This window comes from Dioscorea cayenensis, chromosome 11 (assembly GCF_009730915.1).
Source record: "Dioscorea cayenensis subsp. rotundata cultivar TDr96_F1 chromosome 11, TDr96_F1_v2_PseudoChromosome.rev07_lg8_w22 25.fasta, whole genome shotgun sequence".
NCBI lineage: Eukaryota > Viridiplantae > Streptophyta > Magnoliopsida > Dioscoreales > Dioscoreaceae > Dioscorea > Dioscorea cayenensis.
In genome coordinates this window covers 13538987-13599934 of record NC_052481.1, presented here as the reverse complement: position 1 = coordinate 13599934, position 60948 = coordinate 13538987, and the positions used below count along the sequence as shown (strand labels likewise).

The following is a 60948-nucleotide window of genomic DNA, read 5'->3' as shown; positions in this document are numbered from 1 at the left end:
GGTGCTTAATTGACATAAGCTGGTCACTGTAGCATTCACATCCTGCCAAACGCCGTCAGGGCCATGCTAAGCATGGCTTACAGGCGCCATGTACCGGTTGACTACTTCACCAAAAGATCAATTATTCTCTTCACCTTCAATTCAAGAAATAATATCACTATCAGCATGCCAATGCCTTGCGTTTCCTCCCACTCCGAAGCCCACTATTAATCCATCTATGCTCGGACTCTTCTTTTTCTTCTTATTATTCTTATTATTGGGTCAAATCAAACTCTTATCTTGATCTTTTGTCACTCATGAAGGTCCAAGTTCCAATGACATCCACAAACACTTCTCTGCAACAGTCAAAATTTGCATGCTCTATATAACATGAGTTCGATGAGACATCAATAACATCTCTTAATCATTCTTTATTTCGTTGAATAGATGATGGTCCACCATCACCACCACTTGGCAATTATAACTCTCTCAATACTATCCATTTTAGTGGTTAAATTTTTAAAATATATAAAAAAAATAAAAAATTTATTCTTTCATAGTCAATGACAATAATTAAGGAGCTGTGATTCTTTTGTTAGAAGCATGGACTTTCTTATTTTGTTGAAGATTATGATATATATATATAAGCTTATAATTATTTAATTATTAATTTAAGTTAAATTAGGATTATAGATTGAGTATAGTTATATATTTTGAATTTGAGTTGTCTAAATTCTTTTGAGTCCCAGAAGGAACTGAATTACTTGGCCTACTACTCTATATAAATCACATTAAGTATACCAAACTATGTTAAGTGGTCTGTCAAAGCATGTTGTGTGGCATTATGGCAAGATAATAAAGAGTTTTCTTTTTTTTTAATATAAGATTATTGATATGGCCTTACGTATACCGGCAGTGCACGGGTTATAAAAAGAGTTTTGAAGCAAGAAGTAAACAAGCAAGAGCGAAAGCCGTTTTGAATTGAAGCCGGGGAAGGAAAGGATAGTATGATCGAGGTAGTAAAGTGTACCTAAAGATCAAGTAGTAACATCTACGGGGGCTAATACTTCTAGTATTAATTACACTATTATTATTAAGCCGATAAAAAAAAAGTTGCTAATTAACCTTAAGTTGAGAAGGCAAGATGGGAGGAATAAGGGTAAAATCTAGGAGGTAAGATGTTACCTCAGACACAATTCCCTCAAGAGGTTTATGTATTCAGTTTCTTATATTGGCCATTGCATTAGTATTCTTGGATTGTCCTATATTAGTTTGACCCGTTTGGTCTAAGCGATCAAACCCTAATCTCATACTACAATAGTGATTGCCCTATGATTACATTTAAAACCTCCATGAATCCCTCTATTAGGTCAAATTAACCATAATCCGAAGAGTTCGACACCTTATATACACTTTATCTCTAAGCGTGTACTCAACCTCTACCTCCTATGTCTAACCTAACATGATCAAATTTTCAATCCTAATCATGTTTTTCTAATATGGAATTTGAGCTTTCACACTACAATCACAAGCATAAAGCAACATAGGAGATTCGCAAGGAAACTCAAAGACAATACGATATAAAGGAAATTAAATACATATAGTCTCTAAGTTCATGGTCCAAGGAACTAATAAAGGTTTAACCTCTTATAGTGTAGAGAATACTAATACAATCCAATACTAGAGAAAAGATTGAAAACATTATGGAAAACTCCCTCAAACTATCTCCAAGAGGATGGTGATGGAAACTCCCCGATTGGAGAAGATAATGCCATTCAATCTTGTACTCATTAGGTCAAAGGAGTGGCATCAACTTGTCCTTGATCAACTATCTTCAATTGCCAATCAAAACCCTAGCCATCAATTAAGATCTCACCAAAAATTCTCCCGTAAAACCTAACTCTTGGGCTTTAAACTACAGGTATAAAGATAGTGCACAACTATGTTTTATGTGTGTTTGACTCGTGCTAATCACTGGCTGCGCTAAAGACTCGAATCTTCATGAATTTCAAATTCCATTAATCAGCATGAACAAGAAGCACACTTGGGAGATTGTGTAAGAATTGTCCTTTTAATTTTCAAAACTCCTATAATAAGCACGCCCGTGCTTGGGTCATATGTGCTCTTTTCTGGAATGTTGATTTTTTGTTCTTTTTGCTCCAATTCACTCTAACTTTCTTTATTTTGTCCAAAAACTTGTTGGCTACACACCAACACACAAAATACCCGACAGAGCACTAAAATAGAGAAAATCATGCATGAAGACAAGCGGAGTGCATGTATTTATTATATGAAAAATATGTACATCCTGCACTTATCAATTATAAAGTTTTTTTTCAATATATTTAGTATCATTGCATTGAGAAATCATGTCTAGCAATGGGTACAACACAACCGCATATCCCAATCTTCAAGGAATGATACAAATTCTGGAGTATTCATATGAAGATTTAATTTACTCAAATCTCAAGAATTTTAGAATATTGTGGATTGTGGGTATGTAGATACAAATAAAGAAACTAAATTAAGGGATAATAAGCTGAAAGATTCCAAGTAATTAGTAAATAATTAGTAGGCAATCCATAATAGCACCTTCTCATGAATTGCAGTAATAATTGATTCGAAAAAATCTTGCTCAATATTTTTAAAGGAGTTTCAAGGTGATATTGAAAAGTAGGTCATAAAAAGTGGAGAATCCTTGTTGATTTTCTATCAAGAGTAATAATATTGGGTTTAAATATCATTGGGTTTAAACTACAGGTATGTGACGAGGAGCACGGTTGACCAATCAAATGAAGAAGTCAGTAATCAACCAACTAATGGAGAGGCTGGAAGGGTGATGGCGTGGCAGAGAGGCCTTAGGGAGAAGAAAAGCAGCGCACACCTTAAGGATTTCATTAATCCTTTACAGCGTGTCTAGTGAAAAGAAAGAAAAGGCACGTGAGTGGGGGACACAGTAATGCTAGGCTGGAAAGTGAAAAATAAAAGGAGGTGATAAAAAGAAGAACAAAGGAAGAAGACTTTTGAAGAGGCCTGGATCTAGTTTTCTCTGAGAGTTCCGGCAAGCTTTTCTAGTGACAAGTTTAGAAGTTGGTTACCTACCATTTTACTACTTTTTACTTCCTATTTTTCTTGATCTATGACTACATGAGTTTATTTAGCTCATGGAATGTTTATTTTGAGAACTTGTGTTGCTTTTAATAGATGTTCTTATTGAAATCTTGAAAATTTTATGTTAGATTGTGGGTAATTTGTTGTGATTATGGAAACATATTGATCAATCAAATTTGGGAAGCTGAATTCACAACATATTTTGGTGCTTTTGTTCAATCATGGCTGAAGCTATGAGATTGAAAGATCTGTCAGCAAAGGTAGGAACTTTATTTTCTATTCTAGATCAAAGAGAAAAATGCTTTGTAGCAGCAATGTTTAGAGGGATGAACAATTTGTAGTAATTGAACAATCTTTGCATAGTATATCCAAGTGTTTTTAAGCTCTACAACTCAATAAATCTGCAACTCAAATTGATGTGGCGCAACCTGTGAGTAATACACTAGGAGATGATGGCAAGACTAAAGAGTTACATCCCTTACAAACAAGACTAGTGAAGGTGGATTTTCCACGATTTGAAGGTGTGGATGTGCTACCATGGATTTTCAAGGCTGAAATGTTCTTCAAGTATTATAATATTTCTGATCCATATAGATTGGACATAGCTTCCATTCATTTTGATGGCCCGATAATACCTTGGTTTTAGATGCTCCAAAAAAAAGGCACAATTATATCATGGGCAGAGTTAGTGAAAGCATTGGAGGATGATTATGGTCCAACTTTGTTTGAAGATCTAGATTATACTCTTTTCAAGCTCACACAGGAAGACTCAGTGTCAAGCTATTATTTACAATTTACAACATTAGCCAACCAAGTGGAAGGTATGCCCATAAGATCATTAGTGACTTGTTTCATCGATGGTCTGAAGAAGAACTTCAAAGGTATATAATTCCTTTGAAACCTAATTCACTACCCAAAGCTGTTTCTCTAGCTCAATTATATGAAGATGAATATTTACCTATCTCTAAGACTCCAATCTGAAAAAATACATTTACTCCTGATCTTGCTGCCAATTCCACTGCCAATAGGATAATGACAATAGGCCTAAAAGCATTACCTCCTCCTTAGACAGCAAATATGTTTCCAACATTACCAGCACCTTCATCTAATTCTAAGCAATACAGAAAAATTAGCTTTAATGAAATACAACTAAGGAAAGCTAAGGGTTTATGCTTTAATTGTGATGAGAAGTTCTCTCCTTCACACAGGTTTGCCAATAGAAGACTATTGCTATTACAGTGGGCTGAAGAACCTCCTGACTCTATAGATCCAGTTGATGTTGATTTTGTAGGCAAGATAGAAACACCAACAGTATCTAAAGAAACCACTCCTAAATTGTCACTCAATGCTATGAATAGTACTTTTCTCTCGGGAACCATAAGGTTTGCAGGATCTATATAAGGGCAACCTATCAAAATTCTGCTATATGGGGATAGTGATGATAATTTTATTCAATCTAGAATTGCAAAATTTCTGCAATCGGATGTTTAGCCAACAAACTTTATCAAGGTTTTGGTTGGGGATGGTAATTCCTTACAGGTTAAAGGGTGTATTGATAAACTACAAATTTAAGTGCAAGGCCATACAATTAACCTGGCAGTTTATTTATTACCCTAGCTGGTGCTAAACTAATTCTTGGGCCAGCATGGTTAGCTACATTGGTTCCACACATGGTGGATTACAACTCTAGATCCATACAATTTTATTCTAATAATGAATTCATTACATTGAAAAGGGAAATTTTTACAGGACCATTACAAGCTTCTATTCACCAACTGCATAGATTGAGTATTGGTAGATCTATTGCTAAATGTTATGCTTTAACTGAAGTACTGACAAATACAAAATTAGATTTTAATTTGATAATTATCGAAAGTTTAATAATTCTTTGCATCAACATTCATCGTAATTAGATTTTCCTTCTCACATGCCTGTTACTCTTCAACAATTGTTATTAAAATGTCAACATATATTTTTTGTGCTCAAGGGTCTGCCTCCATCAAGAAATTGTGATCTTAGGATTGAATTAATTCCTAATGCTCAACCTGTGAAAGTTAAGCCTTACCGATATCCTCATGGTCAAAAATTTGAGATTGAATTGCAGGTCAAAAACATTATGGCTGAGGGTTTGATTAAGCATAGTATGAGTCCATTCTCATCTCCAGTGTTACTAGTAAAAAAAAAAGAGAGAGGACATGGCATTTTTGCACATATTATAGGGCTTTAAATGCCATCACAATTAATGATGCATTTCCTAATCCTACAATTGATGAATTATGTAATTAATTAGGGGAGGGGGGTGTGCCAAAATCTTTTCTAAATTGGATCTTCGGTCCTGGTATCACCAAGTTTTATTGAATTTAGCAAATAAATATAAGGTTGCCTTTCGCCATCACCATGGCCATTTCCAATGGTTAGTCATGCCATTTGGTATATCAAATTTCCTTGCAATATTCTAATCTTTGATGAACAACATATTTCAATTTACAATGAGAAGGTATGTCTTAATTTTTTTGATGACATATTAGTTTACAACATTGATTGGGGTAGTCATCTACATCATTTGGAAACTGTCTTATTAACTATTTAGAAACATAATTTGTATGCTAAGTACTCTAAGTGTAGTTTTCGGTTATTGAAAATAGAGTATCTTGGGCATATTATATCTGCAGCAGGAGTTCAGATGGATTAATCCAAAATTATAGCTATTATTGATTGGCCCAAACCTAAAACCTAAAACTCTAAAACAATTAAGAGGATTTCTAGGCATCAATTGGTACTATCGACAATTCATCAGACACTATGCAACCCTTACATAACCCCTCATTGACGTCCTCAAGAAGGACAATTTTTTTGTGGGCAGATCAAACCAATCAAGCTTTTATCAAACTAAAACAAGTAATTATGTCAGCTCGTGTATTGCAATTTCCAGATTTTTCATAGCCTTTATGTTAGAAACTGATGCCTCTGGAGTGGGAATTGGTGCCGTACTCAGAGAAAAAAATCATCCTATTGCATTTTTCTCTAGAAAATTAACTCCACATATGCAGAAACAATCTACTTATGTTCATGAATTATTTGTAGTGACATCAGCAGTCAGTAAATTTTGACACTATTTCATGGGTCATAAATTCACTATCAACACATACCATGAAGCTCTCAAATACTGGTGCTAACAAACAATTCAAACACCTGAACAGTAGAAATGGTTACCAAAACTACTTGGCTATGATTTTCAGATTGAATACAAGCCAGGAAAGGAGAATGTTTGAGCAGATGTACTATCTAGGAGTTTTCTATTGGCCTTATATTATATACAATGTAACTTCTTTCATACGTTAAATCAATTGCAAATGCAAGGTTCTGATTGTGCAGCCATTATCAAGTCATTTATGGTAGCATGGTTAGGTATTTGTTCCTAACCACTAAGATATTAGACAACAACTGCTAAAGGAATATCACAACACACCCATGGAGGGTCATGCAAGCTATTTGCATACATTTGCAAGATTAGCACAATTTTTCTGGCTAGGCATGCGGAAGGATGTCAAGCAATTTGTCAAAATTGTTATATATGCCAACTAGCTAAAATTGCTAATACACATCCTAGAGACCCCTTGCAACCACTTTCCATTCCACAACAAATTTGAGATGATATATCGATAGATTTCATCATATCTTTGCATATCTCCAAGGGATTTACAGTTCTATTTGTGGTGGTGGACCATTTGTCAAAATTTGGGCACTTCATTCCTATGAAATCAAATATTTCTAGCACCAGTGTAGTAGAGGCATTTATCAAGAATATTGTAAAACTTCAAGGCATTCCTAGGTCAATTGTGACTGATTGAGATAGAACTTTTTTAAGATATTCTTAGAAATATTTATTCAAAGCTACTAATACTACTCCCTCAATGTCTTCAGCATATCAACCTCAGTTGGATAGACCGACTAAGGCACTCAATAAGTGTCTTGAATTATACTTACGTTGTTTCATTTCAGCAAACCCAAAAGCATGGGTAGATTGGCTACCATGGGCACAACTGTGGTATAATTCAGCTTTCCATAGCAGTGAAAGTATGACACCATTCAAAGTAGTGTATGGTAGGGATTCTCCTCAATTAATTCCTTATTGTTCCAATGATAAGGATCATCCTGAGATATCAGCTCTTCTGCAACAAAGGGATGATATTCTTCTGCAACTGAAACAAAATCTCATTAAAGCATAAATAAGAATGAAGCACCTAGTTGATAAGAATCACAAGGAGATATCCTTTCCAATTGATGATTGGGTACTAGTTAAACTGCAACCTTACTGACTACATTTCCTCACACTTCAGAAGAACTAGAAATTGGGAATACACTACTTTGGCCTATTTAAGATCATTCAACAAATTGGTTTAGTTGCTTATAAAATTCAACTTTCTGCAACGGTGAGAATACACCCGGTATTCCATGTTTCTTTACTTAAGAAGTATGAAGACAATCCAATTGGAGTTTCTTTTCCACAGCAGTTAAATTTTATCACAAATGAGATAGGCCCAATTTTACATCAATTGTCTATTGTTCAAAATCACCAACTCTTTCATGATGGTCGTATCATTCCACAGGTGTTGATTCATTGGGAAGGCTTAACACATGAAGATAATTCATGGGAAGATGTTGAACAGTTGAATCATCATTACCTATCCTTTGATCTTGAGGACAAGGACATATTTGATGACGGGGATGATGTGATGATTGGGATGGCGCCAACGTTGTTGGGTTCCAACCACATGCACATGACGAGGAGTATGGTTAACCAATCAAATGAAGAAGTCAGCAATCAACTAACTAATGGAGAGGCTGGAAGGGTGGTGGCGTGGCAAAGAAGCATTAGGGAGAAGAAAAGTAGCATACACCTTAAGGATTTCGTTAATCCTTTATAGCGTGTCCAGTGAAAAGAAAGAGAAGGCACGTGAGTGGCAGAAACATTTATCCTAGTCTAGAAAGTGAAGAATAATAGGAGGTGATAACAAGAAGAACAGTAAGGAAGAAGTCTTTTGAAGAGGCCTGGATCTGGTTTTCTCTAAGAGCTCTGGTGAGCTTTTTCGGTGACCAATTTGGTATTTGGTTACTTACAATCTTACTACATTTGACTTCCTCTTTTTCTTGATCTATGACTACATGAGTTTATTTAGCTCATGGAATGTTTATTTTGAGAACTTGTGTTGCTTTTGATGGATGTTCTTATTGAAATCTTCAAAACATTTTGTTGCATAATTTGTTGTGATTGTGGAAACATATTGATCTATCGAATTTGGGAAGCTGAATTCACAATAGAAAGCTACTTATGTAGCTATTAAAAAAGGTATTAAAAAGCTTGACTCCAAAAATTTAATCACGTAGTTATTACAATAAAAGAATCGAGTAATTTATTAAAATTTTCTTTTGATGAACTAATGAGGTTATTGTAAGCACATGATATAAGAATTAATTGATTATTTGAAGAGTACAAAGAGAAGGCATTTTGGGTGAGGAAGACAACCACTAATATTGGAGAAGCTGAAAGAACAACAAGTACAAGCCGTTAAAGAGGACCATTCTTTAGTCGTGGTCCTAGTAATGAATATGGCAAAGAGTACTTGAAAGGAAAATTATAATTCATTAAGAAAAGAAATAATAAGACTAACACCATTATTATCATTGCAAGAGATATAGGCATGTAAAAACTAATTGCTGGTCCAAAGACCAACAAGCGACTTTTACAGTAGAAAAAAAGAAGTATTAAGCATTTTATAGCTCAATTTAATACTTAGCAGTAAGTCTAACAATGTGTGTTTTATAGATAATCACTATTTGAACCATATAAAAGGCATCAAATTTATAAATTGAAAAACTTCAACAAAAAGTTAAATAACACTAAGAGAAGAAAACAAAGGTTTAGGGTAGGGGAAGCAATAACCATGACAACCAACAATTTATTATATCAAGGTATTTCCAAAGAGGGTAAATGTGGTTGAAATATCAACTAAATTTGGTTTAAGAAAGGTTGTTGAAGATTATGATAAACCAGGTTCATATCATAATTATCTAATTATTTAATTATTAATTATTAATTTGAGTTAGACTAGATTTATTATCTGAGTATAGTTCTCTAATTTGAGTTAGAGTAGCATTAGTTTATTTAAATTTTGTTAGAAATTGAATTATATAATTAATTCTCTACATAAAGCATGATTTTATATCACTCTATACACTTATTCAGTATGTATCTGATGTAGATTGTGGAATTCGATGCTAAATCTAGTGGGTTTCACATCAACAGTCTTAGGCTAGCACTTCAAGATGCGAGAGAGAGAGAGCCAAAAAAAGCATTTCAGACCCTAAATAAAGAAGGTAAAGCTCTCTCGGCATCATTTGAATAAGGACAAGGCAAAACTAGGTGGCTTACAAGAAGCTTACCGCCGTAAGTAGATTCCAGAGAACCTTGCAGGCATGTTTATACCCATAAAAGGGATTCAGAGCCAAATCAGAGAACCTATGAGCAAGGCTTATGTTCGTAAGGATGCCCGTAAGGACCATTTAGTGGAGTTTACAATTACAGCATACGCCCATAAGGACGGTGGCAAGAAACAACACAGTGAAGTTTATGGTCTATACTTACGGCTGTAGGCTGGACTGTAACATAAACAAAAGACCTTATGGATATGACTTACAGTTGTAAGTGTTTCCGTAAGGTTCGCGACTATCTTCTCCAACTCCCTTATGGCCATGTCCTTATGCCCATAAGCAGTCGGGTATAAATAGATCTGATAAGGACTTTTAGGGCAACTTTTATTTTTCTTTAGAGCGACTCATGGAGGCAAAGTTAAGGAAGAAATTAAGGAGATGGATCTCCAGCACTCAAGGGGCTATTCTAAGGGAGATTCGGCTCCGCATTCAAGGGCATTAAAGATCAAAGCCGTCAAGCTCACCTTGGTCGCGTGCATTAAAGCTTTCCTAGGGCTTCTCTAGTGATCCTCCATCGGCATAATTGAGAAGGGGGTTTTCATGTTTTTCATGTCTCATCCCATTATTTGTATCAAGAATGCTAACCCTCCTTTAATGGAGGGCTAATTTGCAGATATTTGGGCATAGTTAAACTCTAGGGTTTATTTCATTGACATTGGTTATCAGATCTTTGATTCTTTATTTGTTTTCTTAATTGCAATCATTTCTATTTGAGTCTAATTGTATGTTTAAATTCTTGGTTTCTAACAAGACGAAAGTCCTAGCTATCATACTCGATGTGCTTTGTGACAATAAAAAATTCTCACCTAGCATAGACATGATGCAATTCGAGGGGATTGTGAGTAAGCCTCTGGTTAGGGCTTTGGAGACCCCATCTCTCTCAATCCTCCCAAGTAAGTTAGTGATAATCTCTGTACTCTTTACAATCACGTGAAGTAGGTTTTAGGAGAAATTACATATCTACTCTGTATTCGGATTCGGGGTAATCTCTCTCTACGGGAGATTATCTACTTAAGAAATTGTTATTAGCTTACAGTGAGGTTTTATAAAGTGTTAATGAAATTGTGTCGATGTCTGTATCATCTTTGTGATAAGTGTACAACATTCATATATTTTATATCACTTTTTATAATCATTTGGCATGAATTAGAGTCATACTGTGGAATTCGATGCTAAATATAGTGTGTTTCACATTCATAGGCTTAGGGTAGTAGTTCAAAACAAGATAGAGCCAAAAGAAGTATTTTAGACATCAAACGATGAAGTTGGAGCTCTCTTAGCATCATTCGTATAAGGACAAGGCTCGTGACTATCTTTTCCATCTCCCTTATGGCCAAGTCCTTACACCTGTAAGCAGCCCTTAAGTAGTCAGGTATAAATAGACCTGATAAGTATTTTTAGGACGTTCTTATCTTTTCTTTTGTGCGATTCTTAGAGATGAAGTTAGGGAAGAAGTGAGAAGAATCTCCAACACTGAAAGGGCTATTTGAAGGGAGATTTGGATCTACACTCAAGGGGATTAGAGGTTGTAGCCATCAAGCTCACCTTATCAGTGTGCGTGGATGCTTCCGTAGGGCTTCTCTGGTGATTCTTCATCGGCACAATTAAGAAGGGGGTTTTCATGGATTTCATGTTTCCTCCTATTATTTGTACGTATGTTGGATGCTTGTCCTCCATTAGGGGAGGGCAAGTTTGTAGATGTTTAGGCATAGTTAAACTCTAGGGTTTATACTTTTGACATTCGTTGTTGGATCTTCGATGCTTTAATTGTTTTCCTAATTTCAATCATTTCTATTTGAATCTAATTGTATGATTGAATACTTGGTTGTAACGAGGTGAAAGCCCTAGCTATCATGTTTGGTGTTTCTACGTAAAGAGAAAAAATTCCCTTCTAGCATAGACTTGCCGTAATTCGAGAGGATAGCGAGTATACATCAGGTTAAGGTATTTTGGAGACTTTGTCCCAATCCTTTTGAGTAGGTTAGTGATAATCTGCGTGCTCTTTGCAATCATGTGGAATACTGAATTTTAGGAGAAATCACATTTTATCTATATTCGGATTAGGGGTAATCTCTCTCTTTGGGAGAGATTATCTATTTAAGAGATTGTTATTAGCCCACAATAACGTTTTGTAGAGTGTTAATGCGATTTTGTAGATATATGTATCAGCTCTACACCTATTCAGTTACTCTTCGCCTGAGAAATCAAGGTTTAGTATAATTCTAGAAACCTTTCAGTTCAAATAAGATTACATATTTAGACAACCTTTGTCATGTACTTCATAACCTTAGAGGGATGCTAAGTCCGGACATCACTTTCTTCCTTAACTTCTATCCTATTATCTCCCTTATTTTCTTATATTTGCTTTCTTTTTGTTCACACAAACATCATTTGATTATTTAGGCTATTTTTCAGGTTTAGAGTTATTACTAGTATTCACTTTCTTCCTTGTAGACTAATACTCAGCACTTACGCACACTTTATTACGCGATCAGCACTTAGACTTGTGTCCCTATCACTTTGCACCTATTTAATTACTCTTCTCTTCAGAAATTAGGATTTAGTATAATTCTGAAAAGCTCTAAGTTCAAATAGGATTGAAAACCTAGACAACCTTTGTCTTGTACTTCATAACCCTAGAGAGATGCTATGCCCAGACATTGTTTCCTCTCTTGATTTCTCGCTTGCTTATATAGTGTTTCTTATTTTTGTTTTCTTCCATTTACACATATATCACTTCATCACTTAGGCTATTTTTTGGAATTAGGGTTATTACTAGTATTCACTTTCTTTCTTATAGACCGACACTCTAATTTACACACACTATTATTACGGAATCGACACGTACACTTGCATCCCTATCAAAGCACCATAAATGTGCCAAGTTGTGTTAAGAGGTGTGCTAATTAAGGTGTGTGGCTATGTGGTAACAATCTTATGTGACACTGATGAGATATAAAGACTCTTCTCTTTCTTTTCTCTATGAGAGTATAATTTTTTTCATAAACATATTTAATTAAATGTGAATCTTTTATAAGGGTACTTAAAAAATAAAAAAAATATTTAAAAAAAATGGTGAATATTTTTATCAATATTTTAAAATAAAATAAGGATGAAAATTCATGATGATATAAAAGGAATAAAAAAGTGCAACACCATCATGGTCTAGTGAAAAGGCACTATAGCAGTGAATGAGTTGGCGTAGATTCGAAACCTAGCACAAGTGCGTACTATAAAAATTATATGTTCACTATTTACTATTGGCCAATACCGTTGAGCACTTTTATTCATTGTATATTAGGTACTAGTGTGGGTCCCATGTGGGAAGAGTCATTTTCCATCTCTCAAGGTTTGCTTGACAAGCGAATTTATTATTGTGGAGTTATAATCTTTGATATGCCATCTTAGATTCACGTGATAAGGTTTCATTGTCTAGTATGTTAGTCTATTCCACATAATAAATCTCTATAGGGTGATTAAGCCACGGTAACTAATGCACTTTCGTACCTACTGGGTTTTCAACAGCGCTTGTCGTCTTTGTCAAAAATGAATAAATAAATAAATAAAGTATTGATAAGTTGGGGAATCCAAATTTCAACAATTTTCTCCCCATTTTCTTTAAAGCTATATTGAGTGGGAGTAAACTCGAATTCTGGATGCGCTTTCAACAGGAGGGATAGATTGTCTTAAAAATAAAATAAAGTAACCAAAAGATAATTAATTAACTAATAAATTTTAAAAAGTACTCAACCATGCAATTAATAATAAACAATTTTCGCATCCAGAAACGAGTAAATTTTTTACTAGGTCACTAAACTATGACTCATTCACTTTGACCACAGAACTTCAATTTGTACCAATTTGATCACTCAACTTTAATTTAATTTCATTCATTTGGAGGTCTAAATCAATTGATTTACTACCAGTAAAATCAAATTAAAGTTGAGTGACCAAATTGATACAAAATGAGCCAAAGTTTAGTGATCTACTGAAAAATTTACCCATTCAGAAACATATCTCCCACAACATTTGCATGCTTAATTAGCATGAGAGCATGAGTAAACAGATACGCCCCTTGCGTATTTGTAAATGCACGGGTCGCATGAAGACAGGACAAATAAAACACACATTAGGGTATTTGACAAGATCCCCTTGCATATATCCCGCAAGTGCACGGGTTTGTCGAAGTAATAATCCCGGGTGAGCGGGTATCGAATCCACAGGGAGTAGGGAATAAAAATACTTAATTCGATTCTTAGCTATGTAAAAGATCAATGATAATGAGTGTGACAATGATTCAATTCTCAACAGTAAAAGCAACAAGTAAGAGAGCAAAAGTAAAGAAGGGGGTAAGGCAATCGATAAAGATGGGATACCCGGATAATGCTCCGCCTAGGATAATTGTTTCAAGTGCAAGAACCCTCTATTATGCTTTCTAATCAATGCAATGGTGAGTCGTGAAAATCCTTAATTACATAGTCCCAAATCTAAAGTCAACTATGCCTAACTCTATACATGTCCCGGAGGAGAAATCGAACAATCTCAACACCTCGCACTCGCATAGAGTTGCAATGAGCTCTAGGGATTCCAAGTGATAAATCTCTTCCTTATTATAGACCTAACCCTCACTACAAGAAATACAGGAATAGGCAACGGGTTTTTCCGTTGCTAAAAACTACATTTCCGTTGCTATAAATATTTACCAATGGAATCCACAACGGAAATCTTCTGACGGCTATACTCAAGTCGCTATTTACATTCCGTTGGTATTATAAAAATCCGTCGTTATTTCTTATGTTCTACCAACGGAGAAGTCCGTTGCTAAACATAAGCAATCCGACGTTAATATATTAATAAAATATTCATTTTTTGATGATTCGCCAAAGTTCTGTTGCTATATTTCTGTCGCTATTTTTACATAGCAACCGAAGGTTTCGTCACTATTATTGGTATAGCAACGAAAAGTTTTTATTTTACTAACAATATTTCTCTTATTTTAGTAACGGACTATCCGTCGCTATGATCTTATTTGTAATGAAAGAGTTCCATTGCTATGTCTTTATTAACTACAAAATTCATAGTATTCCGTTGCGAATTTTCTTGTAGCGACGGAATTATGGTTGTTTTTTCTAATTAGCAACGGATTTTTTTTTCGTTGCTATTTTATTATAGCAACGAAATTTCTGTTGTTGTTTTTTATTAGCAACGAATTTTCTTTTTTTTTCCGTTGCCATTTTTCTTATAACAAGTTGTTGTTTTTTTATTAGCAATGGATTCTCTTTTTTCTGTTGCTATTTTTCTTTTAGCAACGAAATGTCGGTTGTTGTTTTCTTATTTGCAACGGAATATCCGTCGCTATTTTTTGTTATTAATTATCTTAACTATTAGCTACGGAATTTGTTTTTTCACCCAACCTACACAATTTATTGCACAAATACAAAAAATTGCCCATACAAATACAAATAATCCATAAAAAAAATTCTCATTTCAATCATACCAAAAATACAAATAATCCATACAAATAATCCAACGTTCAATCATACCAAAAATGCAAATAATCCATACAAATGATCCAAAACATTCAATTCATACCAAAAATAGAAATAATCCATACAAATGACCAACATTCAATCATACCAAAAATACAAATAATCTACACAAATGATCCAAAACATTCAATCCATACCAAAAAATACAAATGATCCAAAACATTCAATTCATACCAAAAATACAAATAATCCATACAACAATCCAACAATCCATGACAACCAAAAATCCATCATCAATAATTCTCTAATCCATCAATATAATTGTCACCAACAAAGTGAAGTAAAAAGCCATCATGAACATGCATTGAATTACCTTGAGTTTCTTTGTTTCCTCTTCTTGGCCATTATCTTCCTTTAAAAGACGACTTTAAGGTTCCTTTAGCAATGGAAACATCAAAGAAAAATCTAATTTATAATTTTGGTGTTCGAAAGTAAAATTATTATCATCTCCGATTGAAGGTAGAGAACTGAAAGACATTCTTTTGGGCATTAGAACCTGATATTAAAATCTATATAAAAGGACATGTTTCATTCTATAAGCATGAACTGAACTAATAAATTGATGTCTATATAAGCAAACAATTAGGAAAAGATTAGATATTGTCCTTTGTTTCAATAAGCCAGACGAGTTATCCTTGAGAGATGCACTAGCGAAGCAAATATAGAACATACCTGTCCAGTGTTTGCTTCCTCTTCCCCAACAACCAATATGAAATTGTACTGAGCTAGCTGAGCTTCTCTCACATGTGAATAATAGAATAAGAATACCACATGAGGAGAACTGAATAGCATGCATTATCTAATAAATTTTCTCACTATTGAAAATAGAATCTTGATGCAATATAAGTTTGAACTATGATATTCACAAAGTATAATAGAAGAGCATTTAAGTTGTTAAAAATTTCACAAGTCATCTCAACCTTTTCAGTTTCTAGGGAAAATAGCACAAGCTATATGTTCCCAGTTCATTCATTCTGTGCAAGTTTAATTCAGTATGCAGCATACCTAAGCATATACACAAGGCGTAATAATGTTATTGTTTAGATTGCAATTGGTTAAAAAGTTGCAAAGCTTGAGATCTATTATAGAATCCCAAGTCCAAGTTAGATCAAGTATTAAAAGTAGATTAAATGTTATTTAGGCTTGACAAGCCTCATTCTAAACAAATAAAAATTAGAATTTAGATATGGTTTATAGATCAAATCTTATTACCTTTGAATAGTGGCAGTATTGATCATTAAAGAAGTGACCCGGCAGCGTACTTCATTGATAAAGATAATGTCGGCTACAAATGAATTCTTTAACCCATTCTTCGCCAGCGACAAAGGATCTCTTAAAGCAGCAGGAGCATGATTTCACAAACAAAGATAAGATTGAGCAGTTTTACAATCCAATTTCCTAAAAGAAAAGCAATTGATCCACAATGGTAGAACAATGAGGAGATTAGATTGATGGGTACCTTGAGGTAGGAGAGTTTCGCGCTGACGCTGGAATAAGGGCCTAGGACGCCGGCCGACGGTGAACCTCTCCGGAATGGGACGATTTAGTAATGGAGAGATTGTGGTGGTCCGGGTGGTGACGGCGCGAAGGAGAAAGAGAGGGGAAGGGAGGAGGGGAAAAAGAAAAGAGAAGTTGCAGCCCTAGCCTTTTAATGAGTCTAAGGTTTATTTATTTTTTTTAAAATTTATTTTTTTAATAGGATTTTATCATTTAATCCATCATTGAAAAATCTAATATAAGAAAAATAAATATAGGAGGTTTAAATTAACACTATATATTGCATTCATATTATATTTTCTTATAATTATAGAAAATAAAATAAATAAATATTTTATAGATGAACATTAAAAAATTTTATAATTTTCTTTTGATAAATTGTTGTATTATAAATCTATAGTAACAATAATTAAAATAAATTAATTTAGTAAAATGAGAAATTCAAAAAAAATAAAAAAAATTTAAATTACAATTATATGTATACTGTAATTTGGTATATATACAATAATTATATATATATATATATATCATAAATTAAAATTTATAATTATTATGAAAAAATATTAAAATTAATAATTATCAAATTAATATTAGTACAAATAAGTTCAACATATTAAATCTTATTCTATTGGTAATTTGATGCTAATTTTGTCGCCAACATCCAAAACTAATGATGGAATATTTCCATTGCAAGGTTTCATAATGGAAATTTCCGTTGCTACATTTCCGTTGCTATTCATTTAAATTCCGTTGCTACTATTTAACATTCCGTCAGTAATTTAACACAAATAACTTGAACATATTAAATCTTACTCCGTCGGTAATCTGGCACGACTTCCGTCGCCAAAATATACAAATAACAACGGAATATGTACGTTGCAAGAGTATCGCAACGGAAGTTCCCGGCAAATTTTACGCGGGCAAATTTTAGCAACTGAATAACAATGGAACATATTCCGTCGCTCATATTCCGTTGCTATTCAATTTATTCCGTTGCTATGTCTTCAAATTCTGTTGGTAAGTTAAAAGAAATAAATTGAATGGATGAAGTTTTATTCTGTTGGTAATTCGATGCTAATTCCGTCGCCAAAGTCCACAAATAGCTACGGAATAGTTCCGTAGCAATTTTTCCGTTGCCTATTCCTGGATTTCTTGTAGTGCCTTTGGTCCAGGTGGAAGGTCCCTAACCACAATTGAGCCCTAGATACTAAGATCACCTCAACGTTTCACTCCGTTGCACGCGCAACTAAGCCCCAGCGGAAGTTCATCCCTTAGACCATTCACTCTATTATGGCCGCAAAGAACTCGAGGAACGGAGGTAGAATCTATCACACCGGAGGGGAAAGGGGACGCTCCTGTACCTCTCGACTCACCCTCTCAACCCTCTCCAACCTAGCTTTGTCTAACGCTCGTGGTGTGTCACTCACTGACAAGGTTACCAACAAGAACTCTCAACCCTAGTGTCACTCTAGGGGAAATGTTCATACAATCAAGCATTCAAAGTTGGAACTCACAATAAACATCAATTTATGGAAAGCATAATAAAGAGGTTCAAAGAAACAAATACATCCTAGGGTTCACAATACCCGAGTACCCACTAGGGGTTTAGCTCTCCATGGAGCTAAGTACAATCAAAGAAATAGAATGTAAAAGCAATGAATCCATAAAGAAACCCCCTCGATAGTCGTGTCGATGGTCTTGTGGAAAGTCCTCTACTCGTCGTCCAAGGATTCCCTCGTCTGGTATAGGATACGCCTCGACGGAAGCTCCCCTACTAACCTTCTTCCTAAGGAATGACGATGTCGGAGCCGTAGAACCTCTCCAAAACCTTGGCCAATACCCCTCGAAACCCTAGCCGAAGCCCTCTCTCAAGTTGGGGAAAATATGGAGAAAAGAATACTAAAATCGGGGCTGATTCGACTTTAAATAGGGCTGGAATCGGGCGACTGCACGGGCGTGGATGCTTCACGCGCCTGTGGGGAATTTCCACACGGGCGTGGATAAGTTCCACACGCCCATGTGGATTCTCTGAACTCCTGTTTTCTCGGCCGGCTGTGAACAGTGCCGCTACAGTGCTCGCTGCAGTGTTGCTACATTGCTCTGCTACAGTATCCAGCCTGAATAGCTTCCCGAATCCATACTTTCATCAGGGTAACGCAAACGGGCACACATTCACGTCGTGGATCACTTGCTTCTTCAATGATAGGTAAGTTGGTGGAGCTCTTGTTTTATGTGAATAAGTCGGAATGCTCGAGTGTGACTGCCTTTGTGCCCCTCCAAATGGATGTGCCAACTCGAATGCGAGGAGGTTGGCACACACTCTAGCATCTCACATCGACCTATGTCTTCGCGTTTGAACCTTAGCAAGATTTTCTCCAAAATTGGTGCATTGTAATCCACATTGGCTTCATTCCTTCATACTTGGCCTCACAACCCTACCTGCATAAAAGTAGCATAAAAACACACATATTAGTGTAAAAACCCGAGAAAAGTAATGCTCAACATAAAGAATGATCGCTTCGCATTCATATCGCACAAGCACTTATCAGTATTAAAATAGCTATATAAAATGCAATCATCACACACCATAATAACAAATCATTTCGAAATTGAGAAATCAATATGTTTAATTGGCCAAGGAGATTATGGCGCACTTAGAGCAGTTGGTGGGATGACAATAACTCGAACAGTGCTAAAGTGCTCACAGTGCATTCATGAATTATACCAACCTTGCACCTCAAATGTATCTTTCTGTTTCTCTATATATAGATTGCAACCAAGTTCATAAGGAAAGAAGAAGAGGAATAAGGTTTGGGAGTATGAAGTTTCTACTTTCAAACATTGTTGCATTGCTTCTTGTTTTTTACCTTTTGTCATTGGCCAGCGGAAAGGAGGAGAAAAAGAAGGATGTTTATATAGTTTACATGGGGGCTGCAGCACCTGCTTCTTCTCCGGAGACTCTTACTCAAACGCATCTTCAACTTCTAACTTCGGTTATTAAGAGGTTTCGTTTTTCATTTTTAAACGTGCTTGCTTCAATAAAAACTAAGCTCTTAATACATATATCAGTTTATTTAGATGATGATGTGGAGCTATTAGAATTTATATATATATATATATTAATATATTTGATAACTGCAACTTTAAACATAAATATATAATATATATTTTTTTCCTACTGTCTTATAGTTAAACTTCTGCTATTGCACCTGGGAAATAAGACCAGTTATGAATATAATATCAATATTCATCTTGTGTTAATATTTGATCAGGCACGAGCATCCAAAGCTCATCCAAAGTTACAAGCATGGGTTCTCCGGCTTTGCTGTCAAGCTATCGAAGGACGAAGCACTCGCCATGAGTCGTAAAAAAGGTGTGATATCGGTGTTTGTCGATCCTATTTATCACCTTCATACCACTCGATCATGGGACTTTCTACAACTCCAAAACTCCATAGAAACAAGCTCACCATCAAAATCAATTAAGGCTGAGGCGACATCTTCTTCAATTGGAGGTGAAGATACAATTATTGGACTTTTAGATACAGGTATAAAAACCATCATGCATAAAAAAATTGATGGAATCACTTATTTATTTATTTTGAAAATGTCATGACTCATGACATATGTGACTTTGTTATTACTTTACTTTTTTTATAAATTTCAGGGATTTGGCCAGAATTACCGAGTTTTAGTGATAAAGGGATGGGTCCACTTAAAAGAAAGGGATGGAAAGGGACTTGTGTCAATGCAAGTGACTTCAATTCATCCAATTGTAACATGTGAGGCTTTCAATGATCATGTTTGTTAATTACAAAGAACCAATAAGTTTGTCTCAAAGTTTCACAAGACCTTATTAACCCTTGATTGCTTCAAATTCCTTATGCATCCTTTAAAATTCAATTTTAAAGAAAAATTGCAATTCTATTTTTACTTAAAACCTTCCCTATTCCTTCATGAGTGAGCTTGCCTTGTGCCATGCGATCTCCTATAAGTTGACGTGTGACTGACTCCCTGGGGTTTATTGGGCCCGAGCGAGCTTGCCTTGGTCTCAAAAAGCAATGCATGAGTAAGCCCAATGGCTAGGAGCTCAGTACTAGCCACGATGGCTAAAGAGTTCTTTTGTCGTCTAGTGAGTTTACTCTAGGTCAACCCTAACCCCAATAAGCCCCTAGGATTCTAAAGGGCCAGGTCGAGCTTGTAGTCCAAGGGAGCTCGTCCGACTTCAATGAGTTTGCCATGGCTAGCCAAGCCTCCTAGGAGCTCATTAGGATTCAAGAACCCTAACGAGTCGTTAAGAAATATAATGGAATCTTTTTTATCTGAATTATACTAATCTCATATCACGTAATGTTAGGGAATTATTCTTTGAAAATTTTATCCCAAATAATATGTGTATATATATGTATTACTTAAAATAATAGATTTATTTTTTTACTGGCCCCATTATACTTGAGTATTGTTTAAATGGATTCGGTTGAATTTTCTGTGGGAAAAGTCATATCGCCTCTAGGAGTTGTATAATAAATTAAGAAGATTTATTAACTCGATATGGTTCTTTCAAATTTTTTGAGTGCACATTAGAGAACTTTTATTATCCCATGTCCCATTTGATATCTAATCGAGCTAATAAGCTATTGTATTTTTGTACATATATCTTTTGACAAATCTTAAATGGAAAAAGGGAATGCTTGTCCAAAAATTATATCCTTCACGGTTTATATGCTAAAATTCCTCATTTAACTCTTCTTTATATGATTTATTTACCATGATAATCATTTAGAAAATTGTTTTATAGAACAAATACATATTTTGAATATATTATATATGTATAACATAACATCTTTAACGATGAGCATATATTAAAAATAATTAGTACATTTATTTTTTAAAACAATAAAATTTAATTAAAAAAAAAACTTTCTATGAAACAACATACATATATATATTATAAATATATATATAACCAAAACGAATCATCACATGCGTCACCTTTGAAACAGGAAGCTCATCGGAGCAAGAGCATACTCAACCGACGACTCCTCCCTTCCATACTCCTTCACCGACGCGGATTCTCCAAGAGACGACGACGGCCACGGAACCCACACCGCCTCCACCGCCGCCGGCGCCGCCGTCTCCAACGCCTCCTACTACGGAGTCGCCGCCGGCACCGCCAAGGGCGGGTCTCCCACCTCCAGGATCGCCATGTACAAGGTTTGTGGCTTGTTCGGCTGCAGCGGATCCTCAATTCTAGCCGCATTTGACGATGCCATAGCTGATGGCGTTGATGTGCTCTCAATCTCACTCGGCGCTTCATCGGTTTTCTCCAACCCTGACTTCGACAAAGATCCGATCGCTATTGGATCGTTCCATGCGGTGGAGAAGAATGTGATCGTAGTCTGCTCCGCTGGGAATGATGGGCCGTTGCCGGAGAGTGTTGTCAATGCGGCTCCTTGGATCTTGACTGTCGCAGCCACCACTATTGATCGGAAGTTTGAGTCCGATATCGTGCTCGGCCGGAACAAGCATGTCATCAAGGTATATGTGTTATTTTATAACCATCGGGTACTTGGTATCCGTCTATTTTGACTAATTTATATAATTAATAAAATCGTTAAAGTTAATTGATAGGGTAAAATTTATAAAAATTTATATTAATTTTTTAATATTATTTTATTTAAAATATGATTTAATTAAATATACAGTTAAATATAATTTATTAGAAGTTATAGAATTATATTATATATACCATTTAAATTTAAAAAAAATATTTTATGTTACATAAATTTTTTATAAAACCAAGTAAAAAAAATTTTTAAAAATCTCTAAAATAAAATGAGTAAAAAATGATTGGAGTGGGTATATATATATATATATATATATATATATATAATTTTAATATTTGTTTTAAAATTTTCCTTTTTTTTGGTGATTATTAATATTATAATTATTTTATTAACTTAATTTTTCCTTTAAAATGTATCCTGGCAGTGTACATGATGGGTTTGGAAAAATGTGTGGGCTTTTAAAGTTGGAAAATTTTTATGGACTAAATTATTAATATTATGTAATATTTTAAAAATAAATTTTTTATTTTTTAATTAATGATAAATAAATATTAATAATTTTTTAATATTTAAGTATTAAATGAATTTATTTAATTATTTAAATTTTGTTCAACTAATTATGATATTAATCAATTTATTCATACCAAGTTTTTTTGGACAAGTCACTCCCCTCAACTAATTAATTATGTGAAAGTGAGATAATCCCTTAATCTCTCACTTGGCAACCGAAAGACTATACTAAGTTTTGTTGTTTTAAAATTCAGATTATTAAGATTTTAAAATATTATATATAAATATAAAAGTTTAAAAGACCGGTTGAGGATCAACTCCTTATCACGTTAGTGGAGGTCAGTGGTTTGTCTAATTTTTAATTTTAAAAAAAAATATTTGTAATATACATCTGGATGCATACTTTGAACATAATATGAAAAAAAAAGTAAAATGAAAGTATAAAAGATCAAATTGTAAAGACCAAAAATATTAATTATAAATAACAAAAAAAATTTTAATCTTCTGCTAAATTGTTATATATTGTGCTCATAAAATATCAGGGGCAGGCAATAAATTTCTCTACATTGAGAAAGTCCCCAACTTTCTCATTGATCTACGGTAGATCAGCAAAATCGAAATCAAGGTCTAGTACTGATCAATCAGCAAGGTAAGTTGTGCAATATCATTAAATTATTTAGATCATTTTTGTTGACAAATACCTCTAGAATTGGGAGGCAATCCTGAAGTCTCATGATTCAGTAGGCTTCGCTAAAAAGTCAAATACAAACACTACCAGCAAACATTTCACATTTAGTTTTTACTTTATATAAAAATACAATTTTTTTAACAAATGTGATAAGAGTAGTTAGTTAGGAGCATGAGTTTTGACTAGGAATTGATCATCCAGTCTACACATTCTCACTTGACAATGCAGGAGTCCTAGTTGCAAGCCAACATCTCACACGGGGAACTCATTATTACTCTTATATTCGACAGAATTTGAATTAAGGATATTTGAACATCCCACACAAAGATTTTTGTTGTGGGGCCAAATACATTGTGCTATGAACACGTTAGCAATAAGGCATACTTGTTTACAAAAACATATCATCCATTCAAATTTCAGTCACAAATCGTTGTACACCACGCTTATACTCTTTAAAATTAATCCTTTTTCTAACTTTAAGTAAATTTCAAACTAAGAATATAAAATAATATATTGAAGTTTACATTCATTAAACTCTATTATGCCAGGTCATCATGTTATATTTTGCCACATGCACCTAGAGTGATGCATATCTAGAAAAATCCAAGTAATTATGCAGTTTACTGGAGCATATATAATATTAGCCCCACTTCTAAAATAGTTTTAAAAAAAAATCATTATGCAGCCACTGCAAACTAGAGTCATTGGACAAAAAAAAGATCAAAGGAAAGATAATTGTTTGCAAGAACTCAGACGATGACGACACATCAAATTCTATAATAGTAGATCAGTTAAAAGGCTCGGGAGTAATTGGAGTGATACTAGTTAAAGATCAACAAAAATCTATAGCTTCTACTTACCTTGATTTCCCAGTCACTGAGATCCTTCTCCAAGCAGCTGATGAGCTCTTCACCTATATCAACTCTACCGAGTAAGCACTATCTTTATTAATGTTCCATTTTATTTCCAATCTTTCATTGAATTTTTTATAAATCAAATGAAAAAGTTTAAATTCTACCTAGTTTGTGACTGCATGGCTAAAAACAGGAAACCAGTTACAACCATTCTGCCAACTGTAGCTGTGACCAAGTATAAGCCTGCACCACAAATAGCTTACTTCTCTTCAAGAGGTCCTTCATCACAAACAAAAAACATCCTCAAGGTGAGCTTTCTTCTAATGAATATTTTAGTACTATGTAATGGTTGGTTGGTTAAGAGGTTATAGAATGCATACAGCCTGATATTGCAGCACCTGGAGTGGACATATTAGCAGGATGGCCTATGACTTTATCATCAGATGTACCGCCAGGAAAGAAGCCTTCAGGATTCAACCTGTTGTCTGGGACTTCAATGGCTTGCCCTCATGTCGCCGGAGTTGCAGCCAACATTAAGTCTTGGAACTTGGCATGGAGCCCGGCTGCAATACGATCAGCTATTATGACCACAGGTCTTTACCAAAACTCAACAGCTTGTTCACTCTCATATAAAATGAGTTTTTGAACTATAACCTACAAGTTTTATTTTACCTGGTTTTTTTGTTGCAGCTATATTGATGAACAATAATAAGACACAATTAATGACTGATTCAGGCTCTGTTGCAACACCATATGATTTTGGAGCAGGAGAAGTTAATCCAACTGCTGCATTGCAACCAGGTCTAATTTATGATGCAACACCCAAAGATTATTTGTTGTTTCTGTGTAACTATGGTTATGATAAAGCTAAGATCAAGCTTATCAGTGCAAGTATCCCTGTTGGATTTAAATGCCCAAAGAACTCTAGTAAAGACTTGATTTCTGGTATGAATTATCCATCTATAGCTGTCAGTAACCTACAAGGACAAGAGAAAAGGACGGTGAGTCGGACGCTGACCAACGTGGGAGGCAAAGAAGTGATCACATATATTGTAAGCGTTCAGTCTCCTGTAGAGGTGGAAGTAAAGGTGGTGCCTGAGAAGCTTCAGTTCACAAAGAAAAATAAGAAACTTAACTATGATGTGACGTTTTCTGTGAAGGACTTCTCCAAGAAAAGCGATTTATTTGGGTGGATCACTTGGTCAGATGACAAACACAGGGTTAGAACTCCATATGTACTTAGCAGAAAATAACAAATGTTGCTATGAAAAATGCATGCCTTAAAACATGTAATAGTTACATATTAAGGAAAAATAAAACCTGCTTATCTATGAAAATCATCTCAACTTTGAAATTATGGAATCTCTACCATATGTAAAGTTGGTTTAAAAATATTAATTTTGATTAATTAATGAAAAATTTTGGTTTGAGCTTCCTATCAATAGAAAAAATTTTAATGTCAAGTATAAGATATGATAAACTAAGATATATATATATATCAACTTTAAAAATATATTAATTTTAAAAGTTAGATCATTAAAACATATAAAGAAATTAATTTTAGGGAAAATTATTTTTTAATCCCTGCAAGTTTCAAAATATCCCAACAGTCCCTTATTTTTCATTTTGCTTACATTTTAGTCCCTGGGTGTAACTCTATCAATCAACTCCATGGAGAATTCCAACTTTACCATACTGTTTGGTGGTGGAAGGGGGAGGGGGGGAATTGGCACCAAGTCATGTCAACTTTTTGAAAAATTGTATGGATGCTAGCTTTGAACCATATTGCCACTTAAATTCTGTACTTTCTATGCATTTTTAACCTAAGCTGCCTTTGTTCTTCTTCCATCATCCCTTGTGTTGGATTTTTGTCTCCATATATGTAGTATAGATTTGTCTTTTTACCTTGGCTTTTTTTTATGCATTCCGGTTCTAACCATTTTCTCTACTAGGGGGTCAATCTCTGAAAGTTTTTGTCTAATCTTATTGTGAAGTTTTTCATGGTCATGCAATTGTTAACTATGCTTTCTTCATGTAGGTTGTCAATGGATACCTTTTACGCAGTTTAAAGATATAAGGGTGGAGGGTTGTGTCCTCTAGTTCACAGTGTTGACTCCTTGGGAGTCAATACTAGATGTGATATGCCATAGATGGGGCCTTGAAGTTTCCAATGTCAAAGTGAAGTTTGTCACACCCGATTATTCCTATTAATTCAGAGATTGACATTTAGTGTATGTGCCATATATATCATATGCTAGATAGCGCCACCATTGACCTTATTGTTGATACTGATGCAAATGCGGTGGATGTGCCCTCATGTTCTTCACTCCAGTCGTAAATATCATTTGTTTGCTTTACGGTTAGTCCTTCTATTTATGTTTGTCCCTTCAATGCATTAACCAACCGGTCATTGCATTACAAATGTCCTTCTTGTTTAAAATTAATATTTACCATTCAGGATATAAAATTATCATTTACCATTTATGATTTCCAGTTGTTTTCTAACGTTATCATTTAGTATTACCAGTTTAGCCTTAAAATTATAAGTTTTCACTTAACAATATTAGTTTCTACTTAAAATTGTCAGTTTTCGCTTAGTTTATGAAGTTACTGCATAACATTCTAGTTTTTTGCCATAAATTATTGTTCTAATCTTGCTTATGGTGTACACAACGACAGAAATGATTCATTTTTGGAGAGTATATCAATCAACAGAGGCATGTTTCCACCACATCAATATAATAAACCATGGGGGTCTTATCCATCCGGCCTTTATCGAAAAAGCCTAAAATTGTTTCAATGGAAGACGGTGATCGGTTTTGTGAAAGTGAACAGTTCAAGGATGTACTGAGAAATTTTGCTATCAAATAGAGGGTAACTGTGACATGCACTGGTGAAGGTTGTCAGTGGCGTGTCCATGTGCCCACATAAGGAAACCACTAGACATTTAGGACCAAAACAATGTATCACACGCACACATGCTATGGAGGTATTGGCATTGCCTCACATCAAGGCGTCCAAAACGTGGGTAAGTGCACATGTCATACAAAAGTTGAAGGAGAATCCCTTTTATAGGGCTCTTAACATTCAGCGTGATATGTTGCGAGATCCTAGTGTTAATTTATCCTACAAGCAGGATTGGTTAGTGAGATGGCGAGCTATGACTTATTACTGTGGTACGCAAGTAAGATGTTAGAGACAAAGCCTGGTAACATTACCATCGTGGAGAATAACGGTGAGTAGTTTAAACGTGCATTTTTTTTTGCCTTCCACAATGTGTTGTTGGTTTCAAAATAAGATGTAGGCCATTGTTGATCCTGGATGGAACTTAGTTACTCGATAAATATGGGGGCACTTTGTCGGGTGCAACGGGCAAAGATGGGAACGATGGTTTCTTCCATTTGGCATTCGCAGTAGTAGATATATATAATGAAACGGATGCCAACTAAATGTGGTTTTTTTGTCAAAGCTTGGTGATACCCTATATGATGGTGATGAATATGTGAAAATTATTACGTTTATATTTGACAGGTAGGGGCTTATCAGTGTAGTCATGAAGATATTCCCTTCCTTCCTGCATGCATATTGTTTGTGCTACATGGAAGCAAACTTTATGAAAGGGAATGCAAGACTTGGGAAGATATTGAAAGAAAAGTGTTGGTCTATATTAGTGAGAGTTTCTTTTGCATGTACTGAAAAATAATTCGACAATGCTGTCGCCAACCTGCTAACCACATCAACGGATGCACACCATTGGTTGCTTCAGAAATCTGATTTGGCACATTGGGCTATCTACATGTTCAAACATGACTGATGGGAAGAGATGTATTCAAATGTCTCTGAGTCATTCAATGAATGGATAAAAGAGGCATGCCATCTCTGTGTGATAAACATGGTAGACTCGATAAGTTACGCTATACTATGTTGCCAACAATGTTTTCTTTTACAATCAATAGACATTGTAGCATTTATAACTGTATAATTCCACTCACTTAACCTATTTTGTACTTATTACGATACATTTTTGCTTAAAAAAGGATATTTTCCACGTATTATAGGCATTTGTTGTTTATTATTGTACATTAATGCTTACTATAATTAGGTTCCATTGAATTTATAGCGTTTTCACTTAAATATACACGTTCTACTTTAATATTTCTTATACTCTCTTGTGAGCAAAAGTTAAAACTGATGGGTATGTTGTGTAACTGACGTGAATAATCTCAAAGATGGGAGACACATCTATGTCCTGACATACACATTAAGATCGAAGAAATCGTTGACGAGTCTCGCAACTTAGTCGTCGGGCATTCCGACGGTGACCATTTCGTGGTGGTTGAATAGAACAACTATTGTGTCAGTTTGCTTTCTCGAACATGCTCTTGTCGCATGTGGCGAGTTTATGGCATACCATGCAAGCATGCATGTGCGGTAATAATAGACAGACACAAATATTCATTAATATGTTGATGACTACTTCATAGTAGGATCTTACCAACAGGCATATGACGAAGCTATTTTCCCGGTACCAAATAATAACAAACTGAATGATGAGGGGGTGAATTACTTTTATGGCCACCAATCACTAAGACGCCTGTGGGTCGGCCAAAGCGAAAGCGGATATAGTCACAAGCTCAAATGTGTGAAATTACGATGCAGTCATTGGCATGATGCTGGACATAACCATAGATCCTGTAATGCACTCATAGCTGATTGAGGCAAGATGCTATCTTTTCCGAATATGGGACCTTTTTATGTGCCTTAAGCACTATTTTAAGTAGATACGTACCTAGGTGAATGATATTACTTCTTAACAAGCGGAGACAACAAGTTTTAAATAGAAACTAGTAATTTTAAGTGGAAAAAACTAGTTTTAATTAGGAATGTACCTCGGTGATTGATAATACTTCTTAATAAGTGGAAACAACTAGGTTAAAATGAAAGCAATTAATTTCAAGTGGAAACAACTAATTTTAAGTAGGAACATATCTAGTGCACAATAATACTTCTTAAACTGCGGAAACAACTCGAATTAAAAAAAAAGACAGTCACATACTTAAATACATATCTACAAAGGTAGTAAAACAAATCCTAAGACTTTTTTGGGTGGTCAGAAGTTTGACATCCCCGAACGATGCTGATAGGGATGCAAGTGTATGTACTGATCGTGTAATAAAGTGTGCGTAAAGCAAAGTGTCGGTCCATAGGGAAGAAAGTGATTACTAGTAATAACCCTAATTCCAAAAATTAGCATAATTAATGAAGTGGTGTGTGAATCAAAGAAAGCAAAAACAAGAAATACGGAAATAAAACCAGAGAGAAATCAAGGGAAGAGACGATGTCCAAGCATAGTATCGGTCTAGGGTTATAAACTACATGACAAAGGTAGTCTAGGTATGTAATTCTATTTAAACCAAGAGGTTTTCAGAATTATACTAAACCCCAATTTCTCAGGTGAAGAATAACTGAATAGGTGAAGAGCTGATACAGATATCCACACAATTACATTAACACTCTATGAAACCTCACTATGAGCTAATGACAATCTCTTAAGTAGATAATCTCCCCCAAAGAGAGAGATTACCCCTAATCCTCATATAGAGCAAAAATGTGATTTCTCCTCAAATCTACTCCACATGATTGCAAAAAGCACAAAGTTTATCACTAACCCACTCAGAAGGATTGTGGGAGACAAAGTGTCTGAAGTATCCTAACGAGAGGTGTACCTGCTATCATCTCGAATTGCGGTAAGTTTATTGATAAGTGCTAATTAGATCATATTTTTTATATCATTCACACTGCATTTAGTATGGAATTGGACATGTTTAGCACCGTATTTGTACGAAATTTTAATCTTTTGTTCACCACAATCTTTTATTTTTGGTTTAGGGGAAATAAGCAAATATGGGCGCATTTTGAAGTAAAATAGGCTAAGTTGCTAAATTAGAACTTCACAATGGTTCACAACGGCCATGGTGATAAGTTATAAAGCTTGTTATCTACAATTACCACTCTCATTATGTAGTCGTGGCAGCATGGAGTCATTGGAAGCAACACTGAAGTCACAACGCTCTCACAACCGCTGTTGTGAAAAATCACAACGCCTGTGATATTGTCACACACCGCCCAGAGATTATACTACGATGCGACTTGGAGCCCAAGTAACAACTTACTCACCACGGGTATCACAATGCTTGTGGTGGGCTGTGGCAGAGACAATCACTATAAATACCCTAGTTTTTTCTAAATTCGAGGAGATTCTTTTGCCAAATAAGGAGGGTGACTGGAGTTCTGGAGATCTAAGCAGCTGGAGATTGGTTTTTTTCAATATTCCATCAGATTCCGGTGGATTTCCTAAAAACACTTCAAAGATCATTATCGGAGAAGGACACGCTTGACAGGCATTCTTCAACGATCATCATCAGAGGAGGCCGCGCATGACAAGTGTCATCCGGATAATCTTGGGATCCTCTCACCCTCAAACTTTGGAGACCTATTGCAGGAAGTTAGTTTAGGAATGCTTTGAACTCATATATATTATGCTCTTTTTTATGGTTTTCTCTTACTTTAATTGTTTATCTTATGATCCACAAAAACCTAATTCGAGGGGAATTGTATGTCTATGTATCTCAATTATTGTTTATGAATCTTGATTGTTTAATCCAATAAATCTTTCTAGTTTTTGTGAATCATTGCATGTGTGCTTGAATGATATTTTTGTTAATGTGGATGAGTAAGATATGATCCCACATTAGGAAACCCATGCTATGTTATATCTATGCATGCTCTAGGAGGTTATGTATTGTTAGATCTCTGGATTAGGGAATGATTGCCCTTAGGCTTAGGGTTTGATTTATCCTTTCTCATGGATTTCCCGTACTTAAGACAAAAACATAGGAGGTTAGGATGGAAGAGATTCCATATTAAGTTCCTATTTATTTAGACCTAGTTGCCAAAAGATTTGAGACTAGTAGGCCTTTGAATTCCTCTGATCCAATTCTAGAACACGATTGTCACATTAAATGGTTATAATAAGTAAAACTCAAGATAACTATCATACAACCTCTTAACTCCTTCTAATTGTGCTTAACTATTCTCCAATTGTTTTGTGCAATATACTATAGAAGTAGATTAAAAAAAGAACGTAAACGTTTAGGCTATTGATTTATTGAAAGGAAGTAATAAGAGCCTCTCTCCATTCCTTGGGAAATACGACCCTCGTGTGTGTATGTATATGAATAAAAGAAAGCAAAAACAAGAAATACGGAAATAAAACAGAAGAGGAATCAAGGGAAGATACAATGTCCGGGCATAATATCCTTCTAGGGTTATGAAGTACATGACAAAGGTTGTCTAGGTATATGATCCTATTTAAATAGAGAGGTTTTCAGAATTATACTAAACCCTGATTTTTCAGGCAAAGAATAACTAAATAAGACCAGAGCTAATATAGACATCCACACAAACGCATTAACACTCTATGATATCTCACTGTGAGCTAATGACAATCTCTTAAGTAGATAATCTCCTCCAAAGAGGAAGATTACCCCTAATCTGAATACAAAGCAGAAATATGATTTCTCCTAAAATCTACTCCACATGATTGCAAGAAGCACGGAGTTTATCACTAACCCACTCGAAAAGATTGAGGGATACAAAGTCTCTAAAGTACGCTAACCAAAGGTGTACCCGCTATCCTCTCGAATTGCGGCAGGTTTATTCTAGGTGAAAATTTCTTCTCCTCACATAGCAATACAAAGTATGATAGTTAGGGCTTTTGCCTCATTAGAAACAAAGCATTCAACCACACAATTAAACTCAAATAGATGAGATTGCAATTAAGAAAACAATTTAAGCATCAAAGGTCCAACAACCAATGTCAAAGAAATAAACCTTAGAGTTTAACTATGCCCAAACACCATGAAAATTAGTTCTCCATCATTGGAGAACAACAATACAACCCAAAGGAATTAAAATAAATAAAGAGAATAAACAAACTCACTCAAAGCTCGCAATCTCCTTGGATGGATGAAGTTTTTCGAAGATTCCCCAAAATCACCGCCGAGATCTCCCCACAAATGGCTCCCTTGAAGCTTTGAACCTTCTTCTTATCTCTCCCTCTTGTTTTCTTCCTTCTCGGACAAGATATACAAGGAAAACCCCTGCAAAAGAATAGAGAAGAAGCTCCCTTCAAAATTCCTAATTTTTGGAATCGGGGGTTCTTACGGCCGCTACAATAACCCTTACGGTCGTAACAGTTGCCTGTAAATTTCTTAGGTTAGAGCTTACGCCGTAACTAGCCAGTAACAATACCTATAAATAGTGATTTTCTACAGTAATCATGAACAGTGCCATAAGGTTCTCAAGTTGGGCTTACGGCCGTAACAGTGCGCTATTATAGTAAATGCCCATAATAGCATTCGTAAGCTCGCCCATAAGTCACTCTAAAAACTCTATTTGTTTTCCAAAATTAGCTCAAATCGCATCAAACTTGTTCCTCTTGATCAATATGTCCTCATTCTAGCCTAAATACGAAATAGAAGTGAATTAAGCACCAATTCAATCATATATTCTTTAATTACATGTGAAGTGCTTTGAATAATAATAACAAAATAAATTCATTCAAGCACTTATCAAATGCCATCCATCAATATGTGAGCCGTGAAACGTAGACGCATATGCAGAATGGCGGTGTGGAGAAGATGGAGTTTCTCACCATCGAGTATCTGTTCTATGAAGCACAACCATAGACTGGACAATCAACATTACCCACCTTTTGACGCGGGCAATTGCGTTCTTGGATGAGGGGATATGCTTCCATGCTTGTCTCTCCAAGTTTAATTTTCAAACATCTATCGAATAGTTCCCTCTATTGATAGGACATGTATCGGTCAGGCCAATGGGGAGATGAAAATAATAATACAGTCATACACAAAAACATTGTTTACCATGATGAGGGCATCTTCGTCGTATGTTAGGTTCAGAGATGAGTTATAATGCATATACTCCTTCTTTCCTTTATCAAGCACAAGAAGGTGGATGTGACCATTTAGTATGATCTGTAATAGGATGAGCTCAACATCTATGAATAGGTGAACAATGTATTGAACCAAGAGCAAGGCGTCTTCAGTAGTGTGCTCTGCCTTGAACATCAATTGTGCCAATGGCCGTGATATTGCCGCACCCTTCTTGTATGGGTATTCTTTCTTCAAATGATAAATGATAATCAAAACAAATACATCCATGACATCATTGAGGACCTAATGCTTTCACTCCATTAGGGTGTAGACATATGCTAGAGTTGTATATGACAACTCACTCTTCTAGACAGTAGTCCTATGGAGTCAGAGCATAAAAACAAAAAAAAATTGTTAAGCTAGAACATGAATGCTTAAGTGGAAATGAAGCCGGTAAAGCAAGAATGCGAGTGTTTAAGTGAAAATGAAATATTTTAAGCGATAACAATAACGTTTAAGCGGAAATGAAATCTTTTAAGCATGATACTTATATGCCAATCTAATAGTTTAGAAACATGATGATTGTTGCTTTCTCGATGTTTTTTAACCTCATGTATCCTGCAGGTCTTTTGTTCCTTGGGAGGAAATCGGTTCTAACATTCTCACTGCCTTGTTTGGTAACGACAACTTCCGACTCTGACAATTATGTCGGTTCCTTTGGTGCCACCTCCAGAACATGGGATGATGAACTCTTAGGTAAGCCTTCTAGGTTTGCTTTTCAATTTTCATTCTTATCGTCTAGAACCTTAACTGCAAGCATCGGCGCCTTATTTTCTTCGGTATGTTCTTCAAATTCAACTTTGGTTGGGGAGTGTTCTTCATTTACTGGAACTTCATGAGGAATGACATCAATGGGTTATTCACTATTGGGACGCAACAACTCACTAGAGGAAACCTCCCCATTAGTACCATCTGTGACATGTTCGACCATGTTTGCTAGTTCCACAAGGAATGAAACTTTCATCTTAGAGGTGGTAGGTTGTCGTTCGCACTCACCGGTAGAAACTTCGGGAAATGATTTTGGTGGTTCATTGGCATTTGGCGGAGGCTATATGTGGATGTCCTCCATGTTGGATCCCTCAATAGTAGCTGGTGTCTCGTTCTTATTGACCAACTCAGCATTTGAGGAAGGAGGTACCTCATTTCTCAATGCTACTAGTGATTCGACAATAGTGTCTATATCAATGTTATTGACTTCGACAACAGGGGGTGACACATGTGGGGATGGTGGCGCTGGTGGGGATGTTAGCGTGGGTGGGGATGATGGCACTTGTGGGGATGCTGATGCGGGTGGGGATGCTGGCACGGATAGGGATGCTAGTGCTTGCTGGGATGGTAACGCAGGTGGGGATGGACTTGATTATCTCTTGATTTTGCCTTTTTGGGTAATTTTCTTCTGGGGGGCTTCTGGGCAATTGACTTGCACTTTCGCAGACAGTGTCGCTTGCCTTATCATTAGTCACTTGTTGTCAGGAACCTAAGCTTTACCTAAAGTGGGAAGAGAAATGGTGGCCATTGTCTAGTGGCAATCTTCTTAACAAACCATTTTGCAGTAGTAGACAAGATCGAGGGGCATCTGGAGTATTGTCCTCTTTTGATAGAGATGGCACAGCTGGGGCAACCTCGGAAGGGCCACGATCCTCAATTGCTTCTTCTCGGGTTTGTAGATTAACAATTGTTTTGGCCAAATTATTAAATCTTGCCAATAGACAAGGGGCAAGATCCTCATCAACTGCACTCCTTGGTGGACTACCAGAAATGGAATGACATCGATGCCAATGTGGTAGGCTTTTGGGTGGAGTGGGAGACCATACATGCTTTTGATAGGGACGCAAATATACGTGTCGGTCGCGTAATAAAGTGTGCGTAAGTACAAAGTGTGAGTCCATATGGAAGAAAGTGGATACTAGTAATAACTCTAAACCCGAAAAATAGCCTCAGTGATCAAATGGTGTATGTATGTACAAAACAGTTAAAAATAAGAAAATACGTGAAATAACAGGAGAGAAGTCAAGGAAGAAAGTGATGTCTGGGCATAGCATCATTCTAGGATTATGAAGTACAGGACAAAGGTTGTATAAACATGCAATCCTATTTGAACCAAAAGGTTTCTAGAATTATACTAAACCCCGATTTCTTAGGCAAAGAGTAACTATATCGTAAACAGTGATGTGTTATAGTAGCATGAATAGTTTATTGCTGCAGTAAACTCCCATACTAGCACCCGTAAGCTCGCCAGTAAGACACTCTCAAAACTCTATTCTTCTTCCAAAATTAGCTCAAATAGCCTCAAACTTGTTCCTCTTGATCAATATGTTCTCCTTCTAGCTTGAATACGAAATAGAAGCTATTAAAGCACCAATTCAATCATATATTCTTTAATTACATGCAAAGTGCTATGAATAATACTAATAAAATACATTCATTCAAGCAGGGGAGAGCACGAAAAACTGCAAAGGGGAGATGACATAGCTTAAATGAAAAAACCTTTTAGATAAGTGGTAATTCCTAAAATTAAACTGAAACATAAATATTCAAGCAAACAATGGTTATATTTAAGCTAAAAGTCACCAAATTAAGCAGAAACATAAAATATTAAGGGGAAACGAATTATGTTAAGCGGGAATGTTTATACATAATAGACACCAAGTAACTAAATACCTCTTTGCCGTCGAGTGTTGTTAGTAATGGATCAAGGGATACTTACTTCCTGAAATAGTTCTCCCTGTAACAAAGTATCCAGAGAGTCTTACCAAAGCGCACCTTCTTACTAGTGCCGGTGACCTTGTAGAACCAAATATTCAAGGTAACAGCACATCCTCTCAAGTAGTCAATATTTGTCTTCTTACCGGAAGACCTTGCTTGCACTCTGGCGGCCATCAACGGGATGCCCTACATAAGCCACTTATGTGTGGCTTGAGCCCATGCATAGCGCTGCAGTTCTGTAAAATCATCCACGTAGTCCACAATCCAATTACGGATGGAACGCGATGTGTTCGGAACAACATGGTTCCCATGATGTACACCAACAATAACTTCACAAAGTTTTCTTCTTCTCCTCTTTTTCGAACGACCTTACCAAGGGTTTTTTTTATTGAATCCCTATGTCTTTCATATGTTTTGGATAAATATTTTCCTTCGAATTCTGATTATGTTTTCCTCTTCTTGAAAACTACTACATCCCCATCATATCAGAGGCCAAGAATAATTGCCACATCTTCGGGCCTGAAACTCAGTAGGCTTTCACCAATCTTGAACTTTTGTGAACGCTCATCGTATCTTTGCATTAGAGCATCGAGCAATCCCCTCTCTTTTAGTACATGTTCAATTTCGGTTAAAGATGCAAAAGGCATTTTCCGGATGATTTCTCGATGCTTGGAACTCATGCTATGTCTCAAATCAGCAAGAGTTTCTACTATTGGGACCAAATAACATCTCTCGTTGACAAGGTTGGTGGCCATATCTCCAGTGCTTCAGCAAGACCAACAATTCATGAGCCATCAATAATTATTAAGTGGAAACTAGTTTACATAAGCGGAAACACAATAGTTTAAAATGGAAACCATTTAATCTTAATGGTAAACAACATCTTTAATGAGAAACAATTTTTCATTGATGCAACACATTTTATTTGAACACAACACACACAATTGATGTTCTTCCACACACCACAACACTGGACGTTGTCTGGGAATCATTTATATACAGAAAAGGACCAAAAAACACAACCGAAACAAGATACAACTGAAAGTAAAAAAAAAACAAATCTTTATAGAGGATACAACGATAAGATACAGATCATATTCCTGGAGACATAGAATTCTAGCATTCCAAATTACAGACCAATTCATACACAACTACATAGGAACAAAAAAAAAAACCTTTAATTGCAAAATCCTAGAAACCAAAAAAAGAGATAATCACAACCCTACAACTACCAAAAATCATTTAGCAATTGTCATATTGATTTACTACCTTTAGGTAAGGCTTTTGTTGATTCAAGAGTGGAGAGATGGTGTCAAGGAAACAACCGTGCTAAACAGGGAATCTCTTGCAAACTTCTTCTCAAGACCTCTAATGTTGAACATGAAGATTCAAGGTGGCAAACAAACACAGAGAAGGGAAAGCCTTTTAGCTTCTTCCATCTCACAACATAAAGGGGCAAGTAAGAGAACGCACAGATGGCAACCATCACACCCTTGGGATTTGTAACTGCCTAAACCGCCAGTTCCCAACGTGGAAAGATGACCACATGCATGGATGAGTGTGTCGGGGCATTTATGTCTTTTCCCTTCAAACATCACTGTGTTAGCAACGGTGTGGACTTAAAATGAATAACAATGATAAATGAGGGATAATATGTGAATACTGAAATCAAGAGGGTTTTTTGTGATAGCCAAACTTGAGAGGGGATATTTGTTCATTATCTATTAATTTTATTATTTATTATGAAATAAGGTAACTTCTTATTTTAAAATAAGATAGCTTAATTTAATATATTTTATTATAAAATTTAGAAAATATTTTAATTTAAAATTGAACTTATAATAAAATCATAATATCATAAATAAATATATCTATAATATATTTTGAACAATTATATAGATAAATAAAGATTTCAAGTATTTAATTAACGAATTGTTTGAATAGTTTTAAAAATATAAGTTTTTAACGAATTGTACGTTTGAATAATTTAAAAAAATATATATTTTAATAAAATAGAAATTTAGGAACGGATTTGCAACACGTTTTTAATTTTTAATACTTATAAATATATATATACTATAAAAAAATTAGTGTTATTGTAGCGCAGGTGGCCATCTTTTGTTTTCAAAGTCAGCTATAACAGCTACAGTAGGCCAGCCTTAGTTTTCAAAGTCAAAAACAACAGCTGCAAGACACTTTCACATGAAACATGGTTTCACATGCAACAGCTATTCGATGTTTTTAAATCCAGCTTGGAATGCCTTAATGCCAAGTGGTTCTATAACCTTCTAGAATAATTATTGATCTCTCAAAGTCTTGCTCTGCTTTGTTACATTTATTTTTAAGTTGATCCTGATCTCCCGAGCTGGTCAATTATTAAAACACTCCTTGGGAAGATTAGGATGATGTGAGACCCATGGGTCAATTTCTTATTTTTATTTGGATAAAACATTTTAAAACTGAGATTATTATGGTGCACTAATTAAGAGCAATAGGTGGAATGATGATAACTCATAAACAGTGCTAAGGTACTCACAATGCCTAGCCCACCTTGCATCTCATATATTTTAATGGGTAAACCACTCATTTAAAGCAATATTATATTATAAAAAGGAGTTAATTATTTTTATCTCTCTTAGCATGGAAAAAAATTACAATCATTTTGATGTGAAAGTAGTAGTTACCATCATTCTTATGTGTAATATTCATCTTTGTTTATTTATACATATATATATGACGACTAAGTTAGTTAAGAAGGATATCTAAACAGTGTAATTCCAATTTGTCACATATTTAACTTGACATAGGTGTTTGTTTACTATAATCATATAGCTAGGTGTGGATTAGCACCTATTTTTATGTTTTTTTTTCCTTAAATATGGTAGTTAAATCGAACATTTATATTATGTACTATAATTTGCAATAAAATTTCTAAAGTTTATTCAAGATATATATATATATATATATATTTATTTCCTAACATAATATAACTTCCTAACTTAAAAAAAAAAAATGAAAAAAGCAAACTGAGAGTTCATGTCTTTATTATAATTTCTCCAAAATTCTTTGAATCTATATTAATCTCACCAAACATATTATTCATTTTTACATATCACATAAAATATTAATTTAGATTCTAATTATATATATATATATATTTAACTAAAAAAATACAGAAGTACTGCTATGTTTTACAATAATACAGTCTAAGGTTCAAATCATTAATTCTTGTTTTATCATGTAAAAACTAAAATCAAATCAAATAACTAAATTTTGTATAAAATTATAACATCAAATGAAATAAAATTTTAAAAATATTAATTTGAATTACAAGTTCGATGGACTAAATTATTATTATTATTTTTATGTGTGTGTAACTTCTCACCAATACTTACCTCAAAAACTTCTCACCAATACCTGCATCTAGCCTAATACTCTAAATTGTAAGAATAATTAATTTATGTATTGAACTAAATCTTTATGCTTATTATAAGTTCATTTGATTTTTAAATCATACAAACATATATATATATCTTGAATTTTATGCTTGAACTACACAAAAACGATATACTTCAATTCTTCTAGAACATTTCAAGTGAAATAAAATAACATCATTTTTTTTTTATATGGAATGTGGCACCCCATTAACAATGGAGAATGAAAACCAATCATGTACTTCCTCTATTGAGAAATGGTATCACAGTCAGCATCCAATTGCTTCCATGCATGCCTTCCCACTTCAAAGCCCACTACTATTTTATTCGATTCTATGCTCATCCTATTCTATATATAGATTGCAAGTAAGTCGGGAAGGAAAGAAGAAGGGGATTAATAATGTTTGGGAGCATGAAGTTTCTTCTAATTTCAAACATTGTTACATTATTTCTTGCTTTATTCCTTTTGTCGTTGGCCAATGGAATGGAGGAGAAGAAGGATGTTTATATAGTTTATATGGGGGCTGCAGCACCAGCTTCTTCTCCAGAGACTCTCACTCAAACCCATCTTCAGCTTCTTACCTCAGTGGTTAAAAGGTTTGCCTTTTATTTTACTTGATATATTTTGTTTATTTTTATTTTTAAATTTCCTTGATTCAATCTAAGCTAAATTTATAATACATGTGTCAATTTAATTAGATGATGAGATGAACTATTAAATAATTTTTCTAGATATTTGATGAGTTTATATGTAATAACGTATAAATTATTTTAAAAAACATTCTGCACCCTTGATTAATCTTGTATCAGCATAGAGCTTCAATTATAAAGTTTAATTTGCTAAAATATAGTTATGTATCCTTCTTATCTCAAAGTTAAATAGGATATTATTATTATTATTATTATTATTATTATTATTATTATTATTATTATTATTATTATTTTGTTATACACCATTCTTATCTAATCATGTCTAAAAACTGATCTCATAAATAAACTAATGTTTATTTAATTAAATGACATGTGATTGTTCTAATTATTATTTTTCATATTTAATATTTGATTAGACAGGAGCACCAAAAATTGATCCATAGCTATAAACATGGGTTCTCTGGTTTTGCTGCGAGGCTATCGAAAGAAGAGGCATTGGCCATTAGTCAAAACCAAGATGTGATATCAGTATTTGTTGATCCCGTTTATCAACTTCACACTACTCGATCATGGGATTTTTTGCAACTCCAAAGCTCCTTAAAGTCTGGCTCAACACTCAGAGCAAATGAAACTGACAATGGACTTTTTTCAAAAGTAGGTGAAGATACAATCATTGGGCTTTTAGATACAGGTATGAAAACTCATCATGAATCAAAGAAGATGAATTTTTATTTTTTATTTTTGTAAAAATGTGATGAGATTATGTAATGATATTATGTCACTTTATTTATTTTTGGAATCTTAGGGATTTGGCCAGAATCACCAAGCTTTAGTGATAAAGGGATGAGACCACTTAAAAAGAGATGGAATGGGAAATGTGATAAGGCAAATGACTTCAATTCATCCAATTGTAACATGTGAGCTTTTCAGTAGTTATGTTAATTAATTAATTAACTTACACATCTGCATATCAAAATAGGCATTTTTTCAATCTAACATTGACTTTTATTAAGGGTTACTTTTCACATGAGGAAATATATACATATATATATATATATATATATATATATATATATGAAACTTAACCATATTATATAGGAGGTCATAACAACAATTATACTGATTTATGGTAATAGCAACTAGTATTCATATTTCCAGAAAACTTCAAAATTTATGATAGTTGCATAGGCCTATTTGTTAGGCAAGTTTTTCATTTACCTTTGCAAAATTAATTTTCATAATTTTTCAAATTTTAGGAAAAACCAACCATAAACACATTTCCATAAAAACTTTTTCATCTTGATAAGTATTTCAAGACTTCATGGTAAAACTGTAAAAGTGCTCCCCATCTGTCATCTTTGAATTAACAGGAAGCTCATCGGAGCAAGATCATACAAACCCGACGATAACCCGAATAGCCCGAGAGACTATGACGGACACGGAACCCACACCTCCTCCATCGCCGGCGGCGCAGCGGTTTCCGACGCCTCCTACTACGGCGTCGCCGCCGGCACGGCCAAGGGCGGCTCTCCTGCTTCTAGGATCGCCGTCTACAAGGTTTGTGGCAATTTTGGCTGCACGGGATCCTCGATCCTCGCCGCATTTGATGACGCCATCGCCGACGGCGTTGATGTGCTCTCGATCTCGATAGGCGGTTATATATTTGACAAGCCCGACTTCAACAAGGATCCGATTGCTATCGGATCATTCCATGCGGTGGAGAAGAATGTGATCGTCGTCTGCTCCGCTGGGAATGATGGGCCTTCCACTGGGAGTGTCCTCAATGAGGCTCCATGGATCATTACCGTCGCAGCCACTACTATTGATCGGAAGTTCGACTCTGATATTCTTCTACTTGGCACTGGCAGTAACAACAAAGCTATCAAGGTAAGTACTCCTTTGTTTTTAGTTACTTGCACATTTTAATTAATTAATATAGATTAAAAAAGTTAATTAAATTTTATTGATAATTTAAAATTTATAAAAAATCATATTAATTTAATGAAAAAATTTTTATTTAAAATATAATAATCTAATAAAATCTATAGTTAAATATGATTTATTATAATTTATAGGTAAATTTTAAAAAAAATTATACTTTATATTTTATAACTTTTTTAAATAATGAATTAAAAAAATCAAAGAAAACGTTTAAAATAGAAGGCGTAAAAAGTACCAGAGTGAGTATTTATTTATTCCCTTTTAATAGTTATCTTATTATTATTATTATTATTATTATTATTATTATTATTATTAGAGTAAAATATTTAGATAGTCATCAAATTATTCAAAGTATTAATCATTCAATTATAAAAAATTTTAATTGGATCACATAATTTTAGAATTATTGTCAATTGGGTTACTAGTGTTCACGCCATTATTGGCATTGTGCTTTGGCGGTACATGTCACCAATTTTCTCCTCATCTTATCATTGCTACATGGCTACTAAGAAAATTATTTTTTTTTGGCCAACACTTCCATGTAACTAATGATGTCATGTGGAATGCTATGTCACTTAATATTGTCATGTAAATTTGACATAAAATGAATGACATGTATTACCAAAGTGGAAAAAAAAAAAAATGATATGAACTATCACATCGGCCCACTTAATGGTGTAGAGTTCATTGATCAAAATAACTTAAATTCTTAGTTAGGTGACCAAATTAAAATTTTTTATAATTTGTGACCCAAATAAGAATACCGAATAATTGAAAAATTATTTAAATAATTTTATTGTTATTATTAATAGGCTACAACAACAGCTTTCCCCCGTAATTCTCCGACACATGGGATGGTATTTTGTTGGGTTTGAGAAAAGTTTTGGACTTTATTGGAAAATTTATATTAGCTGAATTATAAATTATACTCGGTATTAATTTTAAAAGTAATATTGTATTTTTTTAATTAACATTTTAATATCAAGTATTAAATAAATCTATTTAATTCATTAAATTTTGTCCAAAACCTCAAGGCAACCTCATCTGGTAAAAAAGATCTCTATCTCATATGAAGGTTTCTTTTTCTTTTTAAATAAAATTTTAGTTACAAAAACTTTAGAAAATTTTATATAAACACAAAAATTCAAAGAAGCTATTTGCAATATATATATATGCTTGCATATTTTAAATGTAATAAGATAAAAAATTGTCACCATTACAATAAAAGAGTTGGAATTTTATTTCGTTCCTCTCTTTAATCAAAGTATATGATTTGAAACCTATTTTAATATTTAAAAAAATACTATAAAATATATCAAATAGTAGATATAAGAATAAATCCAAAAAAATATTAATTATGAATATTAATATTTTTTTTATTCCTCTATTAATATTGTTATTTGTTATTTACTGTACATAAAACATCAGGGGCAAGCTATAAATTTCTCTAATTTGGGCAAATCTCCAACCCATCCATTGGTCTATGGTCGATCAGCAAAGTCTAATTCAAACTCCAGCACTGATCAATCAGCTAGGTAAGTTGTACAATATCATTCAATCATTAAGCTTGAGTTTGTTAACAAAATCATCATTCTCACTCTCTCTTTCTCTCTCTCTCTGTCTCTCTCTCACCGTTTGTGAGAACATATATACTCCTGCAAACCTTTATGATTCATAAGTCTCTTCATAAACCAAAATTGTTACACAGATAAACCTCTAGAGAAGGGGTTGTTAAAAATAGAAAACTCTAATATTAGCCTCACTTGGCCACTTCTAATAAAAGAAAGAAAAAAAAAAAAAATCATTTTTCAGCCATTGCGACATGCAGTCATTGGATGAGAAAAAGATCAAAGGAAAGATAGTTGTTTGCAAGCACAATGACGAGGACATAAGAAGTGACGTACTGGTTGAGCTGTTAAAGGACTTAGGAGCGATTGGAGTGATACTGGTTAACTATCAACAAAACTCTGTGGCTTCTACTTATGTTGATATCCCAGTAACTGAGATCCCTCTCCAAGCAGCAGATGAGCTTTTCACTTACATCAACTCCACCAAGTAATCACTATCTTTACCTTCCATAATATTTCCCATCTTTCATTAAATTTTTTATTTCAAATTGAAATAGTTTGAATTTTACCTGGCTTGTGATTGCATGGCTAAACAAAGGAAACCAATAGCAACCATTTTGCCAACCATAAGTGTGACTGAGTATAAGCCTGCACCACAAATTGCTTATTTCTCTTCAAGAGGCCCTTCTTCACTAACAAAAAACATCCTCAAGGTGAGCTTTCTTCTAATTATTTTCCTTGTATTATTTTGTGGTTGGTTAATTCAAAGGCTAGAAAATGCATGCAGCCTGATATTGCAGCACCAGGAGTGAACATTCTAGCAGGATGGCCTCTAAGGAATTCATCATCAGATATACCACCAGGGAAGAAGCCTTCGGGTTTCAACCTGCAATCTGGGACTTCAATGTCCTGCCCTCATATTGCCGGAGTCGCAGCCAACATCAAGTCTTGGAACCCGAAATGGAGCGCATCTGCAGTCCGGTCAGCCATCATGACCACAGGTCTTCACATGAACTCAACTACTTGTTAAGTCTCAAACAAATTAAATTCTTGAACTCTTAATAGATTCATATTACTTGGTCTTGTGTTACAGCTATTTTGATGAATAATAATAAGAGACAATTGACGACTGATTTAGGCTCTACTGCAACACCATATGATTTTGGAGCAGGAGAAGTTAATCCAATAGCTGCATTACAGCCAGGTCTGGTTTATGATGCAGGGCCTGAAGATTATCTACTATTTTTGTGTAACTATGGTTACAATACATCTACCATCAAGTCTATCAGTAATAGTGCCTTGGTTGGATTTGAATGCCCAAAGAACTCTAGTAAGGACTTGATTTCCAGCCTCAATTACCCATCAATAGCTATCAGCAACCTACATAGAATAAAGAAAAAGATAGTGAGTCGGACATTGACCAATGTGGGAGCTGAAGAGGAGATCACATATGTTGTAAGTGTCCAATCTCCAGTTGGAGTAGATGTGAAGGTAGTTCCTGAGAAACTTCAGTTCACAAAGAAAAGTAAGAAATTGAGCTACCAAGTGACTTTTTCGGTGAAGGACTCCTCCTTGACAAATGAACTGTTTGGGTGGATTACTTGGTCAGATGGAAAGCACTTGGTTAGAAGTCCATATGTGATTAGTAGCAAGTAATAAATGCTGCTAAGAAAAATGCATTATTAAAGTGAAATGCTATTGAGATCTATGGTCTGTCTAGGTGAATCATGTGCAGTATTTGATGCAACAATTTAACAGAATTGAAAATTGTCGAATTGAACTTGCAGAATTTTTCTGAATAGATAGTAGGAACTTATGAGGATTGAGAGATTCAATAAGTCTAAGGTAAGGTCTAAGTAGTCCTGCAATATCAATGGATGTTTTTTCCCAATCAATTCTCACTTATCTTAAACTATTCTTTTCAAACAGAGACAGAACTATAAAAACGTAAACTAATTAAATATTTCATCCCATCTCAAAATGCAGTCTTGAGTTCATATGAGAGTATCATGAGATCGATTATAGGTGTACATTAGGAAGTGATATTGTTCGAGTACAAACACCACCAAAGCAACATGAAATGCGGAGAATTTTATTTTTGTTAATGCAATTTCACAGCCACTTCTTTCGAAGTCATTCTTGATGTTGAATGTTAACCATCATTTCATCAGTAGTCCTCCGTGTGATCAAATCTTTTTCCAAGCTATGGGTAAGATCCAGGAGACTGTTGATATGGAGAAAATCCATAGCTTGAATGTGTTGGACTTTTGCTGAGGAGAATAGAGGATTCAGAGAAGAAGACAAGTGAGTAGAAGATGTAGAGAATAGAGAGAAGTTTAAAGATAACAATACTTCACTTGCTTGACTGAATTCAAAGAAGGATTACAACTTAAATAGAGCCCAAAAGTTGGCACATAGTTTCATGCAAAAAAAAAAGTCATAATAAAAGCAAAAACATACAAGTTAAACTAAAACCAAATATAAAGTGATACTTGATAAAAGCCTTTCATGTTCGTACACATCAAAGGTTGACTACTCCTTTCCACTACCTGTATTCCCATTCGTTTAGCCCACAAACAGTAGCATGCATTTGTCAATCAAATCCCTTCCTTGCACTCCATTGGCCAAGCATCATTACACCCACTAGCTTCTTTATTACTTAGTTTCAGATCACACTCAACAAAATGTATATTGAATGTTATTAGCTGAAAGCGAAGCAGTGTGTAAAATCAATAACACAGCAAGATAGTACTAAGGAAAAGATGTAATTTAAGTTAGTAATATAATTTAAGAACCATTTCAAAATGCATACTCTTAACACAATAACAGATTTGATCAGCAAATTTGACAGAATTCTACTCTTGACTGTATACAATCATATTACAGTGATAATTTTGTTAAAAGCCTTCAAAATGACTACGGTAAATCATTGTAGAAAATGTGCTCCTTCAATAGGTAAAAGGTGGTGAGTTAACAAAGTCAACAAGAAAAAGCACGATAGCCTAGAACATTAGTAATGAAAATGACTTTAAATTTAATTTGCATTTAAGTTAACAATAAAAGTACCAAAGGATTCATAACTTAGTAGTGTTTGGCCCCACTGTAAAAATCAAGGGTAAGTCATTTAAAGGTCTCAAGTTCAATAATTTATGTAAGAAGTCAGGACACGTGGCTTGTCAATATTTTGTAAAAAAAAAATCTAGTATGACTGTCTAGGAGTGGTGGAAATGGAATATGATTGATTGTTATAAAATTACATTGAGATTTCAACAACTATTTAGAAAAAATGCCTTTGAAAATGGCTTGCAATTTTTCATAACAGAATCTTCATAAGCTCGGCACTTGTCTTCTTTGTCAAAAAAAAAAAAAAAAAAAAAAAAAAAGTTCATAAGCTTTCGGATAATAGCTATATTTGAAACCATTCATAGATTGATTCTAGATTCCATGTTTCATATGTGTGAGGATTACTCAAGTGGAACATTATTAAAAAGTATCTTACATGGTTTATAAAATGTCAGCAGAAGTTGGAAATAAAAAGAAAAATGATTAAAGCCCCATAAAATAACACTTATAATTCAATAGTAAATTCCAAATCATTAAAATATGCAGAAACATAGCTGGATGAGAAAACCAACTTATGAATGAATTCAAATCAAGGACATAACCAGGGCATCAATAATCATCATTCAAGAAAGCTCCAAATCCATCATATGGGTAACAAGAAAATGTTAGAACCAGAATTCAGAGATGAATAACTTTGTTATAGAAAACTCCTTCTAATTCTCCATATAAAATATAGGAAAATTCAAACAAATTACAAGGAACAAACTCTCATTCTAGTAATCAAAGAAAAACATTTAGAAAAGTTCAACAATAATTAATAAACAAAAACATTTAAACAAACACTGAGCTGAGTCATGCCCTAACGTGTCAACATTTGGTGCACCCAACCGCTTAATCTTATAATGCCTCGAATTAAAACAAATTTGATAGATTACACAATCTTCACCATCCATTCCTCTCACAACCTCGAGCTATTTGGACTGCCTATAACTTAACACAAAACCCTTGATCAAAACCATCTTAACCCTTCATTATTTTCTGCCAAAATCTCAACTAACTTACCAACCATTTGAACACTTGGAAAAGACCAAATTACCTCTTGTCATAACAAAACAATAGAACAAGGCTTCTCTGCACATCTACACATCACCATTGCAACAATATGACACAACATCTTCTCACCTTCATCAAACCTTCACAACTTCTCACATCAACTTCTTCTTTATATTCTGCAATCACAATCAACAATTTCCCCTTGATTGAAGCTTGCCCACTCCTAATAATTCACAAAATTTCAAAAATTGCCTTCAATCTAAGCACTTTGTCATGATATCTACTAGTTGATTCTTAGAAGAACAATACTTCAACCTGACAACCTCTTCTGCAATCAAATTTTTGATACGTTGAAATTTTACATCTACATGCTTGGTTTTGCCATGAAGAACTGGATTTTGAGCTATAGGAATACAAGATTTGTTGTCACAATTGATTGTAATTGGTTCTTCATGTTTCAAACCACAATCTGTAAGTACTTGTTTTAACCGCACTCTTTGATAGCAAGTTGCACTCAATGCAATATATTCAGCCTCTGTTGAAAACAAAGCAGCAATATCTTGTTTTTTAGACATCCAAGTAACAGCACCTGACCCCAAATTAAAAACCATTCCACTTGTGCCTTTTCTGTCTATAGGATTAGTGCCCCAATCACTATCAGAGAACCCTTGCAAGACCTCCGTTGAATTTGTCTTACAGTATAAAATGCCAAAAATCATTGCACCTGCTAAATACCTCAATAAATGTTTAGCAGCCCCATGATGAATACTTGTAGGTTTGTGCATAAACCTTGAGAGTAAGCACACTGGAAACATAATATCAAGACTAGAATGAGTAACATACATCAATTTCCCAATTAATCTTTTGTACTTGATCACATCAACTGCATTTTCTTCTTTTTATATTTGCTATTTGGCACATGGCAATAACTGAACATTGACTGGTTTACATTGTATCATATTATACTCCTTCAACAGATTTTCTACATATTTTCTCTATGACATGTAAATGCATGAACTACTTTGCTGTAATTCCAAACCCAAAAAATATGAAGCCTTGCCCAAATCACTCATATCAAAAATTTGTTTCATTTTCTCTTGAAATTTAGTTAAAACTGCTAATGAAGAATTCATATAAAGTACATCATCCACGTACACACAAACCAGCTGCATAATTCCTTCTTTATTCACCTTCTTGTAAAGAGTATTTTCTATTGCACTTCTGTGAAATCCCTGTGACTGCAAATAACCATTCAATTCTTCATACCAAGTTCTTGGGGCTTGCTTCAAACCATAGAGTGTGTTATGTAGTTTGTATACCAAATTTTCTTGACCCACAACTTCATACCCTTGAGGCTGAGCTACATACACTTCCTCCTTAATTTCTCCATTTAAGAAAGCTGATTTCACATCTAACTAGAAAACCTTCCAATTTAATTGAGCAGCCAAAACAAACATAACTCTTACTGTCTCCATTCTAGCAACTATAGCAAAAATCTCTTCATAATCTATCCCATGCTCTTGTGTATAACCTTAGTCTATTAATCTTGCCTTGTATTTAGAAACTTCACCATTGGCCTTATACTTTGTTTTATATATCCACTTGATACCAATTAATTTCCTGTATGAAGGCAAGACTGTTAATTCCCGGGGATTGATTTTTTTTTTCTATTGCATTCAATACTTCCTTGATAGCCAATTTCCACACTTCATGTTGATTTGCTTCTTCAAATGTTGTTGGATCAGTTACTGGCAATGCAAAATTGCAGCTTTCATAAATATCTCTTAAAGCCCTTACCTTCTGTGTTGGTGTTTCATCAATACTAGTATCACTATCTTGTATAACTTGTCTTCCTTGAGAATTATTTGATGGATTACTGCCACCATTTGTATCATCACTGCCAAAAGAATTTTCTGCATGCCCATTTCCTGAATTTCCTGCAATCACTTCCTGGATAATAATTCTTGGAGCTGATTCTGCACTCACTGCTTTGTCTAACCATTGCCACACTTCAAATTCAAAGAATTTGGCATCCCTACTAATCACAATTTTTCCAGTATCTGGTATATACAGCTTATAAGCTTTTGCATCTTTAGCATAACCAACAAAAATATCTTTCACTGCCCTACCACTTTTGTACATTCTATGTTGCTTGATGAGCAAATGCCACACAACCAAATACCCTTAGATGTGATACATCAGGTTTCCATCCATGCTACACTTCATGAGGTGTTTTTTTATAAACTGCAAAAGTTGGTGCTACATTAGATACATAAGCTGCACTTAGTACTGCATATGCCCAGAATTTATTTGGCAAAGCACTAGCATGTAACATACTTCTTGCCTTCTCCAATAGAGTCCTATTTTTCTTTTCAACAACTCCATTTTGCTGTGGAAAATATGGGGAAAACAATTCATTGTTTATTCCTTGCTTAGTGCAAAAATTATTGAATTCTCTGGACAGGAAATCTCTTTCTCTATCTGTCCTTAAAATCTTTATTTTTTTTTCCTGATTGTATTTCAACTAATGCAAGAAAACTTTAAAAACATGCAAACAACTCATGCTTGAACTTCGGAATATAAACCCAACACATTCTAGGAAAATCATCTATAAACAGCAAAAAATACCCGTTACCACCAAATAATTCTGTTTTCATAGGCCCACATAGATCAACAAGTACTAAATGCAATTGCTGAGTAGCTCTCCATGATCTTCGAGATTTATATGGCACCCTTGATAACTTTCCAAACACACAATCTTCACACAGCTACACTTTCTATACACTTGGTAGACCAAATACCATCTTTTGACTATGTAAATCATGCAAATTTTGAAAATTAAGATGACTATATCTCTTATGCCATAATACTGACTGATAAGTGCTTGTGCGATAAGAATACGAAGTGTTCTTTCCTTGTGTTGAGCATTACTTTTCTCGGGATTTAACGCTAATATGTGTGTATTTATGTTACTTTCATGCAGGTAGGGTTGTTAAACCGAATATGAGAGAAAGAATCCAATGTGGGTCGTAATGCACTAATTTGGAGGAAATCTTGCTAAGGTTCAAACGCGAAGACATAGGTCGGGTTCGAGATGCGAGAATGTGTGCCAACCTCCTCGTATTTGAGTTAGAACAACTATTTGGAGGGGCACAAGGGCAGTCACATTCAAGCATTCCAACTTGTGCATATAGATCAAGATCTCCACTAACATGTCCGTTATTGACGAAGCAAAGCGATCCACGACGTAAACGTGTGCCCGTTTGCGTTACCTCGATAAAAGCATGGATTCGGGAGTATTTTGGGACGGTACCGTAGTAGGGTACTGTAGCAAGAATACTGTACCAGCACTGTTCATAATCGGCCGAGAAAACAGGAAAATAGAAAATCCACACGAGCGTGTGGAAATTCCACACGCATGTGTGAAAAATCCACAGGGGCGCAAACACGGGCGTGTGGATTCCCAATTCCAGCCCTTTAAAAGCCGATTTCAGCCCGATTTCAGCATTCTTTTCTCCATCTTTTCCCCAACTTGAGAGATGGCGGAGGCTAGGGTTTTGAGAGGTATTGGCTAGGGTTTTTGAGAGGTTCTACGGCTCCGACATTGCGTGCTGTTTGGAAGAAGGTTAGTGGGAGGGCTTTCGTCGGCACCGATCCGGCGAGGTGTATCCTAGGCCGGACAAAAGGACCCTTACGACGAGTAGAGAGGGGCACAGACCGGGTAACCGGGCCCGCCGGGCCCAACACGCATTAGCCGACCCGGCCTACAGTGCCAGCCCGCCAGGCTGGGTTAATCGGCGGGTTACGTGTCAACTTCTATTGACCAGGACCCAGCCCGCTGATTTACGGGCCGGCCAGCCATTTTTTAAAATTTCACTATAAAATTAAATTAAAGTAAAAATCTGATAATGCTATTGTTGAGATTGGAAACAATGACCTCAAAAAGCCTTATAAGTATCTAATCCACTACTCTATAATTTCACTAATGATTTACTTTAAATATATATATATATAACAAAAATTACAAATTAAGATTTTTTTAATTTATCTTAAAACAAAAATATAATTGTTAACCGATTAAAAATTTTGAGACAACTCAAAATAATTTCAAAATAACTTAAAAAAAAAGAGGACGAGTGATTGTACTTAATTCATTTCTCTATCGAATTAAGTTGTTAAGATATCTTTATGAGTATATAATAATTAAAACTTATATAATTATCTTACTTTAATTCATAGTTGCCACTTGCTAACTATTCATTGCTATTCAGGTATGTCTCCACCTTAACTTAATTATCAAACTTTACAGGATAATATTATGCTGAACATATTGTTAGTGCAAAAGCTTACTAACTTCAAAATTTACCTTTTTTTTATTAAACTTAAGCATATTTAGATTCATCCGTTAAAATTTATAATTTAATGTCTAGTTGTGACAATTGAGAACTTGCTATGTTAAATACGTTTTCATTTGTATTTAATATTTACAATAATTAAATCACACAAAAATTCAATTTTTACAGTGCAATGGTTGCCTGTTTATGAACTAGTTGTACCTATTATTTTTTTTTTCATTTAATACTTGTGACAATTAAAACACACACAAAAAAAAAAAATCTATAACTATTCATTTTTATTGCTTTCCCACTATTCATAAATTCAAATGGGTTTAATTTACGTTCATGTTGATGTTATTAATGAATTGGAAGTTGACATTCAATTATATTTATTTATATATATCTATTCCCAATATTATATGAAAGTTAGTGTAGCCCAAGTGGTTGGGTGCTTTTTTTGGTAAAAAGGTCATGGGATCTAAACCCTTAGCATGCATGATCATGATTTTTTTTTTTTAAAAAAATATAAAACAAAAAAAAAAGTGCAACCCGGCGGGTTGATGAACCCGGTTGACCCGGCGGGTCAACTAGCCGGGTCACGGGTTGAGATAAGGATAACCCATAACTGGGCCCGCTCAGTGCGGGCCAGTTACAAGTTTCCGGCCCCGCCCACCGGGTCACTTGAACCAGCGGGCTTCGACGGGCTGGTTCCGGGCTGGGCCAAAAATCGGCCCGTGACCCTCTCTAGCGACGAGTAGAGGACTCTCCACAAGACCATCACTACGACTAACGAGGGTGTTTTCTATGGATGCTTTGTTTTTACATTCGATTTCATTGATTGTATCTAGCTCCATGGAGAGCTAAACCCCTAGTGGGTACTTGGGTATTTGTGAATCCTAGGATGTATTCGTTTCATTGAACCTCTTTATTATGCTTTCAATTAATTAATGTTTATTGTGAGTTCCAATCTTGGAGACTTGATTGTATGAATGCTCCCCTAGAGTGACACTAGGGTTGAGAGTTCTTCTTGGCAACTCTTGTGAGTGAGTGACACACCATGAGAGTTAGACAAAGCTAGATTGGAGAGGGTAAAGAGGGTGAGTCGAGAGGTAGCGGAGCATCCCCTTTCCTCTACGGTGTGATCTATCCTACCTCTACGTTCCAAGAGTTCTTTGCCGCCATAGTAGAGTGAATGGGCTAAGGGATGACCTTCCGCTGGGGCTTAGTTGCGAGTGCAACGGAGTGAAGCGTTGAAGTGATTTTAGCATATAGGGCTTAATTGTGGCTAGGGATCTTTCACCTGGACCAAAGGGTTATGTCTATACATAGGAATAGGGTTTATCACTTGGAATCCCTAGAGCTCATTGCAATTCTATGCTAGTGCAGGGTTGAGAGATTATTCAATCATTCCTCCGGGACATGTATAGAGTTAGGCATGGTTGACTTTAGATTTGGGATCATGTAATTAAGAATTTCCACGACTCATTATTGCATCAATTAGGAAGTATAATAGAGGGTTCTTGCACTTGAAACAATTGTCCTAGGCAGATCAATATCCGAGTACCCCATCTTTATCGATTGCCTTACCTTCTCCTTTACTTGTGCCTTCTATCTTGTTGTTTTTATTTTTGTTATTTCATATTTTGTCACACTTATCACTATTCATCTTCTACATTAGTTAAGAAACAACTCAAGTGTCTTTATTCCCTACTCTCTGTGGATACGATACCCACTCATCTGGGATTATTACTTCGACACCCGTGCACTTGCGGTTTACACGCATACACGAACGTGTCACTGACATCTCTTCATTTTTCTGCACCACATTTGTTTGCTCACTCCTGGAGAACTCTATAGGAAATAAATTGTTGCTTCTCTGAATGGTCATGAGAACTTCACCTGTCTTTGTATTTTCAATAACACAACCATATCTTCTAAAATTCACATTGTAGTCATTCTCAATTAACTGACCCACATTGAGTAGATTGTGTGCTAATGAAGGAACAAATTCATTCCATGTATTAATTTTTCCTCCACCCACTTGAATTGGCACAGAACCTTTGCAAGCACATCTACTTCTTTGTCATCACCCAATCTAACTTTTTATTTGACACTTTCATCCCATTGATAAAATAATTCTTTTCTCCCTGTCATATGACATGAAGTGCCACTCTCCAACAACCAAATTGATAGATCTTCATCAACTAGGTCATTATGTACCATAAACAAACTATCACCCTCATTTGGATTGTGAGTACTAGAAGACCCCTCATCAAAATTCTTACCTTGAGACCAACAATGTAATTGATAATGACCAAATTTCTTGCATTTAAAGCACTATACGTTCTGTAATCCACTTCTACCAAATTTTTATCCACTAAACTGCCCTGACCTTTCCTGAATCTGCTAAAAGGTCTTGGACCTTCTCTTCTTAACTGCCATAAACTACCACTAGTATCACCCTGCTGTCTTGCTTCATTCTATCTACCAACATTACTATCCCTCTGATTATCTAAACCTTTATCTCTTCCTCTCCAGCTTCTTCCTCTATCTCTAGAATAATTCCTACCACCACCTGTTCCTCCTCTCATAAGAAAAACTCTCTTGACTTGCTTGTCAATGAATTGATTTTATCTTGCTTCATGAGCTTTTAGAGAACTACTCAAATCATCCAAAGTTAAAGTTGAGATCACTCTTACTTCTTCAATTGATGTAACTGCATGCACAAATTTTGAATACAAACTCCTCATAACTTTTGAAACCACATCTTTATCTGCCAAATTAACACCCATGCCTCTAATTTAATTGACAATCACCAGAACTCTAGCGATATAATATTGAATTGATTCATCCCTTTCATTTGTAACAAGTTAAACTTTTATCTTAAATTTTGTTGTCTCACAAAAAACATCTTTGATGTACCTTGATTTTCATTCTTGATATGGTCAAAGGCTTCTTTATCTGTATTAAATCTGACAATTCTATGGAAAATTGTTTCATCTATTGCCTGTTGAAGTAAAAACAAGGCCATGGCATCATGTTTCTCACTCTCCATCCTCTTGTCTTCAGATTCATATTTAACTACACCCTCTTTAATGATTTTCCATAGATTTTGAGATATAAAAAAAGTCTTCTTCTTATGACTCCAATGTTCATATCCTTCACCCTTAAACATTGGTATACTTGTGTGTGATATTTCAGCTATTGAAGATGAACTTGAAGCCATGTTTTGAAAAATCACTGCACAAACTCAATTCACACCGTTATAACAACTCCAATTCTAAACTAAAACCACTACCACTCCTTGAAAACACAACAAACTTTCTTCACAGTCAAAACATTAACTAACCACCAAAAAACCCCCACAGCTCTTCAAAACATCTAAACCAGAAACACATGAACAATCATCCCTGTCAAACAAAAATTCACATACCTCACCATACAGCTATGTTACCACTATTAGAACTAGAATTTAGAGATGAACAACTTTGTTATGGAAAACTTCTTCTAATTCTCCATATAAAAGACAGGAAAATTCAAACAAATTACAAGGAACAAGCTCTCATTCTAGCAACCAAAGAAAAACATTCAAAAAAGATCAACAGTAATCAATAAACAAAAAACTTTTACCCTATATTCGGTTCAAAAGGGGAGTGGGGAGGGGGCAGTGAGGGGGAGTGAGGAGGGGAAGTGAGGAGGGTTTTAAAAAATATTATGTTTGGTTGAATGGAGGAGTGAAGAGGGGTAATCTATTTTTTTTTTTTGTTGGGAGGAGTGAGGAGGAGTGGGGAGGGGTATAATGTGTATTTGACCAATTTGTCCTTTTATATAAAAATAACTTTTCTTTTATTATTATTATTATTATTATTATTATTATTAAACCAATAACTACATAACACATTTTTTTATCTTTTCATATTTTTTATATTTTTTCATAAATTTTTTATTAATAAATTTAAACTAATATTACAAAATTGAGAGTGAATGAAAAACATACATTCGTGGGAATAAAAAAAATTTATATAGACTTCACACTCCTGCCCACATTAAATTACATGTTATTAATGGTGATTTTATTTTTAATTGCATGAAAAATACTCACATTATGAAAATTGGGAGTTCATTAAAAAAACACTTTTGCGGAAAGTGTTCATAACACCATGAAATTCGATATATTTTGTTAAAAAACATAATGAGTAGATGAAATATTTATTAGCACAATATAGATAATAGGTAGACTAATGCATTTCATCTACACAATATAAAAAACATATAAAGTGGTGTAAGTGATGTTGTTACACCATGATTACAATACTATGATACTTCACATTTAAATTTTTTTTTAACATAATAACGAATCAAAGAACAAACTACTTTCAACACATTAAAAACAATCTCCCTGAAGCAAATGCTCGCAACAACAGAACAATATAAATAAAAGACAAATGGTTATTCACATGCCACTTTTAAGTTCAACCTGTACAAGGCAAAATATGTCATGATTGAATACAAAGCATGGTCCACCCATAGTAGTGTTTTACTATCAGTAACATCATAGGTAAAATAAGTTATGGACATCAATAAAAACTACTAATTTTTTGAGCAGATCTTTCTCTTGACAATTACATAGTAAAATTATTAAGATCACCGAGCATCCCACTTAAAATAAACTCCTTGCCGTGTTCCACTAGACAACCAAGTACTGCATTCAATAGGTCGACATTCATCACAAGTTTGGTATAAATATTATGAAGCATTGGTGGCTGAAATCCTAAGTCCAGTAGAATTTGATATGTCTCTGTAGGAGATATTAGAGCCTTCTTTGCAATGATATTATTAGAAGACTTAATATTCTTTGCAATAAGCTGACCAAAATTTTTAATTGCATCTGCCACTTTCTCTATTGCATTTTTCATCCCTTCACCAACCTCTTTCTCTTTATCAATAGATTTTTTGGACTTTTTGTTACCACCACTAGCACCATGGGAAGAAGGAGAGACATGCTCAAAAGGTGAAGGCGGCACCATGTCCACATCATCATCTACAAAATGTTGTCTATTTTGACCTGAAAATTGAGACATAGTGGGATCAACATCAATAATATCCTTGGCACCACTGAAACTTGGATGCTTTCGTAGCTCTGAAGCAGTTATAGAATGATTTCCTGTAGCTCTATCCTTCCCATACAAAATGACCATTTTGTCATAGTGTGGAACAGCAGTTTGCATATATATCTTAGCTTGAGGCTTCACCTACATTAGTACATTATAATTAGATTATTTTTTTCCAAGACATAATAATAATAAGAAAAAAAAGAAACATAAGAGTATATAAAATCTGGATAATTGAAATGGAGTTCTAATTCAATCTCATTTGAACATAGTTAAAACAATTCATCTTAACCAATTTATATAAATTTTACCTTGATGAGATCATTCCATACTTCTGGTTCAACCATCCATATTTGAGTTATTGGATTTATGGTGAATCCACTCATAGCATTCTTGAAGATATCATAAGCATGAAAGAAATGTTTTTTTAAGATCTTCCATATACTCTTCACTTGATTCTTTTCAATCTTGACGTTGAAATACTTTGCAAGTTCATCAACAATATTATCATAAGCCTTGGAAATGAAAGTTCCATTCACCTTCAACCCCATGTTATATTGGTTTAGAAATGCATCAACTAATGCTGCATCCATTGCAGGTGTCCATATTAGCATTTTTGATATGCTTCTTCCCCCACGTCATTCTTTTTGGATGGTATGCTATTCAAGGCAAAATAATTCACAAGTATATAAAATCAAAATAAAGAGAAGTATTCTTTTCATAATAACAAATTTATTAGAATACCAAACCTCAATAAGTTCTACATAAAAACATATAACATCCTCAGTTCAAAGGAGATCAAATATAACAAACAATAAGAAATCAAACACAACAAAGAAGCAAAAGGAAAATTAATATAAACACAAAGTTAATTAAGTCTATAGATTATTGTGATGTGTAATCTCTCCACATTGTAGCAGAAAATTCATCTCTTAAATGCTCTCCTTGCGCAGAATCTTCACTATTAATTCTATGAGTACAATATTCATCATAAGTTACTTCTGCGCTTGCTAGTTCAGCATCAACCTCCGCTATAAGGTCATCATCAGGATCCACAGACATCAAATAATTATGTAAAATACAACAAGTTTAAATTATTGAATTCTGAGTTTTCACTCCATAGCGGCCATCAGAAGCATTTGAAATTATAATGAACCATTTCTTCAAAACTCCAAAAGCTCGTTCAATGGCATTACGCAACGATGCATGACGGAGATTAAATAATTTACGATAATCTTGTGGAGGATTTCTTGATGAATACTCTTTCAAATGATATCGCACATCCCTATGAGGTATAATTAGTCCTTTTGGTAACATGAATCCAGCATCTACGAGGTAATATTTTCTTGAATTGAAATATGCATATTAATAAAGCTTTACTTTGAACCAAATAAACATATTTAAGGTTAAAAAGGAAAAAATAAACCTAAATAACAATTGATTTACCAGCAGGAATTTTTAGATTATCCTCTCTCCTCAATGCATCGCTTATTATTCTAGAATCTGATGTAGTTCCTTCCCATCCCTTAAGCACATACTCAAATTTTAAGTCAAATGTGCATGCTGGTAGGACGTTTTGTGCTGGATAATCTTTCCTACCACGGTACTTAGGAGCATCTCCACCAGTGACTTTTACACGTATATGTGTACCATCAATTGCACTGACACAATCCTTATATATGAACATGGTAAAATATATAAATATTAGAATTCATGTTTTTGTCAACTATGTGAAATGGATGTATATATGCTAACATGTATAAAAGTTTACCTTGAAGTATGGAAAAAATCTTTCATTGCAACGAATTTCAAGAAGGATAGTTGCAACGTTAGGCTGGATAAGAAATTTATCTTTTAATTGGATTTATGGCTTTTATCACATTGTGCAAATGACGGTTAATAGTCTCCCCTGAACATTGAAACCATAAGTTTACTTCACGATTATTGGCACTATGTGTTAGTATATATAGAGTCTTTGCAAGTTGTTCTTCCACACTTGCCCATCGTGTAGGTCTTAGGCCACCTTCACTTTCTAACATTTCAGCTAATCTCAAAAATGTAGGAGGCCCCATTCTCACTATTACGACCAGACTGACTATTCATAATATGACTCATTATCTCACCTCTATTTCGTTATCTTTCTGAGCTCATTGTATAAGTTATGTTCCTTTTACGAGAATGTTTTTGGATGAAGTGCCATTGAGTAACAAGACAAATGACATAAGCTACCATAGTTTGAACGGTATTCCACCAGCCTATCACTTCATCATTGTCCATCTAAATTTGATAAAAATATCTATTATGAGAACTATTTAACCAATCATGTAAAAAAAAAAATCAACACTTATAATTATTTGTTAATGACAAGTGTAATAAACTTAAAAGCAACAACAATAAATTACAAAAACAATTTAAACACAATAATTACTTGTCAATTGTTTGAATTTCACTTGCAATTCTTGTAAACTTTCGCTTCTACAATTGCATAAATCCTTTTCCTGTGGAAATCAAAATGTTGAGAAAATAAGTATTTTATAATGTTTAGAAAATTGTATGGAAAAGGCAAATTAGAATAGATTAGAGTATTTTATAATATATAGAAAGACAGTCATTACTGTATGGAATAAAGTATTTTATAATGTTTTGAAAATTATAAAAGCAAATTAGAAATGCTGTATTTTAATTAAGACATAATGAGTTTAAATGAGATTAATTAGTGTTGAGATTCTTATTAATTAATTAATTAATTAGTGTTACAATTCTAATTAATTAATTAGCACAAACTGTTGTCCTAATTAATAAGCATGGTTAAATGATATTAATGAGTTTAAAATGTTGTAATTTAATTAGAAATATCAATATCATCTTAATTATCCTAATTATTATCTTATTTAGTATTAATATATTTTATAATCTAAGATAACAAGATTTCTATTCAAATACAATATAACGAGGCAAATGCAAGATTTATATTCAAATAAATAAATAAAGATAAATTTTTCTCAATTAAAATTAAATTAAGATTACTGATAAATTATATATAAAGAAATTATACAAAAATGGCTTCAGGACAATAAAAAAAATCAAACTTACAGAAATTATTGAGATAAGATTTTTTCTTTATCCTTAAGCTATATTTGGAAAATCCTATTATCTAAATGTAAGATTGATAAAAATCAAATTAAATCCAAAGAAACATCATGACAAATTAAATCTGATTGAAAATATAATAAACAAGCCCGCTGAAAGTTGATGTGACAACACCGAGAGCCGTTATCGGATCTCTTCAAGCACTGTGATCACGAATCTCTTCTTGGCAGTTGCAGCAGTCTCAGATCTCCTTCAAGCTAGTTATGGGGAAAAAAGACTTCTTCCTGGGCGGCTGTGAGAAAACAAAAGCTAGGTTTTTGTAGAAAGGATATAATGTCTTTTTTTAAATTTAGGAAGGGTATTATTGTCTATTCAAATGAGTTTTTTTCTCATAAAAATTTAGTTAATCATCCCACCTCTCCAAAAGACCCGATTTGTAGGGGTGAGATATAAGGAGGTTGGAGGGGTAGAGCACCCCTCCAAACCCCTCGTCCTCGCCCTTACACCCCCAACCAAACAAGTATAACTCCCTCTCACCCTTCACCACCCCTCTAAAATCCCCCAACCAAACAAGGGGTTAAACAAACACTGAGCTGAGTCATGCTCTAACGTGTCAACATTTGGTGCATCCAACAGCTTAATCTTATAATGCCTCAAACTAAAGCAAATATGACAGATTACACAATCTTCACCATCCATTCCTCTCATAACCTTGAGCTATCTGGACTGCC

General features: G+C 34.5%; 2 protein-coding genes across 2 annotated transcripts; both read left to right on the top strand.

Moving 5' to 3' along the window:
- Positions 1-19435: 19435 nt before the first annotated feature.
- LOC120271913 (CO(2)-response secreted protease-like) lies at positions 19436-25603 on the top strand. Its single transcript, XM_039278599.1, has 9 exons — positions 19436-19632; positions 19901-20175; positions 20295-20409; positions 21631-22165; positions 23247-23353; positions 24078-24323; positions 24440-24554; positions 24629-24839; positions 24937-25603. The coding sequence occupies exons 1-9, from the start codon at positions 19448-19450 to the stop codon at positions 25497-25499; spliced, it is 2352 nt and encodes a 783-aa protein (XP_039134533.1). The 5' UTR covers positions 19436-19447; the 3' UTR covers positions 25500-25603.
- A 14190-nt stretch (positions 25604-39793) lies between these two features.
- On the top strand, positions 39794-45424 carry LOC120271489 (CO(2)-response secreted protease-like). Its single transcript, XM_039278171.1, has 9 exons — positions 39794-40000; positions 40471-40745; positions 40860-40971; positions 41425-41941; positions 43424-43530; positions 43808-44050; positions 44162-44276; positions 44351-44564; positions 44657-45424. Exons 1-9 carry the CDS (start codon positions 39804-39806, stop codon positions 45217-45219), a joined length of 2343 nt encoding a protein of 780 aa, XP_039134105.1. The 5' UTR covers positions 39794-39803; the 3' UTR covers positions 45220-45424.
- Positions 45425-60948: the final 15524 nt, after the last annotated feature.

Coding starts and splice junctions, on each gene's coding strand:
- LOC120271913 (XM_039278599.1), top strand. CDS start 19,448: ATGAAGTTTCTACTTTCAAACATTGTTGCATTGCTTCTTGTTTTTTAC. Junction 20,176..20,294: donor TATTGGACTTTTAGATACAG/GTATAAAAACCA, acceptor TATAAATTTCAG/GGATTTGGCCAGAATTACCG. Junction 23,354..24,077: donor AGTACTGATCAATCAGCAAG/GTAAGTTGTGCA, acceptor ATCATTATGCAG/CCACTGCAAACTAGAGTCAT.
- LOC120271489 (XM_039278171.1), top strand. CDS start 39,804: ATGTTTGGGAGCATGAAGTTTCTTCTAATTTCAAACATTGTTACATTA. Junction 40,746..40,859: donor CATTGGGCTTTTAGATACAG/GTATGAAAACTC, acceptor TTGGAATCTTAG/GGATTTGGCCAGAATCACCA. Junction 44,051..44,161: donor ACTTACATCAACTCCACCAA/GTAATCACTATC, acceptor GGCTAAACAAAG/GAAACCAATAGCAACCATTT.